General features: G+C 37.7%; 1 long non-coding RNA gene across 1 annotated transcript; it reads left to right on the forward strand.

Annotated features, from left to right (window-relative positions):
- Window positions 1-15549: 15549 nt before the first annotated feature.
- On the forward strand, window positions 15550-17289 carry LOC128509858 (uncharacterized). The gene is made up of 3 exons (XR_008356079.1): window positions 15550-15634; window positions 15804-16041; window positions 16901-17289. It is a non-coding gene; the product is annotated as an uncharacterized LOC128509858 (long non-coding RNA).
- Window positions 17290-72089: the final 54800 nt, after the last annotated feature.

Below are 72089 nucleotides of genomic sequence, written 5' to 3' on the forward strand. Positions count from 1 at the left end.
TTGCTGGCTAAAGTAAACAATTAAAGAACAAAACACACACACGGCCCCCTGTGTGACGCTCCTCATTAAGAACGCCGACTGCTTCACTGGTTATTATTTAATGGAACTGAAATTTCTCTGATTGAAGTTTGCCATTCTTGACATTTCTGTGCAACAACCCATGGTGGGGCATGTGCTGAAGCAAAGAAAATGAATAAACTGTGTAATTAAAGAAATTAAGTGTTGCTCGGCTAAAGCAGGATGGAGACTTGGCAGTGTTTGTTCATTAGTAAATTGTTTCCTCTTGAGCGAGAGAGTGACAGACTGGCTGCAATATCCAAGTTGGCCAAAGGGTGGCAAGAGTGACCTATTTCTAAAAGACTTACAGGTGAACAAAAGCTGGACATCTTCATTGTGCATCACTGGATTTCAAACGTTTTTCTCGCAGGCATGGCCTTTTTTAGATTTTTTTATTTTTTTAGGTGATACATCCTGCTGCAGAAGAACAACAAGCTGGAGTCTTTCCTGTTTGGGTCTCAAATGAAAGCCCTCTGGCACGGTATACAGAGAGGAGGAGTGAAATGTTCTCTGTGTTATCTAGAAACAGGAGCGTGAACATTTCAGTTAAAGAACAATTGGAAATAAAATGTTGTGAATACACTGGCCTCCCAGGAACTCCTTTAATGGCCCAAACACATGAAAATGGGTGTGAGGTCACAGTACATCATGTGATATTTAATAGTACAGTATGTAACATGTGGGTTGTAGTATTTATGGCATATTTATACTGTATGTACTATTTATAGTGTAGTAGTATTCCATGTAGTATTTATTATGTAGTATTTAGTATGTACTATTTATTATGTAATATTTATAGTGTAGTATTTATTATTTAGTTTTTACTATGTAGTATTTATAGTGTAGTAGTATTATATGTAGTATTTATTATGTAGTTTTATAATGTAGTAGTATTCTATGTAGTATTTATTATGTAGTATTTATTATGTAGTAGTATTCTATGTAGTATTTATTATGTAGTAATTATAATGTAGTAGTATTCTATGTAGTATTTATTATGTAGTATTTATAATGTAGTAGTATTCTATGTAGTATTTATTATGTAGTATTTATAGTGTAGTAGTATTCTATGTAGTATTTATTATGTAGTATTTATAATGTAGTAGTATTCTATGTAGTATTTATTATGTAGTATTTATAGTGTAGTAGTATTCTATGTAGTATTTATTATGTAGTATTTATTATGTAGTATTTATAGTGTAGTAGTATTATATGTAGTATTTATTATGTAGTATTTATAATGTAGTAGTATTCTATGTAGTATTTATTATGTAGTATTTATAGTAAGAGTTCTAGTAGCTTAAATCTTCATTAACAACAGCTGAACTTGCTTATTTTATTTTAAAAAATATAATGCGATTTTGTGCATTCACCTTCTTGTTTTTTGGACCAGATTGCATTGTTCTTAAATAATAATAATAATAAATATTTTTTAGATATATTTTTTCTTTATATGTGCGCTACCATCAGTCTTGTAATAAAAAAAAAAACAGGTTCCCTTTGTGATAGAGAAAAACTCTGGACCTTTAGGGTATCCACATTTCAAAATGTCCTGTCTAGCTACAGTATGAATCATCAATAGCATACACTCTAGTATAAATTACAATTTTTATACTATTACTAGTCTTTTCTATTTGGTTCTGGGGTGTGCAAACTTTTGCACTGAACAACATCTGACATTCAGGCAATGCTAAGTTTTATACAGATTATTTGTGTGCTTGTTTAGCGATGTTGAAAGTTGTTCTACTTGGAATCCTCTCATAATAAGGTAACATGAAAAGTCCACACTTTATTGCATTGCTTCTTTTGTGTATATGTTTATACAGTCTTTAAAAAAATCATGTATTACTGAGAGCAAATAATTAGTGGACACTGGTTTGTCAAGGATCTACTGTAAATGCTCACCTGCGTCAGTGTGAAATAAGTAATATTAGCCTTTTCACAACGCTGTTAAATTTTTTTCTTGTTGATTAATTTTCTTGTTCTAATACAAGTGTGTTCAAGTCAAACTGGGATTTTCATTGTTCAGAATAACAGATCACAATTATAAGAATAAAAGCTTTTTTTCATTTCTCAATATAATCTCCTGCTACACTAATGCACTTATCCCAGCGGTTTGCTAGTGCTTGGGTACCATTAGGGTAGAAAGATTTCTCAGTAGGCTGGTCGGACTATCTGCTTCATGTCTGAAACACTGGCCTCCCAGGAACTCCTTTAATGGCCCAAATACGTATAAATGGCTGGGGGGTGAGGTCAGAACTATATGGTAGATTTGTCAATGACTTCCAGCTAATGTGCAAATAGTGTATGTGAATGATTGTGTGTACAGATCAGACAGACTGATTCATCTCTTCCACAAGTTGGCAACAAGTTATCTAGTTTATCTGTTGGATCAGATCAGGGATTATCGTTCACGGACGATAATCCTTTAGGAAAAAAGGTTTTAAGTTAAATGGTAATCATTTTTCACGACTTAATTGATGAGAAATGTCACCACCAGTCCCGGTTTGACTTGAACTGCCCTTATACCTTAATGATGTGCATTTCTGTATTTTATTTAATGCAAAAAATCTTTATCATCAACACTTTATATTAGCCTTTTTTATTACAGTGAACTGATTTGATTTACAATTCTTTTTTTTTTTTAAACTGTTAAAAACAACCTTTATAATATAAGTGATAATAAGAAATTACTTATTTTGTGGACATTTTACAACTCAAGTGTAACGATAAATTACTGTAACAATATATATATTCATTACTATTAAATATTTTTTGAGTTAAAACTAAGTAAAATAAAATATATGCTAGTGCATGTTGGTAGAGTAAATAAAAAGTCTAAACCTACTGATGTACATTAAAACAATAAAACTAAAAAAAAAAAAAAAAAACAACACTGAAACCAAAGAGGGGAAACCACTGACAGGAGAGAAACTTCTCGCAATCCCTTCCCATTTAACCGCAGCTAATTGCCTGCATCCTGTTCTGTACTTAAAGGTATATCTCTGCTTCCTCCCATTTAGCCACACTATTAATGACTCAACACAAATCACAGAAAAGCTCTTCGGTGTGATGTTTCCATCCTGCCGCGTCCTTGACGAGAGGCGCTGAAGGTTGACTCCCGTGCACTTTTACAGGTGTAATGCATACGTGGCCAATCTCACAGCAGATCTCCCATCAGCCTCACACAGCCAGTGAGTAACTCATCTGATGAGAAACTAAGTACAAGTCCAGGATTGTGCTTGCCACCAGGTTGATAAGGGTGATCTGTGTGTAATATTAGCTTCAAAGATGTTGCGTGGGTCGCGATACCTGTTGCCTGAGGGGCAGATTTATATTTCTTTTGACAAACAGATCCTGATCTATTTGTTCCTTAGCACGATGAAGCAAATGAGGAATGGGAAAGGCGCTTAATTCAATTGAGTGCATGTTAGCTTTAATGGAACAGCTACACTGTATGTAGTAAATGCTTAACCAAGGCTGAACAGTATTTAGTGTTACAGCTGAAGAGTTCATCACTCACTCGCTGGTGATTGCAACACAACACCAAGAATTCTTTGATCTGCAAAGGATTTGGAAACATATCCTCCTTATATATGACCAATTAAGCATACTGCGATCAGGATGAAAGACTAGCATGCATCAAGACAGGAGGAGAGAGATAGAGAGAGAGCAGGAAAAAAAAGAGTTTGATACCAGCAGATAGCCGATATCAATCTCTCTCGCCAAGAATTTCATCCAGAGAAGGGCTAATCTTTCATCACATGCTTTTTCTTTCCTTCCCTCTTCACCAGCATGCCTCCATTGTTCAGCAGTGAGATAGACAGACAGTGAATATGATGAGAGCCGGTGGGGTCCTGCTGTCACTATGTACAATGGGAAAGTGTGCGTGTGTGTGTTAGAGAGAAGAGAACGAGAGAAAAAAGGAAGAGAGAGGTAGAGACAGAGAGAGAGAGAGAGAGAGAGAGAGAGAGAGAGTGAGAGAGAGCACTTACCACAAGGTCATGGGGAATGCTTTGAGCGGAGACGATGCTCTCCGGGCAGACCTTTACCTCAACCTGCAATCACTCTGAGATTCCATGACCCCTCCTGCACAGCCACTGGGGTGGAAATACTATTCATCTTACAATCTCTCTCTCTCTCTCTCTCTCTCTCTACCTCTTATTTTCCTTCTTCTTCTTCTTCTTCTTCTTCTTTTTTTTTTTTTTACTATTATTATTCCTTATTCACCTCATGGCCAGTTGCCAGCTATGTTTCAATAGCAGCCTGGATATCTAAGAAGATTCACCATTGTGTTGTCTTTAAGCACTGATAAGAATCAAGAGCTAAGGAAGTAAGATAGGAAATTGCTGTTAACACTATCGCAGTATGATGGTGCTTTGTGTGAAAAAGTATTTAAATGATAATGATGTATTTGTTGTGCATTTTTTTCCCGGTGAACCTGAATAAGTCAGGTACCCTTTCCTAATGCAACCCTCCCTAATTTATCCAGGCTTGGAATAAGAGTGCACTAATTTACTGTATGCAAACCCTCAACTAAGTGGTGTTGGTTCCCTGAACCGAGCCCAGGTCACGGTGGGGAAAGAGCGGCACGCTAGCCCGTAGTCCCCTGAAAAACCCAGATAAATGATAACAGGTGATTATTTTCCTCATGTCTCATGTTAGAATATGATAAAAACACTGTATAGTAAACCACCATAATTAACACCACTGTTAATAACAATATTTCTGTCATTATACTGGAGCATTCTTTTTGGTCAGAAAACAAAACAAAACATTATAAAGCAATAACTTAATTATAAACTATATAAACTATAATTGTTAATTTATCGAAATATGACTGTGTACACTATTATTGTACTTTTTGCTTGGAAAAATACAAATCTCCATTTCAACGTTAAAGTATTAAAAAAAAACATGACATCATTACTTTAGTGCTCCTCTTACAAATACACTCAATCTCTTTTACCGCTCCATTCTGCACATAGGGCGTGGAGGACCTGGAGCCCATCCCAGGAGACCTAGGGTACTTCACCTTGGATAGGGTGTCAATCCTTTGCAGGATGACACACACATGTACACATACATACCCACACACTCATTCACACAGTACAGGCAATTTGGGAATTCCAATTAGCCTAACCTGCATGCCTTCGGACTGCGTACCCAGAGGAAACCCAGCAAGCACGGGGAGAACAATTAAACTCCAAGCACACAGACCCCAAGGTGGGAATCGACCCCCGACCTGGGAGGTGCAAGGTGACAGTGCTAACCACTTCACCACCTTGCTGCCTCTTACAAATAGAACATAACGTAATTTCATAAGCATACAACACAAGGCTATCAAGCATTTTGATAGATAATAAGTTCATACAGTGCAGGAGAGCATACTGTACATTTTAACACTGTGTGATAAAAATGGCACAGTGGCATAGTGGTTAGGTCTGTCACCTTGTGGCTTCAGGGTCCAGTTTCGGTTCCTGGATCCGTGTGCATGGAGTTTGCATGTAGGTTTCCTTTGGTTCCTCTGGTTTCCTCCCACAGTCCAGAGACATGCAGAATAGGTTAATTGGTATTCCCAAATTACCCGTAGTGTGTGTATGTGTGTGTGTACACTGCAATGGATTGGCACCCCATCCAGGGTGTACCCCGCCATGTGCCCTAAGTCTTCTGGCATAGGGTCCACAATTCAGATTTTAAAAAGTGACATTTCTGCTAATTGGGATCTTAGAAAGTAAAATAAAAGACATATGATCATGATGTGGTCTTAGTAGGGTTCTTTCTTTTTTATGATATACCATACAATTCGATTTAGAAGTATATCTAAGAACGGGGCATTTTAAAACATAAAATGATAACATGGAGATACACCCGAGTCATCACAGATCCTGCCTGGAAAGCAGCGTGTGTTCTTAATCCAGTAGCCCATGAAGGCCTCCGGCACAGATTAGTGGTGTTAGCCTGCAGCATTTTCAGCCTGAAAGCAGATCTCTTGCACTCTTTCTCTGTATACTCGCTCCCTGTGTATGTGTGTGTGTGTATGTGTGTGTGTGTGTGTGAGTGAGTGACCCTGGTGCTGAGATGTGGATGAGTGCCATATGGTTGAAGATGGCTCCCAGAGTGAAATCTGCGGAGTCCAGTTCCTCACAGACAGCTGGCCTCTTCAGCCTTTTTGGGTGGCCATTGGGGTCAAAAAACATGTGCCGCTGCTTGTCTGCTAAATTGTGCCGATATGGATTAGTGTATTCTCAAAAAGCTGTGAATAAGAGTGAGGCACCAGGAGAAAAAAATCATAGGAAATACTTTACGTTTGTCGAAAAAAAAAAAAGACAGGTTATTTATTCATGTGTACAATTAATGAGCAAAATAATTCTTAGATCTTTCATTATAAAAGAGCCCTTTGCTATCTTAAAAATGAACATAATAATAATAATAATAATAATAATAATAATAATAATAATAATTATTATTATTATTATAGTTTTTTTTTTATAATTTATTTGTTTAACAATTAAGTTATTTATTTATTTATTTATTTATTTATCAATCCAGATCATTGCCTAAGAAATAATGTATTGCAAAAAATAACAAAAATTCCTTTACTATTTATGTTTATATTATATTTTACATTCTAAAAGAATTTTCCTCGGGGCCTTGCAGTTACATTTAATATCTCTGCACAGTAAAAGCTAACACCTTACACCCTACAAACTGGCTAAATTCTTCATAGAGATACTATACTAATACTATAAATGACATCCAACACCAGGGCTAGAATTGAGAAATTCATTCGAGCTGCATCTCAGCAGCTTGTTGGAAGTGAAAGCAGACAGGTTGTGTGAACAGTAATACAGACATATGTATGTAATTCCAGTCCTGCGAATGCAAGGCATATTGGGGAACAGGGGATTAAGATGTAACCCAAGAGGTCTCTGAGCCTGGCTGAAAGAGCTGCGAAAGGGTGAGATAGCACTCTGGGATTTGCCCTATAGCACTACCATCAGGGCACGTTTAGGGGAACTAAGCCAAACTTTGAAAATGATTTAAATCTATATAGTGACACTTCTATCAAGCCTCTATTCATACTGTAGATCATAACTACTAATGCATTTGATATAGTGCTGTAAACAATTCCTATATAACTTAATAGTAGTTATAATAATAGCAACTTATAATTATGTTGTAATGCAAGCGTCCAAAGTCCTCCACTACACCCTATATCTGTACTGTCTACTCCATAACATTTCAAGAAGAACACAAAATGGATTTACACCAAGGCATTGCCAATGGGAATGTATACAATAGTCACCACTGGTCTCCATAGTCCCAGAGGTTCCTAGATGGATGGATGGATGGATGGATGGATGAACAGAAAGTGTACCATCCTTTCCTTATGTATTGTAGTTATGCTGATATTCATGACATCCTGCTTAATGCTTTTTCTCTTCATGTGTCAGGACATTTATTTTCCAATTTCTAAAAATAATAGTAATGTGACAGGGGGAAAAAAATCATGTCCCTTGATATGATTGCGCACAGAATTGTATTGTATTTTTGAGGTAGAGACGCGCTATATATTGCTTCCTGGGGAGAGGTAATTTCCTAAAAGCATTCCGGATTATTTTGTTAGCGGAAAAAAAAAAAGTGATAGAAAGCCGCGACTCTACTTCCAGACTGTGAAGGAATAGGAAATCAGTGTAAAAGCTTAGATCTCCAGCCAACTGGCTACCAGGCAGGTCAAATGTGCCACAAGGTTGCTCTGCAAAGTTTTATCCAGGGCCATCAGAATGATGAATCTTCACAATAAAAATGAAAAAACGCAATAATCGTAATAAATTCCCAGTTTTAAGAGACGGAAGCGCACAGTGGATATCTGTATATAGTATGACTGGCATCTGCTGGGCAGCTTGATGCTCTTACATAGTGAAAGCAGATTATGCTCCAACATAAATGGACCTTTTACTTTCTTCTTTTTTTTTTGTTGTAGTTTTAAATCTGGCGGCTTAATCCAATCTTATCCTACTTGAATCCAATTTTTAATGCTGGCTACACATAGGATTAGTGGAGTGGTGTTCTCTTGGTAGGCCATTTGACAGAGATGCAGCATCTGTGCTAGTGCCTGAGGGAGAAGAGTGTAAGATCAGCAGAACAGAAGGTGAGCACCAGTCATCCTTTTTACCACACACACACACACACACACACACACACACACACACACACACACACACACAGGCACGTGCACACACGCAGAGACACTCCATATGTGGAGTCTGATAAATTCTACAGGTTGTACAAAGGATTTGCATTTGCAACTTTACCCTTAACACATAATAATAAAAAAGATCATAACCCGAATAAGTAAGTCTCATGCCTCTATACAATTAAACCCACCAAATTATTCATACGTATTAAATGCGTGTTAACAAATAAGGACACACATGCAGCCATGGGTAAGACCATTAAATGACCCGATCCCAGCAGATTTGATGAAAAACCTTGCTAAAGAGCTTTAAGGGATGCTTTAAGACCACCTCGATGATGTGCTGAATGAATGGTGACATTTCAAAATGATGCTGGATTAAACATTCATTGTGAGCAGTCCCTGGAGGGAAAACTTAAAAGTGTTAAAATGCATTACAAGCATTAACTTAATTATTTTTTTTATCAGTTTCACTTGAATGCATGCATTTTAATGATTTATTTTAGATCATATAGTAAATAGCAGATAGATAGATAGATCGATAGATAGATAGATAATTATTATGAAGGAAATTGCACCATTAGAAAAAAGAAATTGTGTTCAAGTTGTATCAAAATATAAAAGTTATAGTAAATGGTATATTATTACATTATTATTATATTGTTATGCATTTTTGGTGAGCAGCTGTATTTGGGATTAATTTCAACCAGTCAAATTATTTGTCTCGTATACTGTAATTAAGCAAATGTACAATCTAAAAATAAATGCATTAAATGTATCTCATTTTTAAAAATTATTTTCTTGTAAAAATATAAATAATTAAATGAAAGGTTATATGCACTTCCATTTTGTTCAGTAGCATTTAAATGACGAATATATGGCGTTATCATATCAATGTCAAAATTTAGCAGTCAGTCATTGTGTGTTTGATCTAAAACTGGCACACTTTAAAGCCACAGGCTCCTTGACATCATTTATCTGTAAAAGCAAGTAAAGTAAGTCATTCTCGCACTCTGTCACCCAACAGGTCATCCTTAACGTGTTTGTATAAGCTGTTTATATAGCGATAAGCCCAGGTGATGTCAGATTTCCATGCTGAATAAATATTTGCCTACGCACAGGCAGCTGTTTGTCAGGATGCCATTAAGCGAGCGGGTCTCGTAGCACCTTTCCGACACATGCTCGGCATTCCCTCGTCTCACAGCATTTGCAGGCTCTCGCTCTACCATTATGTGTTCAAATACAGACGCGGCCAAGGAAGGGCTTTGTCGAGGCCTGGAAAGAGTGCACAGGTGAATGAAAAAGGCTGTTGTTTACAGACACAGGATGAAGCGTTGCATGAATCATTGGTGGAAGGAAACATTTTTAGGTGAGCTGCTTTTTATAGCAGGTGTTCATTTCATTGCAGGTGCTGTGTAATATTGCTTTTTCAATAAATAAAATAAATAAAATAAAAAGTCACAACTTTTTCCAGCAATGTGTGAAAAAAAAATAATAGTGATCAAACCATAACTTTGTGGTCAAAATATTGCTGATCGTGCGTTTACAGTATTGCTCAATATCTGTTTATCATGTGTTTTATTTTGGAGGTTGGATTACTGAGACAGATTTTCTAAATTTCTACAGTGACGGGTAAAAGTCATATTGAGCCAACATACATATGCCCTGTTTTTTAGCTGGCATCGTGCACAAAATAGGTGATGTCACTAATTAGATCTAGCCTATCTGGGTGAAGAATTGTGCTAATTAACTTAAAAACCTATAATAAACTGACTATGCAACAATGGGATTCAGCTTTTGGAGCCATGGCCTGGGTCATCCCCAGACCGAAACCAAGTAGAAAAATGTTGGACAATGGTGAAGTAGGCAAGAAACTATCTTCTGTACATGATCTTCAAGAAGCAGGCATTGATAGAGCAAGTGACAGCAGAGTACTGCAGGCGTCTTTTGAACTCTATGATCCAAAAGGTTTTGAACAATAAACGGCATTGAAATTTTTAATATCATTTTGTCTCAACATTTTGCCCACCACTGTGCCATCTAACTTCAAATACAATGATCTCATGCATGGGTACATTATTTCAATTCTTATATTCCCATTTCTTATCATATCCAGCTATCCTAAAGTACATTTCCATCGCAGTCAGTCTAAACAACCAAGTCTTGACCTTAAAAAAGGGACAGTTTTACTTGTGAATAGTTTGTCTTTCTATAAATGGTACATAATGTTATTGGTGTCCTGTAAGCAATGGATCATTAAACAATAGATCATTCCCTCTAGTGCTTGGTGAGGGAAGTATGCCCGCTGCACTGGGTATATCACTAAGCACAGACATCAGAGCCCCGAGAGTAAACATCATTTGGAAACTGCAGTTTTTCTGCTCGAACAGGTTTGATGTTGATGAAGAGAGATCTCCTCGGAAAGCGCAACGATCTGCTCTGTGCGTGATCAATGCTGCTGTGAGCGGCCCGTAATTATTTGTGCCACTGATAGGAAAGAACTGCAAAAAAGAAAGGTGAAAAAAAAAGAAATACAACATGCTATGATGACCAAGTCTTGCATCAGACAATAAAAGATGAAGTGGTTGGACCATGTGGTTTGGGTTTGCAGTGAGACTCCCATGTTATGGAGTACTGCATTTTGTAATCAAATTATTTACTCCTGGTTCACTGCAGATTAGAAATACAGTAGAGATCTATCATTATAAATATGATTTCATAATAAATATGCTGCGTAATATCAAAATAATTTCACGCTTCTGTTTTCGAATATGGGTTCTGATTAGTCAGAGGGCATTGATTATTTTTCTATAACAGTAGGTCTGATTATTCAATTTTAGTGGATTAGTGATTAGCACTGTGGTGTGGCACCTGAAGGCTTCAGGGTTTGATTCCCACCTCAGGTTTGTGTGCATGGAGTTTGCATGTTCTACCCATTACTCACAGTCCAAAGACATGCAGATTAGACTAATTGGCGTTCCCAGATTGCCTGTAGTGTGTGAATGAGCAAGTGAGTGTGTGTATGGGTGTATGTTGTTAACCCTGTGTACAGGATAAAGTGGTATAGACAATGAGTGTGTGTGAGTGAACATTTCTGACAAAGGATTTGGCTATTATATATATATATTTTTTATTTAAGTACATGTTCTAATATGTATTTTCTATAATAACATCTTACTCTGGTATTGTATAAGGGATGCTCCATATTTTTGAAAATGAGCAACTGGTGGCATCACGAGGGAGTCTTTTAGAAGAGTCTCCATCATCAAGGTAAAGCTGTAAAACTTTACATTTTCTGAGCATCTTATGGATGGAGAGCATTCTCCGTTCCATTTTAGTTTCTCTGAATTTTTTTTTTCAAGAATAAAAAAAAAAAAACAGAGGGTTTTAACGGATTGTCGAAATATTATACTATACGTTATTATGTGAACTAACTTGTCCAACAGTTGGTCCATAACTGTTTCATAAGTTTTAAAAAAGTAAGCTATGGTAAAATTCTTAGAATCGCTGTAGTATAAGAAGAATAAATCCTAGGATGCGCTGTTATTTGAAATTAAAGCCGCCTAACACCACCCCATCACTGATCAGCTTCCTACTGCAGCATTCCTGCATCCTGATGTTTCACTTTTTCTAATTCTTATTGCAACTCTTCAGGTTTGAAAATTTACTTCAGTTGATTTTTCGAAAAAAAAAAAATTGTTTGCTGTTTTCTTTCATAAAAACGTAATTCGATTAAATTCAACTTTGAATCAAGGACACTAGAAAGAACGGTTTCTAAGCACGATGTTTGTAATGTCAACAGTCCAAAGAATTGCTTCTTTACCAGGTTAGCCGTGTCCCTCTTTATCAAATGTATCATTTAGAAAGAAAAGATGAAAACAACTCTAACATGACACACATAAAAACAACCTGACAACCTTGTCAAAAACCTTATTATTTCTCATTCAAATACCTTCTTCCCCTTCAGCAGAGGAACTGAATGCAGAATGCCCCAGTGGTCAATAACGTAATGGGAAATTGAAAACTTCTGAAAAAAAAAAAAAAAAATCACGCTTTTCTGGCGAGGTTTTCATGTTCCTGTGCCGAGATGCACATTTGGACATCAGGTACTGTCATCAGTGGGCGACAGAGTGTTTTCTTCTGCATGAAGAGGCACTGCGCTCTGAAGCCTGCAACAAAATACAGATACTGCCCTGAGAGTGAACATTTATTTTCCAGCAGGTCACTTCAACCATGCATGCATTCACTTTATTATAAAATGTAAAAAAAAAAAAAAAAAAAAAAATCTAGTCAATTTTATTTAATCAGCTGAAAAGGCAAAGCATTTTCCAGCTCATTAATCAAGTGCTCTAACCCAGAGGGGGGTTGTCTGTCGAGCAGACCTATTCTGCTTACAGAGTCGTCAAGAGAAAGAGGAAGAAGAGGAAAAACGAATCAGAATTTCACACTGGCCCATTCATTTATGAATAGGCCAAACATCATTGTTAATGGATGAAGCCAAGCACACTGCAAGACAGGGACAAGGGCACGATGTCGCAGAGGTGGGTTCGGCCCACACTTTTGTCTTACTTTGAAGGTTGCATTGTTAGAAGCATTCATTTATTCAGATCATGTGTTTATCCACGTGTGTATAATGCAGTCAGACTGCGAGGCTATATGACAAGTAATAAAACAATTTCCCATCGTGTGTAAAGAACCAAAAAATGCGACAATTATGCAAAATTCTATTGTCCATAACAGAACTTTCCCTATCGTCATAAAACTTAAAATGTTTTTCAAACTTGACAATTTGAACTGATCACTTCAATCTTTATGCAGCAGAAAGAGCAGAAAGCTTCCACGCCGGATGCTTATACTGTAGTTATATAGTTACCACGCAGTGATCAGTTCTCTGCAAAGCTCAGGCTTAGAAACAGCTTTCACAGTTTACCAAATGTACCGGACTCTTAGAGCTAATAGTTCTGAGTTTGGAAAAAAAAAAAAAAATCAATATTAAAGGATTTTAATAAGAGGGCTAAAAAAATCCTACCTGTTGTAGTTGAGGCTTAGATTATAGATTTTGATCGTAAGCATAAACATAAAAGTCTTATGGACACCTACTAAAAAGTGGAAAGTTCGTTCTGGCTTACTGATTATTAAGCCATTTTTGAATGTTATCTGATCTAAATAGCCAAAAAAAAAAAAACCAAACAAAAAAAATCATTAAGCAGAAATGCTGAATTTCCTATTGGCCAACTAAAAAAATACAAAATCTAAGCTAAATGAAGAAGACGTAAATAAATTAGGAAAACTAATTTATAATCATTATAGTCATTCTATTATGAATGACTTTATTATTTTCTAAGTAAAATGTACAAAAACTGTTCTTTCTCAATAGAACAAATTACAGTAAGCCCCCCTACATTCGAGTTACAAATTTTCAAGATACAAACATGCATTCGCGCATATTCAGTCGAGGAGATCACATTACTGGTGTACATTGTCATGTGCATGCAGCCTGCATCCCAGGATATCTGGAAGCAAAAGCAGCGGCGATAGGCTGGTATTGCTAAAAAGCGCCAAGCAATTACAATGCAGACAAAAGTTAAAATAATTCAGTGTGTTGAGTGGAGAGAGGTGAAAGGATGGCAGACATTGTTTTTTCTTTTAACGTGAATCATTTCACCATTGGCACGATTCTAAAGAACAAGAAGAAGATCATGGAACATATTGATTTTTTTTTTATGTTTATAGGCAACTATAGGATTTATAGGATGTTACTATCCTAGTACCTGAACAACGTTTATTGGACTTACGAACGAATTGGACTTACGAACAAGTAAATTCTTTTAGTGTCACATATCTGCTAGTTGAAAAGCTTAAACATTTATAAACTTTTTTTTATGGCTATAGATGGTTTTATTGTTTCTTTGTCCTACAAAATGTTTGTCATTTAGTTCTGTTTCTTTTGGTAAAAACTTGTGCTGTGCTTCTCTCTGCTTTTCCAAACTTTCTCTCCCCCATGAAGGAGAGCACTTCTCTTTTTCATAAACAATTCAATATAATATTTAAACTAATCATTTTATTAAAATCTTAATACAATCTTAAAGACCATAATCATACCACTGTAAGTAACATAGGTAATATACAGTCAATTTATATGCTCAATGACTATGATTAATTACAGATACATATATATTTTTTAATTAAGTACACACTTAACCACCAATTTGTTTAAAATGTATGAAACAGAGAGGAATGTGATAATATGATGGTGGTCACTTGGCATTGGAACAATATTTTTTGAGTCACAGGACTGCTATTAACTTAATTGACAAAAAAAACAAAACAGTTGTTGTTAACTATAATGTTTTTTAGTCATTATTTTAAAACCAGAGTTAAAGTACAAGTGCAGAAACAGTTAAAATGGTCAAAATATTAACATTATGATAATTCTAAAGCTAAGTGAAGCACATGATGCACATAATGTTTGTGTGATATTATAACATGCTTCCCCCCTTGTTAAGTGATATACGATATTTTTATATGTAAGAATATGTTTAAAATAAGGCTATATGGTGTTGTAGTGGTTAGCACTGTTAGCACTGTGCATTTAATTCCCACCTTGGAGTCTGTGCACATGGAATTTGTATGATCTCTGAATGATCATGTTTGAGCTCCGGTATCCTCCCATGGTCCAAAGACATGCAGATTAGGCTAATTGGCGTTCCTAATTTGCCTGTAGGGTGTGAATGAATATGTGTGTGTGCCCTGTGATGGATTGGCACCCCGTCCAGGATGTACCCCGCCTTGTGTCCTAAATCTACTGGGATAGGATCCAGGCCACCGCGACGCGACCCTGTATACAGGATGATGAGTGAGTGAGTGAATATTTAGAATAAACACTCTTATCATGAGCAGATATGGAACATACCCCATAATATATTATAGAATAACAAATGAGTGATTGAGTAAAATCTATAATCTGGGCTCAAAAATATCTGCTCCAGCATCTATAGTAGTTCATATCTGTATGTTTTTCTTTTGGTTACTGAAGGTCCTGTTTTTCCCCAGCGAGTAAAAATAAATAACTTCAAGCATTTATCAACTGCAACCAAAATATGCTCTCTGTGTGGATAGTAAACTTAAACCTTATTTGTATTTATGAGCCCTGCTTACATTGAAACCCTACTCACTCCCAATACCCTGTAAATGTTTAATGCAGCCAGTCCTGTTTTCCCATCCTGTGTATAACTGTCTGTATAAATGTGCTGCTATCATTTCTCATGGGCGTGATATCAAAATCCCGCTAGCCAGTATCACCCAGAGAAGAATGGCTTCCCTTTTGAGCCTGACTCCACTCAAGGTTTCTTAAGAGCCGTCTCAGTGAGCTTCTTGGTGAGGTTTTTTTTTTTTTTTTTTCCACTGTCATTTTTTGCTTGCTCATTAGAGGTCTAGACCCAGATTTCAGTAAAGCTGCTGACAATATCTGTTGGTAAAAGAGCTATACAAATGAAATTAAATTGAAATTGAATTGAACTAAATAGCTGGCGGATGTTCTGTGCAGAGCCCGAGGACATTCTCTTCCCAGCAGGCACCTATTTGATCTCAGCTATTAAAGGCAAGATGACAGAGATTCTACAAGGCCAACAATAAGAGACAGTTACAGGCACAGGGGTTGCTGCGGAATAATAGCTGTAGCTTTGTGCATCTCTCTCTCTCTCTCTCTCTCTCTCTCTCTCTCCCCCTATCTCTCTGTCTGTGTTTCATTTTTTTAGGAGCAGGCATGCACTTGAAGTATGAAGGTATTATTGTCAGACAATAGTAAATTATCATGATCATAGAATTGGTAATTTTATCGATTGATTATTCACCTTTTACAGTGTGTGTGTGTGTGTATTCATTCATATGCACAATGTGATTTCTACCAATTTTAGACTTTCACTTAACCTGGCAAATTATTTTACTTAATTTTTTTTTTTTTTATTCACCCTACCCTTTGTGGGGTAGCTTTAATTTACATTTTTCTTTAGCAAAACATGACTGTGAAACTGTGAATATAGAAAAACCCTTTCCAGTTTGACTGAATTGTCGTTGTGTTTTCGGTTTTGTTATTTTGTTATCAGATTTTTCATTTTGTTTTGTCATTTTGTGTTTAGTTTTGTTTTTTTGTTTTGTTATTTAGTTTTCAGTTTTGTTACTTTGCTTTCGATTTTATTATTTTGTTTTCGGTTGTGTTATTTTGTTTTTAAGTTTGTTGTTTTGTTTTTGTTATTTTGTTTTTGGATTTTCAATTTTGTTTTCAGTTTTGTTTTCAATTTTGTTATTTTGTTATTGTTTTTTGTTATTCTTTTCGGTTTTGTTATTTTGTTTACAGATTTTACATTTTGTTTTCAATTTTGCTATTTTGTTTTGCACTCCTTGGCCTCAATAAAAAAAACTATAATATTATATAGGCTAATTCAAAGGGGATTATATGTACACTGCTTCATGCATACAATTATACAGGTAGAGGTCAAAAGCTGCAAATATCAAATAGAAGGAAAATGTGACCTCAGTGGCAGCTTTCACTTTAGGACTATGGCTAAGTAGGATGACAGGTAAGATGGTTGCATAGTGCTTGATTGACTCTGTTGTACTCTTCTTATTTATGTTTATGAGCAGATCACACACCAGCTGGGTGCATACTGTCAACTACTGTATTAAAGTGTGAAGCCAAACAAGTGTACTCAGCTAGGGAAGGAGACGTGAATGTGAAAGCTGACCACTGGGTGAGTGAGGAAGTGGCAATCGTAGTCAGGCCTGGTACAAACCAGTAGTCTATCTTAGTTATTTGCCAGATAGACTGGTCTGAGTATTTTACGGAAAAAAAGAACTAGTAAGCAGCAGTTCTCCTCTCCATTGACAAAGGGTTCAGAGGACAGCCTGACCAGAATGTTTAAAGCGTACAGGAAGTTCAGAGTATTACAGGTATTTTTGCTACATCAACAAAAAATTCAAAAGGTTCTAATGAGAAGAACGGAATGATGGAATTTAAATAAATTATAACAATTATTTAGTGCTATCTTAAATACAGAGGACAAATCAAAACCTTTTAAAACTGAAAAAAAAAAAATCAGTAGCCAAAATTCAGTTTTCTCTTTATTCAAGGCTGTATGGCTGGTATCACTATTATATTATTGTTACGATTATCACATTTTGGACCAACCTGTGGGTAAATAATAATTACAAAAGAACTCACTGATCTCATGTTGGAGGCTGCCATGTTTCTGCAGTGATGAACATCTCAAACAGCAATGTAACAATTGGAAGATTTTGAATATACAAAAATCATTATTAAAGTATTGCACAGTCGTCAAGAACTGCATGATAGAAGTGCTTTCTTTTTATTGTATGTTTAAAAAAATCTTTTTAAATCACTGCATCCTGCATGCATTTTTTTACAAAGTGAATCACACTTGACTTGAGTTAGAGTTTTTTTAATGCAAAAATTTTAATGTGCATCGTTTAGCGTGGGACATGATTGTAAAATACTGTGCACTTCCATCTTTTTCTAGCATTAAAAACAACATGGCATTAAAAGGTAAATACCTTTATTACGGCCCTGTCCCTCAAAGCTTTTCCGAATAATAGTGTGGCTCTCCTCTTGCAGCTTTCTAACACTTTTCCAAAATGGCTCGAAGGGAACACTGCCCACACATATTCAGGAATAGATAGATAGATAGATAGATAGATAGATAGATAGATAGATAGATAGATAGATAATGTAGCTTGTGTGGCATTATCTGTCGAATTCAGGAAGAAAGAGATGTTTAGTTCCCATTTTGTTAATAGCGCACGGATGGTACGGTTATGTTATCACCCTTTTGTTGCGTTGTGCCGAGGAGCACAGCCACCATGGAAACCTCAGAAAAAGCATTAACATGCCTGGCTAATATTTCTGTTATTGAGGAAGGTTAAGAGCCCAAGTGCCTAATGCATTACAGTTGGCTGAGGTCTACTGCTGTGGCTTATCTGCCTGGGCATTTAGTGCTTTTATGCTCTGCGTAAGCCTGAACCGGATGTTGAGAGAGAACCGAAAGTACACCATCATGCACAGATTTAATACTGTTCTGGAACATTTGTGGGGAAATATGCAAAAATATTTGCATACAGTATGGAACAAATGTCTGCTACCGAGAAGAATTTTATTCTTGGTGTCAGGACAATTAACAAGATAATGTTGTTCATGCACAATATTCAGTTACATCTGAATTTTACCATGCATGATCCCAGGATCCATTTTAACAAACTTTTTTTTTTTTTTTTGCAACAGAATAAAAAATTACATAAGATACAATATTATCAGTTATAACAAAAGTTATAAAGCTAAAGCTTTTAAAATGCTAAATGCTTAAATCTAATATAAGATATGATCTGTTTGCATTTTGCAATTAAATATATTAATATACTTTTACTACTTTAAGTGATAAGATAAGATCTAGATAAGATAAGAATTTTTTTTGGTGAACCAGGCTCCATAATTTACACACAATAATAACACAAATAAGAACAATAAAAACATAATAATAATAATAATAATAATAATAATAATAATAAACTGAAATAAGAAATGCCTAACCAAGGCAATATTTGTTGTAAAAAAGCAATGTTTATTATAAAAAGAAAATGCGCATGTGACACTGAGTCCTGGAGCGACTCTGTAGCTGTGTGACACTACAATCAGGTGTACGATGTTTCATGGCCACACTAACATCACCAGTCTGTTCACCATCACTAAAACCTCCACCACCCCCAAACACACTCCCTCACACTGAGTCCATCCTGAGCCCCTGAGCAAGGTCAGAGCTACTGAGTGCGTAATGAGTGGGAGCTGGCGCAGGAGCCATTATCTTCGCCTACGCCACCGGAGCGGTGCAGTGACCTGGCATTCTAACAAATGGAGGGGAAAACTCCAGGCCCGAGATGTAAACCCCTCCTTTGGCTCCCCTGGCGAATAGTGTGGCTCAGAGGCACTGACCCGAACAGAACGGGTCCACCCAGATCAGAAATGACAGCGATGGGGAAAGGAAAGGTAGGGGCTCTGCCGAGCCAGGGAAAGGTGTGTAAAAAAGAAATCATGATTAGGGAGAATAAATGAGATGTCATGCTGAGCAAAATATGGCCAAATAGACTTCCAAAAGACTTGCGTTTGACTGACAGGCAGAGCGGAAAAAATGCAAGATGGCTGTTTCTGTGTGCGTGTGTGTTTATCTGTGCATGTGTCTTTACAGCCTTATACATCATTATTTTTCTTCTTTATTTCCATTTCTTCAAACTTTGGTGCATATTTATTTAAATAATGATCCTAAAAGTGGGATTTTTTAGCACTCCTGAGATTTGAAACCCCTGAAGTAGCTTCTCCTACTAACACTCAATATCTCCATTCTTATTGACCTTTTAACACTGCTGTGTAGCCACATGCCTTGAGAATTAAAATAAGTGCCAAAGCTCAACTTGTGTGAAAACGGTTCGCTCGAGGGACTCCTGAGAGCCTAACAATGTCCTCTACACCTCCACATGGCTGAGCATATTCCTCAACAGTTTAACTCCTCTGATCCAACACCAAATAGTTTGCTACTTTCATTTTTTTTTTTTCTGAAGTGGACAGACAATAACGATTTTCATTGTAGATGACAGAGTTTAATAGCAAACTTGCTAGAATACCATATTCAATCGTCTTATTAAGACAATCTCTTGTTGCTTTCATTTTAAAAAATGAACCAATGATGATCATCATTCTGGTTGAGAGCTACCAGGTTTACCAGGTGATGAAACTAATACCCTTTAATAAGTGTTATCACTTGCTTTATACATTTACAGTATAAGGTATGAAAAAAGTAAAAAAGTAAATTTTCAGATAGGATCATATAACAAATTTTTTTACAGTACTTCGTAAAAGCTTTTTATTTCCCGATCCATGTTAAGTTTTTTTTTTTTTAAATATGGGTAGACATTTATATTTTTATCAAATAAAAAGAAACACATTTGCTAAATTAAATTTCATTCCCTTTTATGTAGTGTCCGTAACTTTTTTTTTTATTAAAATCTTGCAATAATTTTAATTGTCATTCAGATAAAACTAGGTTAATTTAGATTTCACATGAAAAAGCATAAACCTAAAAAAGTCTATTATTCTAAAATGCAAAACTTGTCAAGATATTGCAACGTGAATTTGTCATGATTATGGACACTACAGATTTATTCGCTTTTTAAACTTTCTAAACCACTTTAAGCAACAATTTTTTACAGGTAATATGCTTATAAAAGCTTACACCAATTATCAATATTCATAAATAAATATGAATAATTTGCATTTTAAATAATTATTGTTTGAAGCGAGACAGTATAACGCTGAAACATTGCCATTCTGGGGGCATGTATAAAATCATCTCTTCAAAAAACGGCAAGTTAGAAACTTAAAATTTTTGGTAAGGAAGATTGCTTACTTCCATGTTGCATAACCTTCAGAAGTACAGTAGCTTCCTAAACACACACATTTTTATTATAAACATGAACATAAAATCAGCACCAAAACTGTGTTTTGGCCGTATGGTGTACAGTATAATTGGAATATTGTATGTAAAATGTATTGTATATGGTCAGATTTTAACACATCTTATCATATATACAGCTACCACTCATTTCTCCAAATTTTGTATATTTTATCTTAAGAACTATTTGGCTCTTATTTTTGGCAAGTATTTGGCTCTCATTTTTTTTTTATCGTTTTGTTTTTTAAGCTACACAGTAATCTATGAATAAATCAAGCAGAAAAAAAAATCTACCTTTAGGCAGAAAACAGTGAGAAACACATGCAGATGATGACAGATGATCAGGCCGGTAATTAGTATACTGCTAATGCTGAAGGCTGATTGGTTGGAACAGACAAGAAGGGAAATGAGGTTGCTGCTAGGGCTGTTACATAAACAAATACTTTTTATAGTTTATCTTTAGGCACTTTGTAGGTTGTCACAGTAAAACAGTCTTTTTTATTCCTTTAAATTAATATACATAATTTCATTTTATTTAATTTAATTTCATAAGAAGTAATAAGGGATGCTCAAGACTCAAGCACTGTATTTCTGAATAAATAATTACTCTTTTGCAGGTAGATTTTACTGCATACAGTATAATTTGAAATTCCATCAGCTATCTCCAGTAATTAATTTTATTTATGTTAAAAACCAAGAGCAAGTATCCTTTTTATGTTTTATTGTAAACCACATACTACAGTAAGCAAGGTTTGATTTGTTGTCATTCTGTTAGAGTTAACCTGATTTCAATATAATCCTTATCTGACAAGGTGTTGTGAGCAAATGCCCTACCTATCGCCACTATCCGTTATCTAATGAAGTAAGGGAAAATCAACATTTGTGACACTTTTTTCAAGGATCTTAGAGTACAATGAAAATTATCCATAGCAGTCTGCATCTCAACTGCTAAGGTAAACACCATGGACACCAGATCTGCCTCGTTGTTGCTCTTGACTAGACTGATTACTCTTTACTATTACATCAGTTCTGAAATAATCATTGATTCATTCAATCAATTCTGTTTGATATTTATGGTTAGAATTCGAACATTGTCACAATCACAGATCTTGGCATTCACTATATGAGCAAAGCATACTTAGCTAGCAAGCTAGCACTTACAACATCTTTAGGAACTGGCACTTTATTTAACCCAACAGCTGCAGAATGTCTAAGCAAGGTTTGAAGCTTTACTTAGTGCCCAAGTCATAAGCAGGAAAAAAAAATGTTTTAATCTGTTTACCTTAAATCGACCGTAACAACATCTGGTGGGTTTTCTCAGCCTACCCACACATAGGCATTATTGCATGGCTAATAAGTGTGAACATAAACAGTCACCAATCCAGTCGTAACTTGGAACATAACCAGCTTATTAGAGGTTTATTTTTCTTAAACTGCAGATATTCAGTGCAATACTATATGCGATAAAACAGACCATACATTTTTTGGAAATGTAGCTTACGTACACTAACATGAAATGTTAATAATGTTTAACTTTAGGAAATAAATAGATTTTTCTCTCTCTAATTTAGTCGTATCCAATTCCTCTACCGCCAGTTAGGGAGGGGCCAAAGACCATCCCGTATTTCCTCCGAAACATGTGACGCCAACCGGCCGCATCTTTTCAAACTGCTCGCTCCCTCACCATTGGGGACGGCTCAACACACTCGGAGGATTGCGCTATCCACTCCTTCTTTTTGCGTGAGCTCACAGACGCCCACGATTGGCTGTAGAGCCACGATTGATGAATACTATGCCTACCCCGCTGAGAGAGCTCGGCCGATCAGCTCTCTCCAGGCCCTCGGCTGCGAGAGGCTACAGCATCACCTGGGAATCAAACCAGTGATTTTCAGATGATTAGGTGAGCATTTTACCACTATTTTACCACAGATAGCATATGTTTTCTTTCCGCGGACAGATTGAAATGAAACAAAGCTGATATGTTACCTCAAACTCGGCCAAATACACCTAATAAACCCCATTAAAATTTGTTCAGTAGTTTGCACGTGATGTGTGCACAAACAAAAACACTAAGAGAAAAAAAAACGCAAAAATCCTGAAAAAAAAAACATCTTGATGTGTTTTTGTTTTATTACTACATCATCCCCAAATTATTTGTACAGTTTTTATTTACAGTTTTATTAAACTTTATGTATAGATAATAATATTATGATAATAATAATAATAATGTTGATGTTTATTAATGAGCTTATACAGCTTTCCAAACAAGTTAGAAATACATCATGACATTACAATTTTAAACATACACCTATTAATTAATGTGTTGCCATGGTTCCTGTATATAGTATATGTATGATTCTCTACAGTACGTACAGTAATGTCAATAAAACTAGCGTTACGGCATTTGCTGGAGCGTTTTTAGCCAGTGGGAAATTTTATCAAATGTCCACAAACTCTAATTAAGTTGATAGTTTTATGACTTCAGAGGTTACATTTATATATTTTTTTATAAATGTATATATTTTTATATGAGTAAAAATACTCTGATAAATAAAATGACTGCCCCCCCTCAATAAATAAATAAATAAATAAATAAATAGAATGCACTCCCAAAAGGTTATTTAGTTTCTTTTTTCTTTTTCTCTTTTTAAACAAAATTTAACTTCAGTATGTAATTCCTGGCTATAAGAATAATTACATGTATACTGTATATTTCATGCAGTAGATTACTGTACTATATTATCACATCACTTGATGGTCTTAGAGATCTGTCAAATATGATGAAGTTTATTCCTATTTCACACAATCAAACACATTTCTGTAGGATTTGTCTGTAAATTTGCTTATTTAGTCAGAGCATTGTGGGGAGACGTCAAAACAATAAACCCCCCTAAAATCTCCAGACTTCCATGAGCTGCCGTTGCAGCAATATGTAGATGGGATTCATTCCAAGAATTACTTTAGCAGCTTGGTGTGCCCTTTCGTCGCACTGCTATTAAATCTCTCCTATAGCTGTTGGGAGAAGTGCATTAGGAGTGCATTAAAGCACTTCATGACACATTTATGGCATTTCACTCACTTATGATTTGTGATGCTTCCGCATTGGCTGAACTTCCCTTAGACTGGATGGAATTGGAGCGAGGCCAAAGGTTGCACTCCTGTAGAACACGGACTACTTGTGCTGTGTGATAAAGGACTCCAGTGGTGCGACTTAATGTGTTAGATTATTGATCACACACTGAGCAATACTTCATGAACCATTCGAATTTTTCTAATTTGAACATTTATACTTCACTCCACAACAAACAAGACACTGAAAGCATTAAACAGGAAGTATTGGTTGTATAGCATGGCAGCTGTGATCATTTAATCTTTCAATGTAAGTGAGATAAAATCCTAAGGCTAAAAAAAACAACAACATGAAAACAAACAGAACATATTAATACTTATTAATTTAGGTAATATAAAATGTTCTCTTGTTGTTCAGATGGACGTACTATATAGTCGGCGTCATCTGTTCTTTCCTGATTATTATCGCCTGGCCAGCTTCTGGTGAGCAGTTCAGAGAGCATATCAATTTACACCACAACGCCTGACAATGGATTGTGGTTAAGAAAGACAAGACATTTGTGAAGTCTTGATGACCTTTGTCACCATGCAGGCCTCACTTGGGTCCCACACACCTGCTGTATCTATCCGAACAGAGATGAATGGTGTCTCCATCCTGACCTCCAAGATCTACCCACTCAACTGTGAAGGACTGGTTTTGCGGACACACAAACCTCTGGCGAATATACTGGAGATACCCGAGACTCACAAATTCTCGATATTTCTAGTTTCTCATGGATTTCATCAAGAAGATTTTACTTCATGGTGTGCACCCTCCTCTTTTTGCACAAATTGTTTTTTTGTTTTTTTTTTAGGAAAAGATGCTTTTTCAGCTATTCATTTGGATATGCACACCTGGATGCATACATGTGGGCTTATTCATTATTGTGTCTTTTTTGCAGGCTCAGGTCAAGGGTAATATGAAGATAAATGCAAGGGCTTGAAGTGAAGCATTTTTTTGATCTCTCTCAAAGCAATGTCTCTAATCAAGGGACCCATTGGTCTTCCGTTCTTTAGACTCCCTATTATTGTGTAGTTTCTATGAAGACTCTTAAGGCTTTTGGGCATAATGAATACCTCTTGAGTGAGTCAAGATTCTCCTCTATGAATGTATCTTTGGAGCAACATATGAAGGATCACCAAATGATATGTTGTGTTTTACATACAGTGGGGTTCAAAAGTCTGAAACCACCAGTGACAATACTTCTATATCGGATTGTTTTCCAATTTTCATAACAATTTTTAGTACAAATTATATTATTGTATTATTATTTTTTTATATTTACATAATATTCATAATTTGTTGGTAATCGTCATATCACTTTTTTCTTTAGAGACAGCATGCACATTGCATGGACTACACAACCCTGTGCTAAGCCTGAGGAACTTTAGTGCACAGTTAACATGGTCAATGTCACACATTTGTATAGTATAGTATATATTGTATAGTATAGTTGCAAGCAACGATGCGCAGGCCCAAGCACCCTGCGCCATAGCCACTCGGGCACACCAGAAAAAGAGCGGGCACAGTGGGCACATGCATTTAAAAGGGATATCCCAATACCACTTTGACATAATTTTAAAAAAGTGGGTAATTTAATGTTAAAAAAAAAAAGAAAGATGCTGACAACATCAATAAATATTCCTGTGCCTGTTCCGGAAGAAGCCATGCAAGCCCAAGCCATGACACTACCTACAATGTTGTTGAGCTAATATAATTTTTATCAGGAGTAGATCTCTTACTTCTCCACTAGTTGGTCTCTCCCAAACCGTGGTGAATCCTAGTTTCAGAATTTTTTCAGTTTGTTTATCTTGTGGCATGGCTTCGATATTTTGGCTCTCAATGTCTTTCTCTCAAAGTCTTTTTGAGAAAATCTTTTGATTTCAAACCCAAATGTTTGCAAAAACAATAGATCTGTTCTTGCCATTCCATTACTTTTGGAAGGGACTGTAGTTCCATCTGGTAATGCCCTCTTAAATGCATTTCCGGCAGGATCACTCTTGTTCTGAGTTTATGCAGGCCTGAATCCTCATCCAGGATTACTGTTATTAAAGTGCTGGATGGGCATGCTGTGATTGAGAGCTAATCTACAGTAGCGCAGCAGGCAGTGGAACAGAGAACAAGAGGAATGATGTTTAATCAGAAACAGGCAGTTGTATCCACAGGGCTTCATGTATCCAACAAGAATATTTTGAATCTGACTGGTCCTCACTGGTGAACAGTGGGAGGTGTTAAGCGTGGCTACATGTGCGTATAAGACTCAAGGTCTTCCTACTGACTGTACTTAAAACCTGGTGCCAGGATTGTAAAGCTTCACAGAGGAAAGCACTTCTTAGACAGATTCTCAATCAGCATTAAGAATAAGATCAGAATATATAACCACACAGCACTGTTTTGATTCTGATTGGTATGATTGGTCAAGGTTGATTATTCTTCCAGAACAGCAGGTCTGACAGCAGGCTGTAATTCAAATCACAGGTTTATATTAATATGCTCTTTTGTATTTTTCCCCAAGATTTTCTTCATGATTTAGTCATGGCCAGTTCCCACCTGTCAGAGAACTGTCCCCTATATTACAACAGCTACAAACAAACCAAGAGGGTGAAGGCTATCACGTGCTTGCTGCAAGGCACTTGAAGCCAATTCGACCACATCTTTTCAAACTGCTGCTTGTGCAATATCAGGAGCATCAGAAAAAAAAAAACCCACTATCCGCCCACTTCTGCCTGGGTGAGCTCGAAGGCAGCCATGGTTGGCTAGTGTTGTTGTGATTGACAGGACAAGGGCAATTTTTCTCCCTTGGAGTCTGGTCTATAAATGGCTGCAGCATTGTCGGGATTCATACTTCCAATCTCTGGATGATGGGATGAACGCTATTCTGTGGTACTGCTTGAGCGTACATGTTCAACTATAATAATGTTACTGTGCCTATTGCAACAGCTAATATTTGGAATATAAGCCCTTATATGGCATATTCTAAGGCAAATAATAAAAATAAAAAATGTCCATTAACAAAGAAAAATATTAAATTGTTTAAATGATTAAAAAAGTCTTTAGTGTCAATGCTTTGTAACAGTCATTAATTATCCACCATGGGTTTTGTAGATAGATTTTTTTTTGTCTAATTAACTTCAAGAAGAAAATGGAAAAAAAAACTTTTGATGGAATGACTTATAATGATATATCAATAAATGATAACAGTAACTAACAAACCCTTGTCACTGAACTGCACTCCCTGTCACAATTTATTTCATGCTCATTAAATAAAAAGCAAATATAAGACATTCAAGCCCAACAAGTTCAATTTGTTCGGTTGGATAATGTTTGATGCCTACACTACAATCACAAAAATATTGTTATTTTTAATGTATGTTTTAATAAAATTGAACTGTAGTATAAACCGTTTCAACTGTATATTAATAATAATAATAATAATAATAATAATAATAAACAAAAGGCAGGTAAACTATCATATATATATATATATATATATATATATATATATATATATATATATATATAACTGAATATACAATAGATTTAATGTTTAAATGTAATACTTTGCAACAGTAGCAGACCAAATTCCTAAAGGCACCCTGCTATTCTTTTTCCCAGCCTCCTATAGCCATCTGTAACCCTCTATAGTACTGTATATTGCATGATCCATTAATTCTCAATGTTACATAGCACTGACTTTAGAAGCAAGTAACCCATTGAAAAAATGTAATTCAGCATAACACTGATTGGATTTGCTGTACACTGTTAAATGCAACACATTTGTTTCCTTCACATTCCCAGTGACTGCTGGGAAATTCATAGATGGCTTGTATTTCCAAGCAGGAGGGCTTTCTGGCTTCTGTGGGAAACGGCAATAGAAAGAAAGCTACTACTGAAAACAGATACAGATGGTGTGGGGGGGGTTTGGGTCTGAAAGACTTAAAAACTGGAAATCTGGCCAGAAAAACTGGAAAGTGGTTCTGTAGGAAATATTTAATTCTTAGTGTGTTTCATGATATTCTGTGTGCATGAGAACAGAGTGATTTTCTTCCTGTTCTCACGACATAAGCTGTGCTTTCAAAAAACACATCCTATGGAAGTTTATGTTAAAGGTCGTAAAACTGTTGAACGCTCGTAAATGCAGAGCTACTCCTAAATTTATGTTCTTCCTTACCTTATCTGTTAAAAGCATTCCAGACTGGATGTAAACATTCCCACATCCACCTTTTCTTTGGTTCTTTGTGTGTGTGCGTATATATACTCCTGTCTCCCACAATAAACTTTGAACGTCTCACTGAACACTGACTTGTGTGCTTCATTGAGGGGTTCCCTGAGCTCAGGCGGGACAGCAGAATACAGGCGGAGCACTGAGTAGACCAAAGGGGGTCTACCAAAATTCAAGAAATCCTTACAATTTGGGGGCTCTGTCCGGGATACCTCTAATCAGGTGAGTGCTGCTTTAAATTTTTTTCTCTATAAGCATAGAGCAAGCACACTCCCTGGGTTTTTGGTATCTGGACCATATACAGTACGGGGGAGGATTGTCTTGGGGCTTTTACGCCTGTTTAGCGCGCGCTCGCTTCTGAAAGGTTCCTTGAACTGAAGCATAAGTGTGGAAGCTGTATTCTGTTGCCTGCTACTTGTCTTTGTGTGTTGTTTGTTGAAGATATTGGTTATTTCTGTCGCGGGTTAATTCACATTTATAAAATGGGTAATAAGACCACAACTATTTATGTGAAATCCTTTTGTGAGCTGCTCATCTGTGCCTGTCTTCCCCGTACCCACAAAACCGTGCTCACCTTCGTCGGAAGTGTGTGCCTCAGGAAAGGGAAAGACTCCCAAGAGGGTGTCAGGACGAACTTCTGACAGCCCTCTATCGGATGATCCCGAGGATACTGATGGTGAGGATGATGATAATTCGGACGATGAAGGTCCGGATGAGAGGTCTCGCCCCAAACCTCGACAAGAAAGCACTGCGTTTGTTTTCTCTATGGGACCAAAGGGTCCAAAAATCCTTCCACCATCCGTAAGCACGCTGAAGGACATTATTAAGATGCTCTCTTCTCCCAACAAAGCTTTGAATTTTGTTGATATGCTGATAAAGGCTTCTAGGCACTGTCAGCTCGTGGGTGCGGATTATCGCTTTATTTTGCAATCGGTTTTGGAAGATGGGTACGATGAGGCTGATTTGATAAAAACGGTAAAATGCTTAGACTCTAAAATAGACAAATTGGCTGTAGTGGAAAAAGAAGAAATCTGACTTTCTTTGAGGTAATTCTAATGAGGCTATGAAACTCTTAAAAGATGAGCTAACTACTTATTTTCTTGCATGTCAGCAAGCTAGTCAAGATCTGTCACATGTTTACTAATTGTAGACAAGAAAAGAAAAAGTTTCTTGAGAGGTTTTGAGAGACCTAGTCCCTTTTGGATGGTATGCCCCTGCCTGAAGCAAACTCTAACTCACTTTTCCTTACCACCTTCTTGAATAATTGTCGACCAGAAATCATGAAAATTTTAAAGTTTCAATTGTCAGATGGTTCTACAATGTATATTAAAAAATTAGGTGAGCGTGTGAGAACAAAGAAAGGAGATGGTATTTTAGAAAATAAACATGTTTGTCTGTGGAGAGTGAAGGATACAGAGGTAGAGGAGGTCTGCAGGGTCAGAGTACACCCCGTAGGTCTGGTAATTTTTATTACTGTCATAAATAAGGTCATTGGGCTTGTGAATGTCGCATGAAGGCCCGAGATGAGGAACGTAGTGGACAAAATATGTATAATCGATTGAATGATGGTCAGTGGCATGATGCTAATGAGGTGTTTTCTCCTAATCCTTTCCAGCAGCTGCCGTAGAGAGTGCAAAAACAACAGCAATATAGACCCAATCCCTTGTCAGGGATGCAGGTAGGAGCATATGATGCATAGGGATGCCCTCAGAGTTCCAGCCCCGCGATGTTACTTCGTACTTTCGAGTCACCTCAGGAATAGATGAGATTTTAAGCTCACTGCTCAAGCAGGGTGTTGTTAAACCATGTGTAAGTTCTTATAACACACCTGTTAATCCAGTACTGAAACCTGATGGTATGTGGAGATTTACAAAAGATCTGAGAAAAATAAATGGCATAATTATCCCTGTTGCACCTGTTGTGCCTGATGTGCTGTCCATTGTTTTCTCTAGACCTTGTCATCATTTGCATTTTTCTGTTATTAACCTTTGTTCTGCCTTCTTCAGTGTTCCTGTAGAAGGGCAGACACAGCCATTGTTCGCCTTCACCCACAGGGGGCGTCAGTTCACCTGGTCTAGTCTTCTGCAGGGTTAATTGACTACCCAAATGTTTTTTCGGCTGTAGTAAGAGATGCACTTGGTGATCTAACTCTCCCCACTGATTCTGTTGTCCTATTGCACGCAGATGTTTTACTGGTGTCCGCCGCTGCGAAGAAGCCACCACTTGTCTCCTGAAACACCTGGCAAAGAAGGGTTTCAAGGTATCTAAGACTAAATTACAGTTTTGCAGAGACATTGTAAAATACCTGGGCTTTGAACTTTCCCAAGGTCAAAGAAGGCTCTTAAAGGAACGAATTCAGCTTATCATCGACACTAAACGTCCGAGCACTAAACATGCTTTCATGGCTTTCCGGGACTGGTCAACTACTGTCGTCAGTGGATTCCTGACTGCTCATTCTACGATAAATGCATCAGGAGAGTCATCTCACACAACGATCCGCTCCAACAGCCTCTGACATTGACTGCTGAACTGGAAAAGGCCCTATGTTCTGCTCCAGCGCTGGGCCTGCCTAACTATCAAAAACCGTTCCATCTAAAGGTCTGTGAGCACGGGGCACCGCTATTGCTGTATTGGCACAGGAACATGGGGGGGAGTGAGACCATGTGCTTTCTTATCTAAAACTTTAGATGCTGTGGCACAAGGTTTGCCTGCCTGTCTCAGGGCTGTGGCCACCTGTGGGGTGATGGTACAAGATGCTGAGAAGATTGATCTCTCTCGTCCTTTAATTTTGTATTCTTTATATCAGGTTAAACAAGTGCTACAGAACCTTCAAACACAACATATGAAGGCTTGGGTCTGGGTATGAGATTATCCTTTGTCCTACAAGTAACTTAGAGATAAAATCCACCTCTTCTTTTGACACCCTCAGATATGCTCTGGCACGCTTGATCAATGCACAGGATGGCAGGCTAGTAGAAAGAGATCATGACTGCTGCTTAGAGATTGTTCACTCCACTAGTATACGTCCTGATATGTCTTCTACATCAACAACTGGTGAATCTATGGACGTCCAAGGTAATACGCTAGCTTATAGTGTTGTTAAAGAAGCAGCCTGAAAAGAGATTTTCTTTCCTGACTCTGGTTCTGATTTGATCAATACATCCTTTCTTGCTAACTCTTTGATTCCAGATGTAGATTTATTTTCTTTACAAGCTTCAGAATGATTCCTCTTTTTGGCAAGCTCAAGGTGCCTACGTTGCTTCTGATAGTTTATGGTATTGTGCTGATGGTTGTTTGTGCCTGCCGTCTCATTGTCTTCCGTTTCTCGTGCGTGAGTTCTATGGTGTTACACATCGCGCGCGAAGGGGGGGTTAAGGAAGATATGAAAAAACTCTTTTACATAGCTAACATGCTTGGAACAATTGATTCATTAATATCTAGATTCTTGGTGTGTGCTCAGAATACGTTAAAATATCTTCTGGTTTTGGTAGGCAAGTTTTCTAGGTTGGTGGAAGCTTTTCCGTGTGCTCGAGAGAATGCAAAGGTGGAGTCCTAGTGAAAGAAATAATATCTCGTTATGGTGTGCTTTATGCTATTGACTCAGATAAAGGAACACGTTTTACATCACAGGTAACACAGAATTTGTGTAAATATCTTTCACTGTCCTGGCATTTTCACATTCCTTATCATCCACAGTGATCAGGTATAGTAGAAAGGAAAATTGACTAAAGCAATGCAAACTGTGGGGAGTAAAAACTGGGTTGATCTGTTACCTGCTGTTCTAGCTGAAATAAGAATGACACCATTAAAAGACGTGCACATGTCACCATATGAAATTATATTTGGCAGACCCTTTCCCGTGCCATGGAGGAAAGGTAAACCCGCGATAGGAACAACTGATCTTGATGTACATATTGCTGAATATTCTGCTGCTCTAATAGATACTCTAACTAAACATTATGAACAAATTGCTGATGTGACTTTAATACCCTCAACAAAACCCACACATCCTTTTAATGTGGGAGATACTGTTCTGGTAAAATCTTTGACCCCCAGAAAACTGGGAGATTGTAAATATGACGGACCAGCAGAAATAATCGCAATTACTCGTATTGCTATCCTAACTGATTTTTTTCCACAGTGGATCCATGCTACTAGGCTGAAGAGATGTCCTGTCGGCGTGAGACCAAAAGATGAATAAATGCGTGTGTATTATTATCTTTCTGTCTCTGTAATTTTTGTTTCCTAGACTGAAGACGTGCTGCAGTGATGTCCAACCCATGACGTGACCTTGATGGAGTGACGTGACACAGAGGGATTGGATTGCCATGGGTCGACTTTTTACTTTTGCTATTAGTGTACCATTCCTGGTGGTGTCTTAGCGCCTCGTGAGGTGGGACGAGTGCAGATTGGGCGTGCCCGCACTCTGAGCACTGTAGCGTGAAGAAAGGCAATAGTTCACCACTAGTAGTTATTTATGAGTTTGACATTGTGAACAAGGTTTTTGACACACACGAGTTTGCACTCAACCTGTCATGTTTCTGTGTATTTTTCGCTGTGTGCAAAATTCTTTGTATGAGTATGTTTCAGGGAATGTTCCTGCGCCGCGTCCGATGGCCTATCGTCTGCCAGCGACTTCTTAAAAGCTCTGAGTTTTATTCAACGATGTTTCTTATGAATAAAAGGGGGGAATTGTAGGAAATATTTAATTCTTAGTGTGTTTCATGATATTCTGTGTGCATGAGAACAGAGTGATTTTCTTCCTGTTCTCACGACATAAGCTGTGCTTTCAAAAAACACATCCTATGGAAGTTTATGTTAAAGGTCGTAAAACTGTTGAACGCTCGTAAATGCAGAGCTACTCCTAAATTTATGTTCTTCCTTACCTTATCTGTTAAAAGCATTCCAGACTGGATGTAAACATTCCCACATCCACCTTTTCTTTGGTTCTTTGTGTGTGTGCGTATATATACTCCTGTCTCCCACAATAAACTTTGAACGTCTCACTGAACACTGACTTGTGTGCTTCATTGAGGGGTTCCCTGAGCTCAGGCGGGACAGCAGAATACAGGCGGAGCACTGAGTAGACCAAAGGGGGTCTACCAAAATTCAAGAAATCCTTACAGGTTCATTTGAGTGGTTCATACTGTATGAATTAAATATGTCTGAAGGAGCCCAATGAGCGTGTATCTAGCATCTACATTTATGTTAAACATATTCATTTAGCAAATTATCATTATTATTATTATTATTATTACTATAACATTGTTTATTGTTCTAAAGCAATTTACATGTGATCTGAGCAGTTCAGGGTTAAGGTCCTTGCTCGAGAGTATCTTCTGCTATGTAATATCTGGTGTATCCTCAAAGTGTTTTGATCTTCTGCATGAAAACCTCAGAAAACCCTTATATGTTTCTTGTGAATTTGACACAAATTGTGTGACACAGTGTTGGACCCTGGCCTTCCACTGTTTTTTTTTATTTTTTTTTACCAAAATCCCTTGACTAATCTGGGGTGATAGGAGACCTGCAAGTTATGTGATGGTCAAGTAAGTGTTTTATCCGGTCTTTCCAAACACACTCAACTGGTCTCTACAGCGCTCAGGGATATACAGCGGTCAAGCATTAGAGGTCTGACGATGACATTTACTTGTCAGAGCACTGACCCAGACCTCACCCTCCATCATTTCAACAAGATCTGGTACATTTGGAGAGGGAGTCTAATGGGAAACCCAGGGCATACATGTATAAAGGAATCTTGTCCACGTTTTTTCTGGTTCGATGAAGTGAAGAAACCTTACAATATGATTTCACAACTGCACCTATACAGTACATACAACTTGCGGAAGTCAACATCCAACTTTGTCAATATACAAAGTTAGGTAAAAAAACAGATCGAACATTAAAACATTAGAGTAAAAAATTACAATTATTTGTAAGTAATTTAGAATAGAAAAAATAGTTTAATTAAAAAACCACTTACTATAAAACTATAAAAACTATAAAACTTACCACTAACTATAAAAATCAACTACTGTGACTCCTCCATCTCTCTCTCTCTCTCTCTCTCTCTCTCTCTCTCTCTTCGATTACACACCATGGCCTTCATGAGGATACAGCAGAGGGCAGTCTTACTCTAGGATGTATTCATATTTACAAATGCCAAATTCTAATTTTATTTATGTTTGTTTGCTTTAAGAATCAAGATAACCATAATCCACTATGTGTATGTACACTGCTACGAAACAGAGAGGATGGGTGGGATACTGTACCATGATATAGACTCTATAATTTAGTGAAGCATATGAATAAAGAAATCAGTGACTTAATTATCATTTGTGTATATGCAAAAAAATGTTCGAAAAAAACTGCAGGGAACAGCAACAGTTCTTACAGATCTTCTCAGTTTTTCATTATGTATTACAATACATTTTTTCCCCAATCCTACAAAAACTAAAGACACCGGTCAGAGGAGCCACCAGTGCATTGTAGGTTTAACCTCTTAATCTCGCAAAGCATACTATTCAGTAAAAACTATAAATCATTCAGTAACTACAATGAAACTAATAGCAAATATCTGTAGATATGAAAGCGACCCTTGCCCTAACTTCAATAGTTGTGGCTCAGGAAAGTGGTAGCTCAGTGGTTCAGGTTTCTAAGCTACTGTTCAGCTATGGCTGTATCCCAGCAACATCAAGATATCATTGTTGTGTCCTTGAGCAAGATAATTAACCCTCGACTGCTCAGATGTGCCCTGTCTTGCAAGTTGTATGTCATTAAAAAAAATCAAAGGCAAAAATTGATAGACTGCAGGTCCTGACTCTCTGTAGAAACTTGTATAATTCCATCATTGTCATTGTCTTTGGCAACACAGTTTATGAACCTGGTGTTTCTACAATGTTTGAGAGGTCCTGGAAGAACCCAGGAAACAGTGGGAGTTTTTTCAAACCTCATCTTCAAATTAAAGGCTGAGTTAAGCTGAGTTTCCTAAAAGCATGTCAACATTAAGACAGACAGCATTCAGTGTGATTATATATATATATATATATATATATATATATATATATATATATATACAGTATATAATTTCTTTTTTTGTAAGAGCTTCATCAAACACAACATAAACACATACTGTCTCTTTAAAAGTGTGCAATATAATGCATTCATGAATAGAGGCAATATAAATATTGAAATGTAACCTTTCATCCATTTTCATTAAACAATGGTAACTTACAGACAATCAAAAAAAACATTTAAAGCACATCAGGGCAGAATGGCAGGAAGCTCTACCTGCTTACAACACCTCAGGAGAGTGCATGATCTCTATGGGCTGAAGCCGTTTCATTGGGTGGATCTGAGCCAGCTTATCTACCCCTTTCCCCTCATGAAAGGAGCCAGGGGAGCAATATGCCAGCTTGTCACTTCAAACCTGTGGCAGAAATACGCATTTACTGTTTGTTATCATCTCTACGTAGATAGAGTAATCGGTGCTGCCATGGTGCTGGTCTAAATATTTTACAGCGGTGTGGGCAAACAATTCCCAATTGCCCTTGTGTAAGAGAGTGAGCTTTGATTAGGTATAAAAATTGCTTTTTGATAACCAGATATATGGAGTTGTGTAAAATTGGTTAATCATATCAATTTCTAAGAAACAAATTAGAACAACAACTTTGTGCTTTATGGTGTTTTTAATTTTTAATTTTTTTTTTTTACAAGTTTGTCTTAAATCATAATTGGGGTGCATATAAATACATTGCGATAGATCTGGGTTATTGTAAATGTTTCTGCTCCGCACACCACCTGCGAAAGTATAATGTAAGTAATCTGGGTCAAATTCCACAACCCTTGTTCCGAGCCAAAATCCACTTCTATTTCTCTTTTGACATATGGCTAGTTCTGGTTAGCCATACAGCTAGTTCATTTGTACTAAATACGCCAAACCTTTAAAAGCTGCCAACTTGATTTATCTCAGTTGGAATACATTTTTTCAGGGTTGTGGAACTTGACTCTGGTTATGTTCATTGTGCAGCACGGTGGCTTAGTTGTTGTCTCATTGTACCTCCAGTTCCTGGGTTCGATTCCTGGTCTGAGTCTGTGTGCATTGAGTTTTCATGTTCTCTCCATGCTTAGTGGGTTTCCTCCGAGTGCTCTGGTTTCCTCCCACAGTTTAAAGAATGCAGATTGGGCTAATTGGTTTTCCCAAATTGCCCGTGAGTGTGAATGTTGACCAGAGGTCCTACCATAGATGTACAAAATAGGAATAAATAGAATGGTTACCGTTGGCCTCCACAATCCCTAGTTGGACTACAGAGGTTACTAGATGGATGGATGTCTATTGTACAGTATTCACATTCTGGTTGACAAACTCTGTTTGTAGAACAGGAAATTTGACCAATACCTGTTGTAAGATAGACTTTTACAGACACAACTTAAGACAGACACAGCTCTAAACTATATCTTCAACTTGCAGGCATGAGCACAAGCCATTGATTGTGTACCATTACTAATAATCACTTATGGAAAAATATTCTAAAATATGTCTTACTGTAATGTAAGAAAATTCAAGAAACGCTAGTGTGTTTAATTGTAAGATCCACAATGCATTCTCATAAAAACCTCAGAAACCATTCCAGACCAATCGTTCAGGCTGTGTAACTTATCCCACTGGCACCAATACCCTCTTTTTTTTTTTTTAAGGCAGCACTAAATATGTCTTCGGTGCATTTCTCAAGGCCTTCCATAAGAGGCTTTGGCTTCGTAAAATAGAAGTAATACAAAGAAGTAATATTCGCGTAACAAAAAAATTTATTATCGTTGCATTTTTTGTGTGTTTTTGCCAATGCGGTAGAGCCTAGACAAAATGCCAGTGTCAATAAGGACGGATGTAATTCCCTCACTCTTGATCCAATTACATTTGTGTCTCTGAAATAAAAGAAAAATGCTGCAATTTGCTCATATTTCTGTATATATGAATCTTGGCGCTCTTCAAAGCCTGTGAAATACCATCTAAATACCATCGGATGAAGATCAGGTGCCTCAAAATAAAGCCATTTTTACACAATGAAGTCATTTTGGGACCGAGGCCTTGAGACTGAAAATCAGGACAATTACTTGCACGGAGCGTACAGAGGAAAAGAATATTGTTTCAGGCTCATTTCTTCTTGACTATTCAAGGCTTAGAGGGGCTGGGAGGCAAAACACACAAACACACACACACACACATGCACTGTTGTCCAAGTCAGGTCTGCACTCGATGTAATTATGTTTGATGCATTTGAAGGTGGATGTCTGACAGCTGTCTTCCCAGCCTGTCTTTGATCGTCACTGATGGCAGGGTTCGGGCCTGGCGATGCTTTTTCTCTCTGAAATGTGTGATATAAAGAAAGCTCCTGTGCCTTTTCCTTTGATATATATCCTTTGACAAAGGCTGTGAGAGTCTGTTTGCTAATTGGTGTGATTAGTCAAACTAGCACTCAGTCACTATGTAGTTTTTGCATAAGCATATTTTGAAACAACATGTAGGAAGTGCTAGCGTATTAGCACTCGAGTTCTTTAGGACTGAACAATATTTATTTAATGACTGGAAGCACGAGCCTTCAAAGAAATACTTCACCCTGAAACGCATTAAGTATATTTATACTGTGATTGAACATGCGCTTTGGTGCTAATTTGTTTGTGCTTTAGTTTAGATATTCCTTGAGAAGTTAGCAGTCACTCGCCATGTGGCAATTCTAGCACGGTTACGATGGTGTCTAGTAGGACAACACCAGACCATGCAAGAACTTCAACTTCCAGAATGTAATGTAGAGCAATCTACAAGATGACAAACACAATGCTTTTGATGGCAGTATTAGCAAAGCTTTGGAGTACAAGTGAGGACGTGAGCGAATACTAAAGTGCTTTTCATTTTAAAGTGAATCTTGGAATTTTGCCATTCAGGGTAGAATTTTCTAAATGAAGTATCTATTTTAAATGCCTATTTTGTATTCAAAAATTAAAATAAAGTGTTTGTGCTTAACTATGTGTAAAATTACCAAATGTCTAAACAGGGCTTGATTAAGGGGCATACAATTCCTCTATTACTTCGTAACTCACATACCGTGAAATGGATGTAGAGATCTATTGAATTCTTGAGATTGTGAGAGTTGAAGTTGCTGAAAAATGCAACCTTATGAAAGTTACTTGTGTTCATATTTATGACTTATTCATGATATTGTGACGGGGGGCGGGGTTTCGCTTGGGAACCATCATGCTTTGCGGGAGGGGCTGTTATGTGTTCACCCTGTTGGGAAAAGGTATTTGGTTTAGTGGCTTCAGCCAGGATATGTGTGATGTGGTGTGTGTTGTTATGCTGCTGGTTACCCTGTGTGAGTTAAATAAAATACTCCCAGCCATTTGCATTGGGCAGCAATTTAATTACTCGTCTCTCCACCATCCTTTCGGGCGTAAAAACGCTACAATTGGTGTCAGAAGTGGGATCGATACAGGTAACGCCGCTCCTGTTCGGTTACATCCGAGACGCCTCCCGTTAGCTAAACGAGCTATAGCCGAGCAGCAGCTGCGTGAGATGGCCGACTCGGGCGTCATAGAGCCAGCATCCGGACCGTGGTCTTCACCCGTTGTACTTGTGCGTAAAAAGGACGAATCGTGGCGGTTTTGTGTGGACTACCGGCGGTTAAACGAGGTGACGCGTAAAGATTCTTATCCGTTGCCACTAATAGATGATGCGTTGGAACACGTTGCGGGCTCGGCGTGGTTTAGCTCGTTGGATCTGCGTAGCGGGTACTGGCAAGTAGAGCTCGCCCCGGAAGCACGACCCAAAACCGCGTTTTCTATCGGACAAGGGCTATGGCAATTTCGGCGCATGCCGTTCGGCCTCTGCAACGCTCCCGCTACGTTCGAACGGTTGATGGAGAGAGTATTGGCAGAGATCCCTCGCAACCGTTGTGTCGTCTACTTAGACGATTTATTGGTGCACGGCAAGGATTTTGCGGTCGCGCTAGCTAACCTACGGGAGGTGTTTCTAGCTATCCGGCGGGCGAATTTGCGGCTCAATCCCAAAAAGTGCCAGTTGTTGCGGCAAGAAACTGTCTTTCTGGGACACGTCATTAGCGCTCGAGGGATTGCCACCGATCCAGCCAAAATTGCCGCGGTACAGAATTGGCCTGAGCCGTCGAATGTGTCGCAGCTGCGCACTTTTCTCGGGTTAGCGTCGTACTATCGCCGGTTCGTGAGGGATTTTGCTACGATCGCCAGCCCGCTGCACGCGCTCACGAGAAAGAACCAGCCGTTTCGCTGGGACAGGGAGCACGCGCGTGCGTTTACTCGGTTACGGGAAGCTCTGGTTACGTCGCCCGTTCTCGAGTATCCTGATATAGCTCGTACGTTTATTCTCGACACGGACGCGAGCGATGTAGGGCTGGGGGCCGTCCTGTCTCAGGTTGCCGGGGGCGAAGAGCGTGTTGTCGCTTACTTCAGCCGCGCGTTGTCTGGACCGGAGAAGAATTACTGCGTCACGCGGCGCGAGCTGCTAGCGGTCGTCGCGGCCCTTAAGCATTTTAGGCCGTATTTATACGGGCAATCCTTCTTGCGGCGGAACGATCACGCTTCGCTAGTGTGGCTGCTTAGTTTTAAAGAGCCCGAGGGCCAGTTAGCGCGTTGGCTCGAGCGGTTGCAGGACTATCACTTCACCGTTCAGCACCGAGCGGGAAAATTGCATGCTAACGCCGATGCGTTATCCCGCCGGCCGTGCAGCAAAGAGCGTTGTCGACACTGCGAGCGGGTTGAAGAGCGTGTGGGTCGTCACGACAGCGAACACACCCCGACCCCCGTGAACCAGAACATTCTCCCTGCGCAGTCTTCCGAAGCCCCCGTCGGTAATCGGCCGTCCGAGCCGGCGTGCAGCCGAGTCACTGCGGCACTTAAACCATCGCCGGTGGTCGTTTCGCCTGTGCCACAGATGGACTGCGAGCAGCTAATGGTCGAACAGGAGAAGGACCCGGGTAGTAGGTTGGGTTAACGCGGGCCAGAGACCGGATTATGCCGCCATTGCCCACCTGGGACCAGAAGAAAAAGCTCTCCACTCGCAGTTTCACCGACTAGCGTTGCGGGGGGGCTTACTCTACCGCCAGTGGGAACGGCCGTGTGGCGCTGGCGAATCTTTTCAGCTGCTGGTGCCGCGGACTTTGCGGGCATGTGTGCTGGGGATGGTTTATGGGCACGCAGGTTCGGGACACTTTAGGGTAACTAAGACACTGCGGCGGTTGCGTGCTCGGTTCTACTGGCCGGGTTGTCATACTGATAGCGAACTTTTTGTTCACAGATGCGATGTCTGCACGGCAAAGAAGGGCCCTACCCAGCGCTCACGAGCACCCTTGCAAGACTTTCGGGTGGGGGCGCCCATGGAACGTATGGGCGTGGACATTCTGGGGCCGTTTCCCGTCTCTGATCGCGGGAATCGTTATGTGCTGGTGGCCATGGATTATTTTACGAAGTGGCCAGAGGCGTTCGCTGTTCCAGATCAGAGCGCTTCCACCACGGCTCGAGTGCTGGTGGATGAGGTGTTCAGCCGATTCGGCGTCCCGGAGCAGTTGCACAGCGATCAGGGGCGTAACTTCGAGGCGGCGGTGTTTGCGGCGGTGTGCGAGCACCTCGGAGTAAAAAAGACCCGCACCACGCCCCTGCATCCACAAAGTGACGGCCTCGTGGAACGGTTCAACCGAACACTCACCACCCAACTCGCCGTGCTTACCAGCGACCGACAAAAAGATTGGGACGAGCATTTGCCTCTCGTGCTTTGGGCGTATCGTACGGCGGTGCAGGAGTCCTCGCAGCTGACGCCAGCTGCGTTGATGTTCGGTCGCGAGTTGCGCACGCCTGTGGATCTAGTGTTCGGGTCCCCTCCACAAGTGGATTTACCCACGAAACCAGGTGTGGAGTATTTTTGTTCATTAAAAGACAAACTGTTCCGTGTCCACGAATTGGCGCGTAGACACTTGGCGGACGCCGGGGTTAAGCAGCGCCGTGTGTACGATACGCACAGCCGGGGGCGAGACTTTGCTGCTGGGGAGCAAGTTTGGGTGTATTCCCCCGGAAGGAAAAGGGGGCTCTCACCTAAGCTTATGTCGCACTGGGTGGGCCCCTGCACGGTCGTCGCACAACTCTCTGACGTGGTCTACCGGGTGCGGTTGGCGGGGCGGTCGCGACTGGTCGTGCTCCACCGGGATCGTCTGGCTCCTTATCAGCCCCACGCCAGGGCATCGTCGGATGCTGTGGAGGCCAGTCCGCCTCAGGAGGAGGGCGACGGGCCCTCTTCCTCCGCAACCAGACTCCGGCGTTCCCAACGCCGGCGCCGACCACCGTCACGTCTGTTGGACTGAGCCATGGTGACCGGGGACGGTCACAGCTCGGGTGGGGGCAGTGTGACGGGGGGTGGGGTTTCGCTTGGGAACCATCATGCTTTGCGGGAGGGGCTGTTATGTGTTCACCCTGTTGGGAAAAGGTATTTGGTTTAGTGGCTTCAGCCAGGATATGTGTGATGTGGTGTGTGTTGTTATGCTGCTGGTTACCCTGTGTGAGTTAAATAAAATACTCCCAGCCATTTGCATTGGGCAGCAATTTAATTACTCGTCTCTCCACCATCCTTTCGGGCGTAAAAACGCTACAATATGTTTAAAATTTAGTGAGATATAACTTAAATAAACTTTAATATACTGCACCATTGCATCATTCATATATTTTTCATGTGTTTGTATCAGATGTCATGTGATTTGTATTAAGTCAAACAGGTTCATTTTATGCTATGGCCAATAGATTGCAGTAGGTGAAGTTTACCACTTACCCAATTATTCATTATTTATGATAATTTATTCTGTATATAGAGTCATAGAGAGGCTGGAGCCTATCGCAGGAGACTTGGGCACGAAGCGGGGTACACCCTGGACCGGGTGCCAATCCATTGCATGGCCCACATACATGCACATTCACACGTGCATTCACATACTATGGGCAATTTGGGAATAACCCCAACCTGCATGTCTTTGGACTGTGGGAGGAACCCAGACGAAACCCATCAAGCACGGGTAAAACATGCAAACTCCAGACCCAAGACCCTGACCCGGACCGGGGAGGTGCAAGGATATAATACCATGATAATACCTTATCTTGCTGCTCCTTCAACAGCACTGAGAAAGTTTTAATCTTAAACAATGGTTTAAAGCGGATTAATGAACACCATCCAAGCTGGTTACTCTAGTTGTGATAGAAAAACATGCATTTATTTAAGTTTATAGGGGGAGCAAGGAAATCCTGCTGTCAAAAAGGTTGAGTCTGAGGCTTCCGTTATTCTGACCTTATCCCAGAATCTTCATTTAAATATTCTAAACATAAGATTTTAAGAATTCTCCGATGTGCTTCTCATAAACAAACTCTCACTAGCCACATATCAGCAATTGTAAATGATACAGTTATAAACTTCGTATGAAAACAGAGATTATTAAACCAGGAATCTTGAAAAAGCATTATCACCTAAAATGTGACATAATAACTGATTTGATGTGATGGGTCACATAAAATATTTAATGCTAATAATGTGGTAAATATGTACAATAAATGCACTAAACTGAGGCCTTGATTAATAGACCTACATTTCACTTTTATTCAAATAATAATAATAATAATAATAATAATAAAATTACATTATCTACTGTAAAACCACCCATGTTACTAAGGGTCACTAACACACACTGCTGGCTGGAAGTCATAGAAAAAAATAAATAATGAAAAGCCATTCGAACAAAGCATCAATGCATTCAGGAGGAAAATGAGATTTATTAGTAGACGACTGTTTCAGTTATTAACTGAGAGCAACCCCGACAGGAGTCTATCCTGCATCCCTACCCACTAAAAAGGCAGCAGGTGTATTTTCAATTACGCTCTTCAACTGCAGCTAATTAGGCTTACATTAATCAATACCTCTATCAATAGTATGATGAGGTCTTTTATCCTGGCACAGGATTTATTTGAGGGGCAAATTTTAAGACCTGCTGGGGTATTTGACTCCAGTGCACAGGGGTCATCAGAAGGGTCAGGAGAGCAGAAAATAGTTAATCTGCCCTGAAAGAGCTATAGATCCTCAGCTTATTACTTTGTCATGAATGAAAAGCTCCTTATGGATGCAGTGTATACAATGGATGAACTCCTTCTCTTTTATAACTATATTACTATAGGTCAGGTCATACTTGAATAATGCTTTAATAATTTAACTAAAATGCATTCTATAAAAAAAAAAAAAACAATAGTTAACCAAGATTATACTATTGTTAAACTACTGAATTCTTTAATCTGATGTGGTTCTGTAAATTATTTTTACTGGCTGTAGTGCAAATTAGAGATATTATTAAAAAATGAAAAGGAACTTGTATGGTGGATGCTTTGCAAAAGCAAAATCTACTTAAACAAAAAAAAATAATAATAATGTTCAACAATTGGCTTAAGATTTCTTAGAGGAGATTCTTTTTTAATATTTATAGTCAGTAGGTTTTCAGTCACATGGAATTTTTCAAGATACAAATTTGTGTATTCCTGTTTCATGGTAAAATGACATGGTGCATAATTTTTTTGTCTCTGTGGCATAAATAAAAAATCTTAAATATACTTAAAATAATTCAGTTACTATTAAAAAATCACTTTTTTTTCACGTGCATGGTTTGTCAGAATACAAGTTGCAAAAACAAATATGAAATGCGTTATAATGTGCGGAACATACAGTAAAAAGAAATACACACTTTGGATGGACTCAGCTTACTCATATTGTTCTGTTATATTAAATTCCTTAGAAAGCTGTTATCTACAGATTGTACAGTGTTTTTTTTTCCAAGTGCATGGGTTTATTCGTGTCTCCTCCAAAACCATTTTATTGTTTCATATTCATTTAAATATCGATATAAACTGAAGTGCAACTCCTAACCCAGACTGAACCTTACTATTCCAAGAAACCCAGACTCAAGCTGATACAGCTGTCTGCATCCAATCTTTACCACGTTCAATATCTTCGGTCTAGCCGATACCGACTATTCCCAGCGGCCCGGGAAGGCACAGACACAGTTTTGGCGGTCCTGTCAGCAGAGCTTTAACTTTCTCCATCTCAAGCAGAGAGCTCTTGCAGGTAGAGCTTTCACAGCCACTGTTTGACGGATAGCACCTCGTCTCTGTACTGGAGTCAGGAATCCTGCTCCTGTCCCTCAGGGGAGGCTGAGAACTTGCCATTCACAGCACTGTAACCAGATCGGTGCTAAAAAGCTAACAGTCTGGACTCGGAAGGCGTCTGTGGTCAGGCTCTCCCTCCTCTCTTATCTCAGTTTCCTCCAGCAGGTCAAATGGGAAAGAGCTGCTTTCATTTAAAGTGAAACAAATGAGCAGTTATGAGCTGCAGGGAGGGTTCTGGATAGGGTTCTATGGTAAGGAAGGGTATTGGTGCTGTTCTTTTTGTTGTCATGGTTGCAGTGTATCACAATAACTATAATATGGAATTATTACTGATACATGTATGTGTGGTATGCAGTCATTACTGATACATTTATGTGTGGTATGCAGTCATTACTGATACATGTATGTGTGGTATGCAGTTATTACTGATACATGTATGTGTGCGTTACATGCACATTCCTTATCTCTTATCTGGGAATGTGCATGATGTACATTTAATTAGCTCTTAGGCAAGAAAATGAACAATTTTGTTCTAAGAGCCTGTGTCCAGAATGAAAAGAAATATTTGATCAGTTGCCATAATTGACACAAAATCGCCACTGCCAATTAACACGATCATATACATTGCCCGGCCAGTAAAGTCACCACCTGGATTTATCTAACGAAATACTTAAGAGCACTTCATTGGATAATTACTGCAGCGATTAATATGGTTCAGCTGGCAACAAAGTATTTAACCCTAACTGATGCAGTGAGCAGCTTCTTATTTCTACAACAACTATATCAGAAGACATATCCGGTGGTGGTGGCAATGATGTTACTCATTTTCTAAAGGATCAAATGGGACTATAAAGAATGCACTGTGGAGCATTGGACACCATGGTCTGAGGAGACCGGATTTACGCTGTTCCAGAGTGATGGGAACATCAGGGTAAGAAGAGAAGTGAATTAAATTATGCACCTAGACATGGTACCCTATACAAGCGTGTGGGGACTGTGTTATGACCTGGGATGCTTCTGTTGGTCTAAAAATTAGATCCGATAACTACCTGACTATAGAGGATTTTTTCTTCCCTGATGGCACGGGAAAGTTTCAAATTGACAATTGGATATAGTGGAGAAAAGGTAATGCAATTCTGGACAGAAATCAACATTGTGACAGTGCATAAGCATATCAAAACAATACCATGGCCATAATCACTTCAAAAGGCAGTCCAATGTAATATTAGTGGGTATGACTTTTTTGGCCAGGCAGTGAATATTCATATAAATTAGGGCGCTTTCACACCATAGGCCCAATACATTTTACTCCAAAGTGCATTTTAATACTGTGCTATATATTTCTGCCCGGTAGGGAGAGGAAAAGAGGGAGCGATCATGCTTCGGCATGGTACAAAGCAAAATGCTCAATGTGATAGCGGATTTTGACCCACAATGTAGATTTGCATTTGTATAGAAACATTACAACAGTGTCAGTTTAGGACATGGAGTGAGGTTATCAGTTACACATTTTATTTAAGTACAATTCAAAGCAAAATGTTTTTATATACTTCAATTCCTTTAAATATTTTATTTTAAGAATGCATCTGCCATAAATGCCATAGATTTTAGAGGGCAGGAAAATATTAATAACAACAAAGCCACAAGCAAAAATGAAGTCAGAGGCTATCATTGTTGACTCATTATATATAGACTTATATATAATGGGTTTTTAAAGTAATTCTGTAGTAGTAAGCTGATGACATGCACTCACCCAGGAAAATTCGGGCGGTTTGTTCCGGCTGGTTTTAGAATGTACAGTGGAATCTTGGAACACTCGTAAACCAAATTGAATTTTCCCATAAGAAATAATGGAAACTCAAATTATTCATTCCACAGCCTACAAAAATAAACACATAAAAATAATTAACATAAAATATTAAGCAAAAATAAATAAATTAACCTGCACTTTACCTTTCAAAATAAAGGAAAAATAAATCCTGACTGATAAGTGTTTCCGTTTGTGCACGCAGGCACTGTGTGTGTGTGTGTGTGTGAATCTAAAGTAAGCTCCCCTCCCCCCTTCTCGTCTTACACAGTTACCCTTCCTCCACTCTTTTCACACACACACGCGCACACAACGGAAACACTGTTTTATCGGAGGAAAAAAAACAAGAAATCTCTTTTAATGACACACTAATGGAATCACTGCTTTACAGTAAAAGTACAAATTAACTTGCACTTTTATCTTTGAAAAGAATCGCGACAGAGCAGTGTGTCTGTGTAGAGCAGAGAGAAAGAGTGTGTGTGTGTGTGTGTGAAAGCAAAAATAGGAGGGGTCTGTGTGTGTGTGTGTGTGTTTATGACATGGTGTCCAATGACGCACGTGCACACAGACACAAAGAGCAGGCTAAGCCTTGAGCAGAGACAAAAAATAGATTTTTGACCTCTCTAATAAGACTTGCTTTTGCTTTACAGGTCCGCTGTACACACACCCATACAGACACAAAATAAAATATGTTTACGCACACACACACACGTGGTCACAGTGTTACAATAAACAGTACACGCGTTCATAACACGCAATGTTGATTTTACCAGTAAGAGACGCGCACTAAGACCCAGCAGGGGAGACGATTACCCACAATTCCGCAGCACAAGAGAGAGAAAAACTGTTGGCTCAGTGGTGATCACGTGACACTCGAGGTCAAAACAAGAAGTGCATGCGTGATACATGATACTCGTAAACCAAGATTGTTCGTATTCTTCGTAAAAGTCAAATTAAAAAAAAAATCTTTGCTCGTCTTGTTACTCGCAATCCGAGGTTTTACTGTATCTGTGTTTGATATATTGGTTGTGTTTGCCAGGTTTCACCAAATACATTTCTTAACCAGCACTATAGATCTAAAAATAAAAATGGGCATTGGAAAAAGGCCACTTTCTACATAAGCCCACTTTCTACATCTCAAAAAATGTTGCAATAGTAATATTTCTGTACACCATAGACAGGCTGTCTGGAGTTACACATTGTGTTTGTTTGTAGGAATCTATGGTATTAAATTGAGATTATTTCCTATAAAACATTTTCACACAATATCTAAGAATGGTGATCAACCATCAGGCTAAAACCTAGAATGTACATTTCATTTATATTAGGAAAATAATACAATAACAGAAATGGAAAATTAGTACTCCATGCATTTTATATACCGCAAGTCTAACTTAATTTATAAGTTAGGATACGTATGTAAGCACTGGAATTACATGTCAGGCTATATAGTTTTGCACCATTTATTGAGCTCCAAAGGATTAATGTATGTCACAGGAATGTCATTGGGATAAAGCAGATAATGTACATAAGCTATTCTCCATTTATAGAGCAGCTAAGTAGGACCAACAATGTCTGTATGCCTTTCATATATTAACTTTTTTTTTTTTTTCCGGTGGTGAAGAGACCTGACTCTTCGGAAAGCCTGGAGGAAAGAAGACGACCCTCTTAGCACAAGGCAGAGCCCAGATTCACAACAATGTATTGATGTTTGCCCCTTCCATTCTCTTAGTGAGTATATAGTTTCAGTTGCTTCCAAGGTTGGCGCCAAGCTCTGTCTTCTTTGGACCACAAACCAGAATTAATTGCAAATCAATCGAACAAAGTACAACTGATCAGTAAACCAATTAGTAATTTTAGCAGGTCACCCTAGTTTGGCTTTCTTATTTTTTTTCTGTGCTTTTTTAATAAAAGAAAATTTTGCCATTTCTTGTTTTTTTTTGTTTTGTTTTGTTTTTTTCTACACTTTAGCTATTTTTTTTATGTAATGCTTCCTGTCATTACTTTTTTAGGAATGCATCATGGATCTCCATATTAACCATATTTAAGCTAACGAAAACATTATTGGGTTTTCTGTGGGCGAAATTTAAACTTATATTTGAAATAAACGTGTAATTTTCATTATAAAGCACTGCAATATAAAAAAAAATAATATAAAAAAATTAAATGGATATGATTAGGTAAAAAAACAAATATATGTATAAAAACTTGTATCAACGGGTACTCATAAAATATGTATTTATGGGTCATATATAGGGATCATATATACACATGCAAGGAGGAAACACGACTGACCTGGCTAATACCATGATGCACCATCTTGAGGCATAAGATCTTTTAATGTATTCTCTGGCTGTGCCTGAAAGGAGGAAAGAGGGAGTTGAATAGATCCATTAATTTAATTGAAGCACGGCTCTGACAAGAGATAAAACATATCCCACATCTCTCCAGGCTGCTGCTTGCTTTATAGTAAACAACCAATGATCCATAAACAAAAAAAAAAGAAAAAAGAGAAGAAGTGGACGAGAGAGAGCGAGAGAGTGAGAGAGAGAGAAAGAGAGAGAGAGAGGCCCACTCTATACAGACTTCAAGGCCACAAAAACATGACACAGGGAGAAGAGAATGGAGAGTGAAGAGCCCCCTCTTCCCAGCTCTTCCAAGCCCTACATGTGCATTCAGCTTGGATGGGGCTCATTGTAGCCCTGCTTTGGGATTTTGATGTTGATAATTCTGCTCGTGGTCTCGATGCTGGTGGTTGTCAAAGGGAAACCTGCAAGTGCAGAAAATAACCATGACTTTTTTGAAACAGGGAGTGCTTTCTCCTCATTCAGGGCCTACTTAAAGAACCATAAAGTGATGGCAGTCATACAACAGGTTCTTTGACTATAATGTTAATGAGAATTGAGAAAAAGAAAGAAAGGGAACTTGATGTTCATTCTGGTTCCAATATGTATTAGTGAAACTGAGGTCAGTGTCGGTGCTGTTAGAGACGACATTAAGTATTTTATTTATTCATAAAAAATAGTTATTATTATTATTATTATTACCATTATTATTATTATTATTATTATTATTATTATTCACTTACTCTCATGCATTCTCTATGCAGCTTATCCTGTACAAAGTCACAGGAGGCCTGGAGCCTATCCCGGGTGACAAGTGCACATTTTTAAACACTCACTCAAACACTATTTGGAGACTTCACCCAGCCTAATCTGCATGATTTTGGACTGTGGGTAGAAAGTACCTGTAAGAAACCCACCACGCATGGGAGAACATGCAAACACACACACACACACACACACGCACACACACACACACACACACACACACACACACACACACACACACACACAGACTCAAGATGGGACCCTTAAATCAGGAGGTGTGAGGCCACAGTGATAACCAGTGTTATTATTATTATAGTGCTGACATTGTTTATTATTATTATTATTATTATTATTATTATTATTATAGAGGTGAAGTGTCTTGTGAACATTTTAGCCAATACACTCGTTCTAATACATTATTTTTTCGAACGTAACTGCTGTACTCAAGAGGGAAATGTATGGAAGACAATCCACTGTTGTTTAAAGAATGTGAATGGGTTGTTAAGTAGAATGCATAGTTAATGTGGTGAAGTATTTAGCGTTTATAGAAAGAATCTCAGGTGACAGTGCTTTGTAACAGTCAGGGTGCTTTATAAAGTTTCCCAGTGCATCAAAGTCTTCCGAACAATGCAATGCTTTTTTGCTTTCTTGGTTATTATGTATTTATGGTTTTGCTTGTTTATTTACTTATTTGTTTGTTTGTTTCATGAGAGAGAGGGAGAGAAAAAGAGAGAGTAAGAAATAGAGGGGATGCAAAACAAGTGGTAGCAAGAACTCACTACACTCTTCCTTAATTATAACTCTGCCCCCACAGGCTTGTATGTTAGGCATTAGGCATGATGGGTGCATGACTTCATCCAACTTTCTCCTTACATTGACATGCCCATTAATCTGGAACAGAGTAAATATGGACTCATCTGACCACCTGACCTTTTTCTAATGCACTCCAGTCCATTTTAATGCTTCCTAACAATTTGAAGCCATTTTTCTGATTTGCTTCACTGATAAGTGGTTTTTCGTAAAACTACACACTTGTTTAGTCTAAAGACATTGAGTTCTCACTGTTTAGCTATGGGTTCTACAGTTTTTTTTTTTATAATTTCACTAAATTTCACTAAATGTTTAAGTAATTAATAAATTCCACTCATTCAAAAATTTCTGACAACACAACTATCCTCCCAGGCTTTATCTCTAAAATTCTGGTAATAGTATTACAGCAGCTATGTTTATATCTACATAGAAATAGCATAAATAAACTGTATCAGTCAGGATTTAGGCCTCATCACAGCACAGAGACAGCACTTGTTAAAGTAGTAAATGACCTCCTAGTGGCCTCTGATCAGGGTTGCGTCATTATACTTGTGTTACTAGACCTGCAGCTTTTGAAACTATTGATCATAGTATTCTCCTACACAGATTAGAAAATGTAGTAGGAATTAAGAGAACGGCCCTCTTATGGCTTAGATCCTATTTGACTGGTCGTTATCAGTTTGTAAATTTAGATGGTGACCATTCCTCATGTTCTCAAGTTGAGTTTGGCGTTCCATAGGGTTCTGTTTTAGGCCCACTGCTTTTTTCCCTTTACATGCTTCCTCTGGGCAACATAATTTGTAAACATGGTATTAGTTTTCATTGTTATGCTGATGACACACAAGTATACGTTTCAGCAAAACCAGATGAGAAAAAACAGTTTACTAAAGTTGAGCAATGTGTGCGGGACATAAGAGATTGGATGTTAATTAATTTTCTTCTGCTTAATCCTGATAAGACAGAAGTTCTAATCATAGGACCACAAGCAGCTAGAAGTTAGCTTTCTGATCACACTGTGATTTTAAATGGCCTTTCTGTTCAATCAAGTGCAACAGTAAAAGACCTCAGTGTGATTATAGATTCCAGCCTTTCATTTAAAGCACATGTAGATACAGTAATATTACCAGGATAGCATTCTTTCATCTCAGAAATATTGCCAAGATAAGAAATATATTGTCACCAAATAATGCAGAAAAACTAGTTCATGCTTTTATCACATCTAGGTTGGATTATTGTGACGCCTTACTGTCTGGTTGTTCAACAGGGTGCTTAAACAAGCTTCAATTAGACCAGAATGCAGCAGCGAGAGTCCTCACTCGAACCAGAAGATATCAGCACATCACCCCTATCTTATCCACATTGCATTGGCTTCCTGTAAAATTTCTAATCGATTTTAAAATATTACTCTTGACGTATAAAGCATTAAATGGTCTCGCACTGCAGTATCTGAGTGAACTGCTAGTGTCTTACGATCTGCCACGCCTACTTTGATCAAAGGATGCAGGCTGCTTGTCAGTATTATTAAAACTACAGCTGGCGGCAGAGCTTTTTCTTACAAAGCCCCAAAGTTATGGAATAGTCTTCCAAATAGTGTTCGGGACTCAGACTCAGTCTCCGTGCTTAAGTCCAGGCTAAAAACCTATTTATTTAGCCAAGCATTTTTATAAATAGATTAGCCTTAGGTAAAGGAGCAGATCTGGGGAACTCATGGACATAGAGTATTAGGTGAACTGGTATGTTTAGATGCTGCCTTCCCCTCTTGGGTGGTTTACATGGATGGTTGCTTTACATCTCAGGGAGCCCTCATTTCTGTTTTTTCTTTCTGGCTCTCCCTTTTTAGTTATGCTGTCATAATTAGTCGTGCCGGAGTCCCTGCTTGCACTCTACACTAAATATACATTCACCTTATACATTGTTCGACTGTGACCATACCTAATTGCCATCTCTCCATCTCTTTTGCTCTCTCCTCTTCTGCTCTCTCCTCTCTCTCTCTCTCTCTCCCTCTCTCCTTGTTCCTCTACCTATCTCTCTGTCGAGCTATACATGTCACTCCTGAGCTGCCAGTGATCCAGACCTTCTCTGCCCTCTGGACGTGTCTAACTCATCCTGGAGTCCTGCTTCTGGTTGGAGATCTCATCACATGGATGCCCCGTGCGGTCTGCATGGGAGGCGTGTGGTGTCTGGGGATGGCTCCACTTTTCCATGAAGGTGGTTCTGTCCTCGACTGATGCAGACAGTTGTTCTCTGAGGACCTGTGACTTTAGTCGCTCAATAGTTCAGGACTGGAATTTCTTACAGTCTACCTGAGCCTCCAGGAACAAACTGGACTTTAATCTTACACATCTCTTATACTGAAATTATAGCCTCGCATATTATTATGCACATCAATCCCTGCTATCTGTTTTCACCCAGATGAGGATGGGTTCCCTGTTGAGTCTGGTTCCTCTCAAGGTTTCTTCCTATTACCATCTCAGGGAGTTTTTCCTTGCCACTGTCGTCCTCGGCTTGCTCATCAGGGACAAACTGACCATTTTGACTCATACACATTCACATTTTATACAAACTTAATTCTTTTGATTGTGTTAAGCTGCTTTGTGACAATGTAAATTGTTAAAAGCGCTATACAAATAAAATTTAATTGAATTTAATAATGCATTAAACAGTAATTACCCCAATTTTTAATAGTTTCAGCAGTCTCCATAGTTGTTTTCATTGCTTGATGCAGGCCTTTAATGTTACCTTTTTTTAAACAGAGTAATATATTTGCCACAAACCAAAAGGTGTGTCTTTTGACATGGTTGCTTAAGAAATGAGAAGCTACTCACTCAGCTGAACCATATTAATGACTGCAGTAATTATCCAATGGAAGGCTCTTAACTATTTGTTCAATTAAATCCAGGTGGTGACTTTTTTGACCAGGCAGTGTACAGTATATTACAGCAGCTTTGACAATCACAGTGTTTAACTTGTGCTCCTTCTAATAGGGTTTATCATTTTTAATGTACAGTATGTACTGTATGTAATGTGCAGCTCATTCACAGTGACTGATGGTGGACAGTCCACATCATGTAATGCTGAAACAAAGATTGATAGACAGAGTGCTTTACATTTACCTAATTCATTCGAGTTCAAGCAATCAGAGTTTGGTAGAGTCTAATGTTTAAATCAACGGACAAAAAACAAAAAAATAATTTGTTTTGCAGATATTCTGCAGCATTAAACATAACTATAAATGGTTAAAATGTAAGAGGAATAAATTATACGATAAATATTATATTTAAGTCAATTGCTGTAGTATAAGAATAATAAAACACCTTGGAGAAAATAATCAGTGATGATGTGCTGTGATGCCTGCATTCCTGTTGTTCTATTCTTTACTGAATGTAATAAACTTTTTTTTTTTAATCATATGCTTCATTATTAAATTTGAACCCAGAATTCTGTTGCACATTATGGGACATTGGGTATAATTTCTCATGAGGTTTATTTTGGATACCAGCTATTCATCATCTATGCAAGTCTAGTACAGTACATGCCAATTGATCTGAAATGTATTTTTTCACTACAAAGTAAAATAGATAAACCGTGAGAATGCTTGCAATCACTGCAGTCAAGACACAGAGCAGTGAGACAAGTTTAATTTCACATTTAAAAGTTAAACACAAAGTAATGCACAGAGTTCAGCATTATCAGGCAGAGATTGAATTTCGATGGAAGTGCTATCCTAAGGGGAAAGAGTGGTGTGTGAATAGGCACCAATAGCCTCTCTAAAAGAGACAAGCAGAGAAATCTGAGCTACCCAGGGTAAAACAGTGCAACACACAGGTCCACATACTCAGTCTGTTAAATAAGAAGAGCTTGTCTTATTAAGTGAAACGTAGGCTGATGTTCGTTAGGTATCACAGAGTTACTAATCCAAAATATGGATTTGTCAAAGCAGCTTGAATGGATGAAATCCACTGCAAAGGGTCGTATGGATAAAATGTTGAATTCATGTTCTACAGTGGGTAGCATGTGGATGTTCATTCCAGAATCTTATTAAACTAGTAAATATCAGCGAATAAGGCTGGATAGGATAAGATAGATAAGATGTACACTGATTAGTCATAACATTTAGACCACCACAAGGTGAATTGAATATCATTGACTATTAATTATATACCAGTAAACTGGTAACAGGATCATGGGCTCACCCACGTCTGCAGGGAACAAAGACCTGTCTGCTAGTTGTGATCCCACAGAAAAGCCAATACAGCACAAAACACACAAATAAAGACAATGCTGGCCATGAAAGAGAGGCAACAGCACACCCAGTGCACCCCAGCCTGCTGCATACAGGGTATGGCCTCCAATCTCCCAGATCCCAATCCGATTGAGCTTCCATGGCATGTGAGAGACAAATAAGTCCCAACTCACCAGAGCACCCAATAAATTCGCAGTTAATGTCCTAGTGCCAGACATCACAGCACACCGCCAGGGGCCTTGAGGAGCCACACTCTGAGGGACAAACCAACCCAGTGGCACAAGGGTAACCCAAGACAGATGTGGTGTTAGTTTTAATGGTTTTAATTTAATGTTATGGCTGATTGGTGTAGCTCCTTTTAACACACATATATAAAAACAACAACAACAACAACTTACTGTTTCACACTGATACGTCTCACATTGTTGTATTTGTGTTGCTAAAACATAAGCAAAAATGCTAATTGAAGCATTTTAAGTGCAGCTCTAGGCTGTTTGATAAGTGCTTTTTTCTAGCTATGCTGAAATTACTAAGAAAATATTTCGCACTGTCTGAATGTAAATGTTAAAAAAGAAGGATGATCATAAGATGGAATCCAAAACACGAGTTTGTGGATTAGCAATGAGCTGACAGGATGTTGTAAATGGGCCAACAACATTTCTAAACAAATTATAAGAAGTTTGAGAGGAATAGAAGCAGTTGACAAGTTGTGGCAATTTATAGCAAATCAGGAATTGTTATAGGTACTTCAGAGGTAGATTTTGAGGGGTCATATGCACAGTTTGGCATAAATGTGGCACGGTTCATAGTGAAGAAAAGAAAATAGATAAAAATGATTCTTAAGTAATTGTAACATTTAACTGCTAATCGAGCTAGACTGTATGAGATTGGGGCATGTGTCAGTCGAGTGACCAAGAACTGTCAAGGGTGCACTCATGAATAGACCAGAAATGATGGAAAGTCGAAATTCTATTTGGTACCAATTCAACCAATATATTTTTGAAGATAAAAGTAAAAAAATATATATACATATGTGTTTAGCACAATTTTATATTTTATATATTATCATATTACAAACATACATTCAACACAGTACACCGCAATAGTTAAGCAAAATCATCTAACACAAGTCCTATTTTTAAATAATGTGTTTAATATCTCATGTCGTTTATTGAAGACACAGTAGTGAAAGTAGTAAACAGAATGGTGGTATGATGTAAAGCCTCAGCTGGTGAAAATGTGGAATAAAACCCAGGAGGCAGGGAGAACATTAGGTGAGCTCAAAGCACGTGTTTATTCACTCTGTTCTTTTCACTGTACCTAAAACACTCAAAAGAAACACCACAGCAGAAGGAAACAGGTCTGTCCCAGACTCATGGTTTTTGCTCTCTCAGGTCCAAGTTTACATCTAGTGTATAGTGTATTTGTTTGTGTCTGTCTGTGTGCATGTCTTGCAAGTTCCGTAAAGTGTTATCACATCTTTCTTGCCGGTTACAGAAGTCACCAAAAGCATAAAGAGATACAAATAAACAAACTTGGGTAAAAACACACATCTGCACACATCTGCAGGTCCAACCCGCCTCCTCTCCATCCACAGCTAATGCTCCATAATGGAGATGTTATATGACAATGTCATCAATTTCTCTCTTCTTATGAGACAGAAATTGATGAACACTGGCAACTGAAATGCTGAATTGAAACTTAAAGTGCTTGCAACACAGTTCTGTACACTGTGGAGTATCACTTGTTTCCCTCGTGATTGTGTGGCTGACTGGAAGCTGTGGCTCATTGCTGCCGCTCAAGAGAGAAAGCAATGCACCGCCTAGCGCTAGCCCGGGAAAGATCAATATATAAACAAAATTACAGTATGAATTGAATGTGTACTGCTTTACTTTATAAAGTAAAAAAAAAAAAAAAGTATGATAAACCATTTTAAGTCGATGTCATTGATGGTAGCTGCACATCAGTGCAATCAGATTACCAAAAGAGATAACTCCATTTTGGCAGTTTAAAAAAAAACCTAAATGTTTTTGCAAGTTTTCCTTAAAATTTATTTGTGTGAATTTTTTATGATTTGGCAAAATGCTATAATTCCACCTTCCACAATTTAGTTTAAATAGAAAATCAGTCTGCAGTTTTTTTTTTTGTGGCAATGTAAATTTTGAATATTTTTCTCAATAATTTATAGGTTAAGTTTAAATAAAAATAAACATAATAGTAATAAAAATATATATATAAAACATATGCTTTTATTGTGTTTTTATAGTCAGTTCCCGGCACCAAAGTGGAACAAGGTGGAAAGGTTTTTTTGCACATAAAATCTTCAGCTCATAAGAAATATCTAAAACAACAACAACAACAAAAACAACAACAACAACAACAACAACAACAACAAAAAAAGTAATTTTCTAATAATCAGCCTAATACTCCACCAGGTTTGGTTTTCACTTTGGTAGTTGTCAGCAGCATCTTTATAGTACATATATGTAATGTATAAAGTCCATTCAGGCATCAACGACAACATAAACATGCAGAGGCCATATGCAACAGCTTCCTGCACATAGTTTGAGTACTTTATATATTTTGTACACAAAATTACAAATTTCTTAATGGTTTAGTAATAATAATAATAAAAAAAAAATAATAAAATAATAATAATAATAATAATAATAATAATAATAATAATAATAATATTATTATTATTATTATTATTATTATAACACATTTTTATAGACAACCTTGTGTAGGAAAAAAAGGTGTTTATTGCATGTTGCAGTGAAATACTTTTATATTCAAAAAGTGTTTGCCAAGAAAACACCCATTAGAGGTAGTACAAAAATGTTGTAATACTGTTCAAAATATGACCTGAACCCAAAATAAACTAGTGTAGACTTGCATTCTGTTTACAAGGTACATTATCGCACAAAAGTGTGGACACGCACATACTCATAAAAAAAAAATCTCACTCTTTTTAATATGTTCTACTGTTTTTAAAATAATATGTTCAAATGACACTTACAGAATGACACCAAGAAAAATGCTAAAGAAATGTTATATTTACATTTTGGGGAAAACTTTAACAAAATGTTATGCACTTTTGCTGTTAGCTTTCTTATTTCTATTTCATAAAGTCCTCAGAAAAGGCAACTTAAGGCCTCACTGGCCAATTATTTTCTATCTTTGGCCTGATGCAGTAAACAATAATCTGGTTTATTTTGATTGGCTACAACGGCCCCTGCAAGACATTTGTCCATGTTGATGATTGGTTAGCTTTAACAGTGAAATCCACGTTAATGTAGTAAAATGCTGTAAACAGACACAATGCTGTTTCTCAAAGATTACAGTTATTCTTATGTTAAAGTAACATAAATAAAAAAAAAAGAACAAAAGAAAGATTAGATAGTCTTAGCTTTGATACTTTACACCTTTCAATGTCATCTTACTGGTAAGAATTTTCAAAAAAAATGTGAAAACAAGCCTTTTAAGTGTGCAGTGATATCACCTCTAGGTCATTTGCCTCATCCAGCTGTACCGGTATGCCTAAATGTAACTTTAGAATATAGAACAAAATCAATAACAAAATTATCCATTTTGCCTCCCTATTCTTATCTTACATTATCTAAAGCATGGGCTCCAGTTTTAGGTGCAATTTGCAGAATAAATGGCTGTCCTGTAAAGAGATGGAATAGCAGGATTAGAATGTTGCTTTAGAAATGGATGTTAAGTAGTTCATATATCCCTGTTAAGTGGTCTGAAAAAAAAAATCAGAGACTGTCTCTTCACCACAGACTGTATCATCCCATGATACACCCATAACCCCCCCCCCCCCCCCACCCCTCCGCCTCCTCCACACACATACTTTCTTGGTACAGTTATATGCCTTCCTCAATACAACATTTTCCCTTTTCCCCCCCCTCTACTTTAGGTTATAACACACATTTAGGAGAAACTAAAACAGCGGCAGATTAGAGTTACAGCCGTAGTGCCTCTGAGGTGACAAAATGCACCATACTCAACCTGAAACCTGTCCTCTCAAGGTCACTTTCCTCACTGATGATAGGGACAGTGGGAGCCAACTTCACTCATAGGCAGAACTGAAGCTTTGCCGCCTATAAAAAACAAAACAAAACAGAATTTCAATTGAGAATGAATAAATAACACTGCAACGTTGTGGGAAAAAAATGTTGCCCTGTAAGATGATAAAGCAAGAATGTTATCAATCATCAATATTAGTTTAGGTAAATTCAATACATTCCAGAATTATAATCTTACCTTTTAAAGATAAATAATGGAAATTTCTGATCATGTGAGCTGCCTTTGACTTATAAGCGATTAGACTATTTGTTTGACCACGTATCTCAACGATAACATTTGCTGCTTATCAGACTGTATGCTTAATGCTCATAATAAAACGTGTTACCATTCTGTTCAGGTTTGCCTTATCATATGTGTATTCTGGTTCTTGTTTTTTCATATGATGAAGGAATAATGAGTTAGCTTTCCCAGGCTCAGTGCAAAACAATGCAAACAACCTTCATCAAAGTTCATGTCTATATGTTGTAGAATTTTTACACAGTATAATGAACAGAAGAATACTTTATCAAAATTTTGACAGGACTTGATGTAATCAAGAATGAGTTGGAACTAAGAAACCAGTAATGCAATGTGTCTAGCACTTTGTTGTAAAGTGCAGTGAACATATATTGCAATATTGTATGTCTGGGAAATAACCTAAATGTGGGAGAAATTAGTAACTTACAGTATGTAAAAAAGTGCTTAGTGCTACTGTTCAATGGGATGTACTGTATAATAAATACATATTATACATCCCATTGAACAGTAGCACTAAGCACTTTTTTACATACTGTAAGTTACTAACTGTAAAGAAAATTCAAAGCATATGATGTACAAAGTTCAGATGCTAAAATACATATAAAAAAAGAAAAAACAAAATGCATTCATCTAGTAACTGTTAAATAATTTAGTTTTCTTCCCACAATTCTTAAATCACATAGGCCAGCTTTAAAGCTGTAAAAATACAGTACAGTAAAAAGTCAAGAGCAGATGATGATGCTGAATGCTGAGTGGTTGGAACAGATGAGAGGGGAAATGAGGTTGCCGCTAAGGTTGTTACATAAACAACCAGTCCTTAACATTTTATTTCTATGAACTTTGCAACAAAACATTTGTTTCTCCTTTGGTTAATACAATCTCTCTTACTTCCTCATTCTCTATAACGCTTACTCTGTACAAGATTGCAGGTGGCCTGGAGCATATCCCAGGAGACTCGAGGTCCTAGGTGAGGTACAACCTGGATGGGGTTCCGATTCATCACTGGGGACAAGCACATACACACTTACACTACATGCAATTTACAAATGCCAATTTGCCTAATATAGTTGTCTTTGGACTGTGGGATAAAACCAGAGTACTCAGATGAAAGCCACCAGGAATGGGAAGAACATGCAAGCATGCACACAGACCCGAGATCGGGACTTGAACATTTGTGCCTCTTAGTGCAATCACTACTCCACCAAGCTGCCATTTAATTCAATCGACCTTCGTCAATTTAATACAAAGAAATAAGAGGTGTCTCAAGACTTCTGCACAGGACTGTTTCTCTGGCAGTAAGGTCAATTTTTTTAAATTCATTTGAATATATTACTGCTACTATGGAACAACTTACAGTATATAGGGACTTCTATAGCAAATACTCCACATTTGTTAAATAATAAACATATTAATAAACAAAGAAAAATCTATACTATAAAGTTTTCTAGATGGAGTTTTTTAATTTGTATTTTTTAAATGATTTTTATTATTATATCCTGAATATTTTGTCTGTAAAGCTGTTTTGTGAAAATGCCCGCTGTTTAAGGTGCTATATGAATAAAACTGATTTAAATAAAATGAAAAGTTGAATCTTAAAATTGATTAGTTTCTTTTACATCATGCCCTCATTTTTTTGTTTGTTGCTATGTACTAATGAACTAAGTAATTATTTCCACATTATTATCTATGAAATAATTATTGCATTACAGCACCACTTTCCACAGTACTAACCTGGGTGTGAAGCTGTACATACGAAAATGCCATATCCAAAATACTTTATGTATCTACTGTACCTGCATCATCGCTTACTTACAGACTCACTTTATACGTACCGTACTACAGTAGGTACTAATTCCCAATTCATAATTATCCGATATAGTACGCTATCTAACCATGTATGAAAAATCTGGAGCACCATTCCTCATACGTATCTCATCTGTCATCTTTTCTAGCTTAATATTTTTTGTAAATGTTTTTCCAAGCAACTGAACAGTCACTGTGTTTGAGTAATCTGAGCCCAGCTTTTGAAAGAGGTTGATAAAGCGACATTGTGTAAATACCCCTATTCCTTTAACATCTGACATCTAATCTGATTAGGCTGTGTTATTGCCCACACCTTGGTTTGATTATCTGATGAACTACCATCATCCCACATAGAAGGATGAAAAGGTGAAACAGAGATGTAACACTCGCAGAAAAAACAAAAAAACAGCATAATACATTTACTTCTCACCTGAACATCTGTGCAAGAGGACGAGGGGAAGCATCGGTACTTCTTTATGTGATTATACAGGATTCGAGTTATGTTACATGACAAAGTAAAACTATAATCCCTCTCTCTCTCTTTCTCTCTCTCTCTCTTTTTGTGTGTGTGTGTGTGTGTGTGTGTGTGTGCGTGCACACGCTAAGACACACTTGCCTGCAATGTCGTCTTTGATCAGATATGTTGAAATCTCTCAGGAAGCTGCCCAGGCATATTTGGCTTCAGCTCTTTTAAAGCTGTCAATCAGGAATCACACCACAGACATGAGAGAAACCCGACTGGATCAATCTGTACAATATCAAGTGTCCATTTAATAGATCAACTATGCATCTCTTACATGGGAACAAGAATTATTTACATTCTTTCCAGGCCTAACTCACGCCTGTGTGTGTGCGTGTGTGTGTGTGCGTGTCTACATGTGTGCAAGGTAACAGAACATTCTACACTTACTAACATGAAAAGGAATTGTTAAAGTATATATTCGTTCTCAGAACACAAACAATTTTTTGTTTTTGTTTGTTTTGTTTCAATTTCCTTTGATGTTTTATAAAATGTATAACATTGTAATTATATATCCTGCTAATTATTTTGCGTGCAAACTGTATCTTTGATAGATGTTTAATACATCTTACCTGAAACATGTATCTGTGTGTATGACGTCTCATACTCATTTTTATCAAGAACAAATAAAAGAATGCATCTTATTTATACATTACTTTGCACTTAAAGTTTTCCTGTGTAAATCCTCCACCATTCATTCAACATCCAAATTCATACTTGCGACTTTGGAAATCTTAAAAAATCAGGTCCTTAATTTCCCAGGGGTGTTCAAGTCAAACCGGGACTTGATGCAATTTTTTTATGAGTAAAGGTGTGAAACCAATTTACATTAACTAAAACCTTCTAGTACACTGTGGTGATGAGACTCTTAGCCACAGTAAAATCTAAATTTTGCAAATGTTTAAGTAGAATGCCTGATTCGTAAAAATCCACAGCTAACTTCTCAACAGTTTGTGAACAAGAGGCACCTGTCTATGGGAACGGTACACATAATCATTCACGACCACCACTTTCACATTACAGGAATGCAGCTAGGAGTTATTGCCCCATCCCCAGTATAGTCCTGACATCGTTTCAAGCCATTTCTACATGTTTAGCCAAATGGAGTTCCTTGGAGGCCAGCTTTTTAAACATGAAGCAGGCAGTCTGATCATGACTAATGCATCCTGAGAAACTTTTAACTTTGGTGTTATTCAAGCACTAGTGAAACACTGAGCTAAGTGCATGGTGTAGCACAGGATTATATAGAGGAATAACATCTTTCTTCAAACCATCAGATCCACAGACAACTTTGGCTCATGTTTTAAACCGGACGCCCTTCCTGAAGCAACCTTCCCATTTTATTTGGGCTTTAGACTGGTACTGCATGCACTGACTGGATAGTATGGGGTGAGGCAACCCACGAGGACAAGGCTCGAACCCCGATCCTCAGATCCCCAAACCATCAATCTAGAGCCTTAGCCAAACAAAGCCACCATTCCCAGAACTGTATAGAAAAATAAAGGTAGTTTTCACTCTTATTCTTGTTCTGTTATTCTGCACATTCAAAAGTCCCTTTTTGGCTTAAACCAGAAATAATAACATGATATTCATAATATAAAGACTTTTTGACGGAAATACAAGCACAAACTTGCGCTCACCAAAAATGGCAACAAAAACTAATAATTTATAGAAATATTACTGCAACTAGTTTTGAGAAAAGGCATTTGATGTCTTTCTTTTTTATGGAAACAGAATTTGTCCTACTGAGTGCAGCAGAAGCAATTCAGCAGCAATGAACAAGTCAAAGACTTTATATCAGAGCATCTGACTTATTTAATCACTAAAAGTGGTAGGGAAGATAGACTTTGATTAAGCATGGCTCACCGATCAATAAAAGTCCTTGAACTTGCATAAGTCACTGCCGGATCCTGGCAATATTACTCATAGCCTATGTTTTATTCACAAGGGCTCTGGGAGCATGAAAGCCCACGATGGCATGCACACCTGACTAATTTCCCTTCTGGTAAAGACAAATGGTGACCCCTTTTTCATAAAGCTATAGATATGTCTTAAAATGGGATGAAAGCTGACTTCTCGCAGCCACAATGCCTCCGTGTGCACATACACGCACATGATATATGACTCTATGATGATCATGCTGAAGGACTTCTATACAGTCCCTGCTGTGCTGTGAAAGAGGTCAGCTACTGACCTTTGTAGCAACAGAGTCAGGATGCGTGGCTACCCCGGCACAAACTGTCCCAACATAAGCAACGTAAACAAACCCAGAATCAGCGGTTGTTGATTAAATGTAGATTGAATGATGGCAAAAAACTGACATGTCCTGTGAGGGTCAAGCCCTTGGTGTCATTGTTTAATAGACCCTGACAGATTCAATCTGCTGAGCTTGTAGGAAGGTTGTGTGTATCAGTTGCTGGGGCCACAGACAAAAGGCCAAACCTCCCCCGCAGGCTCACTAGCTGACCTGGGCTAATCATCCAGAGTGGCCCCTCCCCACATGGTGCTATTGTTGCTACCTTTTGGACATCCATCTTGCCGGTGTAACCTGCTAGATACGGGCTCTCTCCTTTCATCTTGGATAGAGAGAGAAAGTGACCTAGGCAGATTGGAGAAAGCACCTTGATTCGTTCGATCCCTTGGACAAGGCAAGTTAGGAGTGGAGCCAAATGTGGGTCTCATCCCATTCAAGCAGAAGTGACTCTGTGTCTCCTGGCATTCAGGTGGAAGCACATTGCCAACTTTGGCTGCACAAAGAAATAAGACCTGAAGGATACAGCGTTTCAGATGGAGGAAATTTGTACAGTACAGGTCTTTTGGTAGCTTAAGAAATTCCTCTTTGTTTGTTTTTTTTATTTGTAAGGATTATTATTATTATTATTATTATTATTATTATTATTATTATTACTATAAATGTAGATGGTGGTGCAGACAAACATACAAATTTTACTCAAGACACACTTGACTTATGCTACAGTGAATGTTTAGAGTTACCTCTTAGTAGGCAGTTGACAGGTGACATCATACAGTGAAGATTTATCACTAAACAGGTTTCCCAGATTTCAGAAAAAATATTTACTGCCTAAGTACTTTTAAAAACACACCTTAAATCTGAGCCAGAAAACATCAAGATTTGGGACAAGGAAACCTTTAGTTATGTTGGATATACTGCACATCTGATTGATCTTATTTCTGGTGAAAATACAAGCCTGGCACGCCCTCATTTTATTTTACTGTCTGCTGTTTACAAATCATTCACAAGGCAGTGTCCCAATTTTCCACAACATCTAAGGTGTACAAATTTAATTGAACATTGGCTAATTCCGCCAAATGTTTTGTTTTGTTTTTTCAAAAAATCAGTCACACAAAAAAGGTAATAAGTGCAGTGCTGTGCAAAAGTCTTGAGCTACCCTTCATTTCTTCATATTAAATTAAATTAAGTATATGAAATGAAAGAAATGAGGATCAATAAGTCACTGTGTAGTTTAGCAAACAAAGCATATTTCTCTGAATCTGCTAAGGCACAGGGACTAAACTGAAAATACTGATAATGCTGAAAATGAGAGCTAAAAAAGCCATTCAGGAATCTGGAGGATTATTCGTCAAGACGACATAAAAAAATTCAAGAAATTCTGGCTTTATGGAAGAAAAATGTGAAGAAATGAGGAGTGGCCCAAGACTGTTGCATAGAGCTGTATTACATCGGAACTTAAAATCTACAGCATGGAACTGTGAATAAGGACTGATTTCTATAGAACAGCTGATATACATGATGGGATGCGTCCCCATCTGCACTTGTGGATGAGCACAATACTGGTGGTTAAAACAAGTTTTCTTTCTATTTCTTCTTTGAAAAGCAATATAATTACAAAAAAATTCTGAACAGGAGTGAAAGTGAATAAAAGTGTGCTAGCTGGTATTTTATGTGTGAGAAAAATAAATAAAGAAAAAGACTGAAAGCACCAAACTAGATAAATGGTGGATAGCAATATGGTCTTTGTTATCCGACATTCCTTTTAGTAATCCACAGGTGGTCTGGAAGGTGGGACCCACGTGCAAAAATGAGTAAATGAAAAGAGAAGGCTTTCAGCAAGGGAAGTCGCCCAAATGAAAAAGAATCCTCAATATACTGTACATTCCAGGTACTAAATATAAAAAAGCACTATTGTGGTAAAGTATGAATGAACTGGCTTGTAATTTTGCTTATTTAATCTTGATTTCTGGTTATATCTGAAGATTCACAATAGCAAATCGATGTATTAACATCTACATCATTCCAGAATATAGACAGTTAGCAATAACCATTGATAATAAAAAGTATAATTCTATTTACAGAAGAATTGTGAGGAAGAAATACATTTTAGAAATTATTTCTCATATGTAGTACTTTAATTTTTCTCTAATTATACTTATGTATTGTATACTTATAAAAGTATTCTGCTCTCACACACAAGGAGCCCAAGAATTAGTTTTAGAATTGATTGGTTGGTCCTTGACGTCGACAGGTTAGATAAAGTAAACTGTTAGATTTTAAATTTCATAGTTTCAATTTTCAACTATCCAACAACCCCAAACAACAAGCTGTAAGAAAACATTTCCAGTAAAACCAAATTCAAGTCTTTTGATCTTGAACACCATGTCCATGTTTATTAAAAAAGCATTGAATACAAGTAAAAGGACCTCATACCCACTCCAAAATATAGTGGTGGATAATTGAAAATTTGGGTCAGTTTTGCAGCTCAGGGCTCAGGGGCTCTTATACTGACTGATAAGACTAAGATAGAATTATACTAAGTACCAGTTATTATTTCAGCACAGAACCTCGTTGCCTCTGGTGTGAGGTTATGGCTTGGCTTTCGAAAGATCTTTCAACAATATAATAAGTGTAAACAAACATTTAGATCAGCACAAATATACCTGGAAACACTTTTTCGTGTCCTGAGTTGAACCCAAATGAAAACCTTTTGTCTGAATTGGAGATGGAAGTCTACATGTACAAGTCTAAGAATATGAAGGGCCTTGAAATGTTCTACATTTCATAGTGGTGAAAGAGCCTCTAAGTGTAGGCAATCTAGTTACACAATATATAGCAGAGGTTATTATTAGTATTATTTGTAGTGGTGAAAAAATACTGTTAAAAAACAAAATTCTGATAATTCGATGTGATATTTTTTAAGATATTCTAATATGCCTATTTTTATTAATGATACAAATAACATATACATAACTATTAGCTAATTAACTACTTACTATTAGAAACTAATTCTAAGGTAATACACAAAGTTCTTAAGAAACGGGGCATTCAGATTTGGCTTGAATCACTGTTTTTTCTATAAAACATCCGATTTGTCTTTTAAAGCTTGTATGCTTTATAGATTACAAACTCTGAACTATCCTGTAAAAACACAGACAAAGCTTGGCTTCTACATCATCGCAAAGTTTGTAACAACTTAAGTTAACTACTTAAACATAAAAATTTAGTGAATGAAAATGAATACAACATCACCATACTACATTTGTCAGAAAGAACAATATAGCAACTGCACGTATCGAAATAATGAGTAACAATGGTCTAGAAGGCTTCCAATTTCCAATTCCAACCATTTGAATTAAACCTAAAGATACACATCTTTCAGCTCCCCAGTGTTTATAGATATATGGTTATAGATGTGTTATAGATGTATGCATATACTGTAATAGATACCCCCATTTGGTTACTCATACCAGGAAAAAAAAAATGTTAACCTTCCAAATATCCAGAAACTCCTTCTACGTTCAGCTGTGAAAGCACCTCCTTTACCCATACACTCTTCTCTCAATTGTGTAAGCAAAGAATACTGGGAGCTGAAAAAAAGAATGCTGCTTTGTCTTATCTCTCATCCTCTCCGGCTTTCAAAGGATATGTCTGTCAACTCTCGGTCGGTGTTTAAACGTCTACCTGATAAAGGCAACAATCGGGGGACGGGGAGACCTGAAATGTGTCCATGCTTGCGCAGGACATGCCAAGTAGGCCATGAGAACATTTCTAACCCCACCTATGTAGTCTCAATGACTGAGCAGGATGGAGGCACTTCTAGGCAGTCTCGCCATTTGTTTTTTAGGCACAGAAAGCAAGTCTCTGTTACCCCTTTGATTAATGGGAGGGGGGAAATAAGACACTCCTGACTGTTTGGACACATCTCAATCATTCCTGCAAAAAAGTGCTTGGGCCCCTATGTGGTAATAAAACATGTAGGTAGATGTCTAGAGCCAAATGCAACAAAAAAGCACAGCATACACAAGCGTTAGGAGAAACTTTTGATTTATATACAAAAGACAATCCCTACTTTTAAAATGTATTGTTAAATATGACAACTGATCATATGATTGTTAAACTTGACAAAGTTTTAAATGTACTAATAGTACATTTAAAACTTTGTTGGTACATTTAAAACTTTGTCAAGTTTTCTAACAATAAAATGTACATATTTAACAATAAATATTAAAAGTAGGGATTGAGAGAAGCCTCAGTGTTCTTGTTAAAAACAAACAGAGTTAATTACTCTTTCTACCATGAAATGAATAATTGGTCAGAAGGTCAAAACTTTTTTATTATAATTTTTTTAATGCAGCTCTGACAGAAGTACTAACTGTAATTTCAGAATTAGAATTTTATAAATAAGACGCCTATACTGTTATCATCATCAGCTTGTAAGGAGAATATGGAATAATCTAAGTATTAAAAAAAACTAATTTTAGTAATATGCGTTATCAAAGTTGTATAATTAGTTATATGGTTTATTGTAAGTAGCCATTTATTTAATATTACTGTATTTAATATTAATGGAAACATTTAAATGTTGAAAACAATTTCAAGAAGGCCATATGTTTTTAAATGAAAATTCCGACTGAGATGGCTTAGAGTCCACTTCAGTCACTCATGAAAAAATTCACAGAGTGGAATGCCTAAAACTGTTATTCCGCACATTTAAAAGTCCCAGTTTGACTTGAATGCTCATCATAAGTAATATTAAGTAAAATAATTAGTTTCACCACTTTAAACATCTATACATTATAGCATTAAACTATCAACTATCTGGATCCCTCTATATTTATAGAATAATAAGTTCATGAAATAAAATATTTCTATAACAAATCCCCAAGTAAAGCACAATCCAGCCCTAACATGGTTCTGGCACTACTGGCACGTGGCCACTGTGAAATAAAAAGTGGACATTAGTCATAATTTAATCTCATATAACACAAAAACCTAAGATATTCCTGGCAAACAAGGTCAAAAGGGACAGAATGGCCACCTGTCCTGTTTGCTAGCCAGACTCTAATTGAAACATGATAAATTTTCTAACTAAGTCAGATGTTACATCCCTGAAAATCAAAGGTTATCCCAGGTCTCCAGGAGCGAGCACTCCTGTTCTTTATACCAGCCACTAAAATGCTCAGCAGTTGATTTGCTCAGTTACTCAGCTGATCTTCCCCAGACCTCATCGAGGCAGAGGTTAATGGCCACTGGTTCTGCTTGTGGAGAAATCCTTCATTATACCAGTTCTTCATTTTATTACTGTTGCTGAGGATCAATGGGATTTATTTATTTATTATTATTATTTTTGCTGGGGACTATAAGGACAAAGGGAATACCATAAAGAGTGCTTCAGGGCTGAACCTGTTTCATTCTAGAACAAATACAAAGCATGGACATAATGTCACAGAAGCCGTCTGTCTATTGTCTGCATCATCGAGGACATTCACAAATCCATCACATTCTTCCGAATAGTTACTACAAAAAGGGTCAATTAGGCCACAGGTTATTGTATTTATATATTTACCTTGGATATAAATGCTATTTCTGGATTCGTAATACCAATTAAAGAATCAGCTGTAACCTAGCTGCAATCATTACTTTTTGATGATTATTTTGCTGAAAAATCCTTTTTAAGAAAACTCTGACATCTTTTTTATATGAGGATATGAAACATGTTTTTATTTTGCTGTTTATAAGTGGTTTTGTATGGTAATTTGTATAAAAGTTAACAATTACATTTAAGCTTAATGTTAGGGGCATGGTTATCACTTTATTTGTATGAAATCCACTTCCGTTATTAAATTCTTGCACATTTCTAATAAGATTATTGGTCATAGTGGTAGACTGACACTCACTAATCTGAGTGTCCTTGCTGTTGTCTTTAAAATGAGTCAGCTGTCCAGAGTCATAAAGTTGTAGACTATCCGAGTGTCAATGGTCACAACTGTTTGCAGCAGCACTCGGTGCATGAAAAAGAGGGACACACAAGTGGGGTTTCAATGCTGGTGGCTTCCTTATAATATGGGATTGCTTGTAGTTTGCCATTTAAAGGCATCTCGTTTGTGTGATTAGAAGGTGATTGTGCCATTATTATGTATAACGGGTAAATGCGATGAACAGCTATTGTTTCACTTTAGTTTGAGACAATGGCGTGTGGTGGCCAGCAAACAAGAGAGCAAACAAGTGACAGGTTTGAGCTGATCATAAAACTTACAACCTGCACCTGCTGACAGAATGACCTGCTTTCACTGCATTTTTATTCGAGTTAAAATGCAAACACAAATAAACATTTATTATATTACATTTCTGCCTAATCTACAGTACAGTATAACAATGCGTTAAATACATGGCCATGGGCTAAGTTCTTAAAGTGGAACAAAATATGTTTGAATGAGAAAAACACACAAACACACGCCCTGCACTCTAATCCTATTGAGCTCCAAAATGAAGGACTAAAAAGACGGCTGTTGGAATAAAAGTGCATCTGCCACCAGGGAATTAAGACCAGGGGAGGGGAAAGGGACTAGCTACTTGAGTATAGTTCATATGGTGAGGATGCATGTCGCTGCTCGAGGGAACAATGGCATTAACAGGCCCCTCATGGCCCATATTCAGACTCCAGCCATGTGGCACATGAAAGGGAGACAGTCGTTCTTTCGCCTGCAGCCGCAGCTTGCCCTCCCAGCGGTGCATTGTTAGCACACAGCAAGAGACCTGCCTGACTTGTGGCCTGCTTCATGGAGGTAGAGCTAAGGCTCTTTATCAATTTGCATGCTCAGAGCTCACTCGGTCCATGGTCTGTAGAGGTGGTTAAAAAAAAAAAATCCACAACAGATGGGCTCACTTCAATTTGATTGGGTGTAGGGGTGGAAACAGTGGCTAACTGTGTGACTGTTTCAATCTTAATCGGCCTCAGCACTAACCCCTGATGCAGCCCAGGACAAAGCCATAGGTTGTCTATCTGTATCAGTGCATTAAGGTTAATGTAACTTTGTGAAATGCAGATCAATTTATATATATATATATAAAGATTTAGCACACTATCAGGCTTTTTATATATTTGCAGTGTATATGATTTTACAGAAACCATGTGAGTCACCTTTCCTTTTGGTTTAAATCAAGTAGCAGTAAGAGTTATATATTTTTGTTCTCATCCTTTGGCACACTTATCCCAGATTATTATAGCTCGTGCAAATTCATTTTCTTTATAATTTGTCAGATATAATTAAATCTTGCAACTTTATTTATAATGAACGGAGGTCTACATCAATAAATCTTTACCAAATAGGTCTCTGCCAAATCCGATCAATCATACTCTTGGGAAAAATGCCAAACGCATAACATGAGCTCAAACAAATCATAATAATTTAAATTTGAAGTGTATATTTGCTTGGTATTGCTGTCATTCTAAAATAGTAGAAAAATAAAACACCGGTATCTATAAATGAGGCGGATCATGCTAACATTGTATAAGTCGAATATACAATGTGTGCAATACAGTCTCTGAAAATGTACAATACACTATTTATAGTTTATGTCTAAATTCATGCATTATATATCTCTGACTGCTCTTATTTATATTCATGTATGTACAAATATACACCCTCATATTTATACTACTATGCTATCTCTGTGGCTTAAATGGGACCTGGGTCCTAATTTCGTACCAGAACATGGAAGTGTGCTGGTATGACAATAAAGCATCCTTGAATCCTAACCTAAATTGTGATTTTTTTCTTTTTAAATATACAATAATTGTTGATAAAGTTTTCTGCCATAGTTTGAAAATGTCTTTTTTATTATTATTATTTCACTGTTCATAAACATCTGCTACACTGTTTTCTCTACTTCTCTACTGTCTCTATTCTCTATTACAGATTAACACACCACATGTCTGATATACACGCCTCTGACAGCAGACATCTCATCCATCTTTGTGTTGCTGCTTGTTGAACTTTGATGAATGACTGTGTTTGATTGAGTTGACCGAGGTGGGGCCGAAGCCCCTCTGATGAACCTGAAAATGAAATGATTACTATTGGGTCTTATTGACTGGACTGGGAGGTACATTCACTGGCACATCACTCCAAAAGGTTAATTGGACTTGAACCCAGAAAATCAAGAGGTTAAGCAGGGTCAAAATGACAGCAGTCTCATTCATCAGCCTTCGGAAATTGGTACTAATCAGATAAGTCAAAGGGTTCGAGATAAACATTTATCTTAGGTGAATAAATATTCTTTCTTGACTTGCTTAACCAAAAAAAAAACAACAACTGGCAGCTGATATATAATCGCAGTTAAAGCAGATTAAATGGGTGTAAACTCCAAATCCTACACTGTGAGCTTTTTATGACTACCAGAATTATTTTCCAATGTTATACCATTATAATTTGATCCATTTGGTACAAGTGATTGACTAAAAAGTATTTTAGTCTATAAATGCTAAACTGTTCTATAACATATACAGTCACTTAAAGTAGTTATTTAAAGAAATGACAATTAAAGTGTCCACAGCACGGACACACCATCCTTTGTCTACATGGGATTCCTTATGGCTAACCGGTTTCCTTCAACCTTCCAGAAACACGGCAGTCAGTTAATTGGCTATTTTAATTTTTCTTAAGTAGAATTCAGTATGTGAATATATGTATAGAGTGCCATATTTCATGTCGATCATGCCTGGAATAGGCTCCAGATCCATCAAAATCCTGGGAATAAAGATGTATGTACAGTATGATTCTGATGTATGAGGCTGGAAGACAGGCATCTGTGAAGGAAAAATTGTTGGCTCTGCTCTTTGCTTCTCAGTATGGGTCATATATTTCACGCATGGAATATTAATGGGCAGTGGTGGCTTAT

The sequence above is a fragment of the Clarias gariepinus genome, chromosome 21 (genome assembly GCF_024256425.1).
Source record: "Clarias gariepinus isolate MV-2021 ecotype Netherlands chromosome 21, CGAR_prim_01v2, whole genome shotgun sequence".
Lineage (NCBI taxonomy): Eukaryota > Metazoa > Chordata > Actinopteri > Siluriformes > Clariidae > Clarias > Clarias gariepinus.